The sequence below is a fragment of the Hydra vulgaris genome, chromosome 02 (assembly GCF_038396675.1).
Source record: "Hydra vulgaris chromosome 02, alternate assembly HydraT2T_AEP".
Taxonomy (NCBI): domain Eukaryota; kingdom Metazoa; phylum Cnidaria; class Hydrozoa; order Anthoathecata; family Hydridae; genus Hydra; species Hydra vulgaris.
In genome coordinates, this window is record NC_088921.1 from 33779189 (window position 1) to 33851277 (window position 72089).

The following is a 72089-nucleotide window of genomic DNA, read 5'->3' on the forward strand; positions in this document are numbered from 1 at the left end:
CTGAAGATTCAAAATAGTGGTTATTTTTTTAAATGAAGTAAATTTTGAAAATATTTAAGTAATAAACTAAAACAATTGTTTCAGTTTATTCTTGAGTTAGTTTTATTTAAATTTAGTTTTATTTAAATTTAGTTTTACATATTTATCAAACATTTGAAGATCATTTATCAATTTTTGACAGTCAATTTTTTTTAATATTCAGAAATTAAGAATTGCAGTTTTTAAAATTACTATAAATTTTTAAATTTATTTCTAAAATAAATTTAATTTTAATAAAATTTTAGCTAATTATTGTCTATACTTATTGCTGATTCAGTTTATCAGAATATTTGTTTAACATTTTTTTAAATAGATTTGATTCTTAGATATTAAAATAACTTTTTTTTTCTTTTTAAAATGATACCATTATTTAACTTTAAATTTTTCCCATAAAACTCATTTTATTTTCATTAAATCAAAAATATTTGAATCCTTTTCCAAATTTTAAAGCATTTGGAAAATAAAAAAAATTGTATATTATACACCTTCCTTAAAGTTCTTTTTAAACATTGTCGTCTGTCGGATGATTGCACACAAGCTCATAAAATGTGGTTACTAATGTTCGACACTTTTTGATTGTCAGATTTAGTTCTGATAAATTAAAATCAAAATAATTCGTTAAAAACAATTAGTCGGATTTGTCTTTTTGCTCGGCTTGAAAAAATTTGGCTGGTAAAGCGTAGGAACCAATTTTTTTTACAACTACAAAAGAATTAGAAATAGCTGCTCCAGTAATCCAAGCTGCACTCCCAATTATAGGATTAGCCATACTTTTTGCACCACCCACAAGAGTAGCAGTTGTATTGTACGCAGTTGATGTAACTTTTGATATGAGGCTTGTATTCAATGTTGTGTTTTCTGAGGATTGTGTATTCGATGTATTGGAATTTGAATTATTGAACTAAAAATAATACATAGAAAATATATTAATTCAATTTACTTTAAAAAATCTGCAAAATTTACTTATTTTTAAATATCCAGTTTATCACGAGAGTCAATCACAACAACTATGTTTACTTTGTAGCAGTTAAAAATATCTTTGAAAAATCGGAAATAACGGAACGTGATAAAAAGTTTTTTACTTGAAATAGCCATATTGCAGTATCATGGAAATCCGATGTTGGCTTTATTTTGTTGGCTTGATAATAGAGGTGTTGCCTTTAAGAGACCTCAATTTAAGTATTGAAAATAAGTCTTTTACATGTATCGTACAGCATTTATTTTTCAAAATTTATTTTGTATTTTCTACATATTTCAACAAAAGTTTTTAAATCTGGTTTTAACTTTACGTTAAAACCAGATTAAAGTTTTACCAGAAATTGGTTTTATGGTTCCTTTTAGTCTGTGTCCCGGTTAGAATTCTCCCGATTGGTGGAATACTGACGATCATATAGAATAGATTACTTTGGAAATTAATTTACGATACCCAATTTTTTTCCAGTTCCGTTTTAAAAAGTGAAATAAATGCATTTAAAAATAAAACTAATTTAAATTTCAATAAATTAATAATGAACAAAAAAAGATCAAAAGTATAATGAAAATATCTTTAACCGACATTTAACATTTTGTTAATATTGCAATTTCGTAAAAAAAAACTTACATTAAATTCTTCCTTTACCATTTTTATTGCTTCTTCTAAATAATATATCAACTGTTTAAAAAAAATAAATAAACCGAAAAAGTCTTTTGTGTTGTAAACTTACTCAATTTTACTTACAATAAAAGTTATACTTTTACTCAGGTTAGTACAACCACAGAAAGTTCACCTGTTCAAAAACGTTTTGTTTGCGTCAAAAATTCTTTGTTTTTTATTCATCAAATGTTTGCTAAAAAAATAATTTTCACCGCACTTTTAGTGAACCTTTACTTTTTTTTGTTTTAAACAGATTTAAAAAATTTAATTTATCTAAAAAGACATTAAAAAGCTTCAAAAGTTAGTAAAAACGGAAAAATGCGGGCAATTAAATATTATGTCGAAAACAAAAGAAAAAAACTATATGACCGGAAGAAATATTGCAAAAAAATAAATTTAGTATATACTACTTCTACTTCTTACTTCTTTCTTTATGTTTTATTTGTTTAATATTCTATAATTTATTGTTTTAAAAATGAAACTTATTATAAATTCTTAACAATATTTTTTAAAGAATTTATGGTAAAATCAAAATTATATTGTTTACGGTTATTTATTGTTATTGTTTTCTCATTAATAATTGTAATTTGCTTAAGATTACACTCTATTTTGCGCCGTCAATCGTGTAATTACTTTGTTCACTTTGGAAAATTGCAGCGAAACATTGTTTTTTCACTATAGCTACTATAATTAATATATTGTAATATTGACCTGCGCGACTAACTTTAAGTAACGGATTAAATAAATCTTTGCTTATTATATAACAGGCCTCGCAAACGCACGACTGAAATCAGGGTCGTTCCTAGCAAGTGCTAGGCCCAGGGCAAAAAATAACATTGGGACCCTTTAAACAATTTATTTTATAATTTAAAATCAGCAAAATAGTATTGGATTATGATGTTTAACTATAAAAACAAGAAAAGAATGATAAATACTGTATATTTGTTTTCGACCCCCGGTGGCGTCAGCCATGATACTATATATTTGTTTTGCTCAAGAAAAATTAAAACAAAGTAAAATAAACATCTTTACTTAGTAGTTAAAAAAAAAACAACATAAAACATATATATGATTAATAAAATCATAAAAAACATAAGATTTAAAATATCTAACAATATATTTCTTGGATACATCTAAAATTATTGTCATAAATTAACTAAACTAAACGAAATTAATTTTTTAACCTTTAATATTTTTATTTTTGAAAGAAAATTTCTGAAAATGCATTAATGATTTAAACTTTCGCACAACACTGTTCAATGGAACACGTGCTCAATCAGGCCCGTAGCAACCAGGGGGGGGGGGGGCAGGGCAGCAGGGGCATTTGCGCTCCCCCCCCCTCAATAATTTTTCAAATAAATGACTTTGAGAGAATTGACTGAAAAAATGATTAAAAAAAAAGGTCCTTAAAACTAATTGGGGGGCCATTAATATAACACTGCCCCCTCCCCCAATATAATTTTTGTTCCTACAGGCCTGTCAATAGACAGTACAGGTACTTGTATTATAAAATGTTGGTGATGAAACTCTAGCACGTTTACAATGGGAGATTCTACCTCACCCTCCGTATTCACCAGACCTTGTGTCAAGCGACTATCACCTGTTTTTGGCCCTGGATAATCATTTAAGGAATCGACAGTTTCGAAATAGAGAAGATCTCGAAAATGAGTTAATTCAACTTTTTAGCTACCAAACTCAAGACTTTTATAAAAATGGAATATACCAGCTTGTTTCACGATGGGAGAAAGTAGTTCTTGCTGAAGGAGACTATTTTTCAGAATAAACTTTATTAAAACTGTTTTTATGTGTATTTATTAATAGATCTGCAAAACTGCACGAACTTTTTTGGTTGCCTGATAATATTCTACAGCAGAATTTCAGTGGATCTATATTAACATTTTGAGCGTTTCACTGTAGTTTTGCATATCGGTTACTTAGTGGATCATTAGTTGCAGCTAATAAATGTGGCTACCAGACAACTAGCCAACTATTAACTATTGTCGGAAAATTATAGGTTTACCCTTTATGCGGCTGCCACTAAAACAATGTTTCCTGGGTTATATTGGAACAATCTTTTGTGTCATAGTTTCTTAATTGTTTTATTTTAAATTCATGAAAAAAGATTCTATAAAGGACGTTCAGACTTTTTAGGTGTACTTCATAATTTAGGTTTTTGTACCTAAATTTTTCAAAAATTTTTTAAATTTTACTTTCACAGTCAAAGGATATTGAGACCTAAGTTCAATGTCAGGACCCGAAACAAAATATTAAGCTTATTTTCAAGGACGGTTGTAGAACTAAAATGAAAAAACAGTTGTTGAGGCTACAAGTTGAATAAACAAGGTGGATATAATGTTGATCCTAGAACTATAAATTGCATTATAGATTTTGCTAAAACTAGTGAAAATAAAAGCCATCTTTTGATTTTGACAAAAAATGAGAAGAATGCAATGGCATTGTATATAAAAATTAAAAGCAGATGTCTACAAGGTGTTGCAAAAAAAGAACTTTCCACAGTCATCTGATACATATTAAAGCAGTAATGAGTAAGAGCAATACTTACAATTAAACTACCACGTTTCTTCTGGTCAAAATTCATGGCAAAGCACCCTAGTCTCAATAAAGACTGAGATGTTTGCCATTAATTTTAAAAATCTTAAAAATGAGATTTTCTATGAACCGTGCTTTAAACTGCACTAAAGCAATGGGTGAAAGTTATTTAAATGAACTAGCTGAAGAACTTAAAATTACAGGTACAATGAAGAACAGCGAAAAAACTTCCGAAGAAGTGTGGTACGGTATAATAGATACACGTGTTTAATCATGATTAAGTACCAAAGTTTGTAAACTTTGAAGTTAACGAGAGTGCAAGTGACGGGAGTGCAAGTAACGGGAGTGTAAGTGACGAGAGTGCAAGTGGGTTGGTGTTTTCTAGAACATACAAGTGGGTTAGTGTTTGCTGGAAAGTTGCTATCAAATGATCCGCGAGAATAGAAATTTTATTACAATTTACCTCCTTGTGTCTTGTGTAGGGAAAGCAATATCCAGCAAAATGGCACCAAAATTCGCCATGCAAAAGATTCCAAACTTGCTTATATTAACTGCACAAGGAGTACAAGATTCTCTACTCGATTTCTATAAATTCTTTGATAGCAAGTTAACAGAGAAACATGTTGAAAGGTTTGTGGTAGTATTAAAAGATTGTCTCTCTTTGAGGTTTGACGTAAGCGTTCTTCATTATTGTTGTAAAAAACAAGTTTGAATTTTTGTTGTTTCACCTATAACAGGTGAAACTCAAATGTTAGATAAGGTAAGCCATAGTTTACACTATTATTATCATCAATTTAAACCATTTACCAACAATGGCTTACTCTCAAGCCAAAACTGTTCTCTGATATGATCATAGTTGACTATTCTGGGTTCATGAAAATATATGGAGTGACTTGGTCATGATGGACAAAATAATCGTTAATCAAGACAGCAAAAGATCAATGGAGGGGAAAAAGATCTTATTAGCGGTAACTAAAAAGAAAACAAGAATAGACTAAAAGAAGCAGGTGAATGAAAAAAATTGTGCAACAATAAAAAAGTAGTTTATCAAATGCATACGACTCACCCAGTGCTATTTTAACAGTATTTGCTCTAAGTTATGCGTTAAATTTTGATAGTTATTTTTAGATAAGGAATCGAGATTGATTAGTTACGATTGCGATACTTAGTTATTTGCGATGGGATTTTTTAAGATTTTATCTAGCCTACTAACAATTTATTGTGATTCAATTTTTATCATAAAAAATGCGATTAACTCAATGCAATTTTTATCGCTTTTTTTAACGTAATCGAAAAAAAACGCTATTGTGCTAACCACCGACGCAGTAACGCCATTGCTTATTAAAGAGTACAATCAGTTATCAATGCATACTTAATATAGAATAAACTCACTGTTTCAAATTATATTGTCATATGATTTGGTTACTTCCTTGTAAACCCTAGTCGGATTTATATATATATATATATATATATATATATATATATATATATATATATATATATATATATATATATATATATATATATATATATATATATATATATATATATATACATATATATATATATATATATATATATATATAAACATAAAAAAATACACACATACGCAAATCATAATACAGCTAGAATAAAAAAAAAAAACTTTATCACAATAATATTTAAAATATAAGAATCACAATGTTTATGTGTATTACCCCAAGGTTCTCGATGATAAGACTTATTCAGTCTTCTACGAGTTCCCTATAACACTATAAACTATCTTAACACGTCTCTCATAATATATTCTATTAATGCTTCCTAAATTAAAATTTATTTTTCAATTTTTTTTAATTTAAAAATTATGCGTAAAACTGTAAAAACTTTGGAAAAAATTCTCGAGTTTGTGATATTTTTTCAAGCACTCTTAACTTACTTACAACAGAACTTACTTACACTACAGAACTTACTTACAACATTTTTCGTTGTTAAAAAACCAGTCTTTCTGATTTGAATTATCAATAGTTTTATTCTGTTTAGTAGCGATATATCCGACCTAAAATTTGCTTTGGTTTTTGTAATGCTTTGCTAACTTTACGTATAGCAAGCAGAAGGTCGTACCATCTGGTTAAGAATAAAATAAATAAATAATTTATTCTATTTACTGATAGACACTGAGGTTCGCTATTTACTTTTGGGTCTTTTGGTTTTAGTAACTTCTTCAAGGGCATAGTGTAACTCAAATCAGATGTCAGATAGGGGCTTTATAGTTAGTAAATTATAGTTAAATAAGTCCTAGCCACCGCTACACTACTAGCTATGTTAAATATAAGCAATGTCCCGTGCAAGGTACAAAAAAAATATTAGGATTTTTTTGCAAAATTCTAGACAGTGCAGTTTTTTTTGACAACCATAACAACGCTATTGCCAAACGATTATTTTCGACAAACATTTAAATTTGTATTCATAATTAATAACTGTGTTTAAAGTTTGTTGAATAAATTAAGACCAGCATTTTTTGGTGTAAAATCTAAAAAAAGATTAACTGATTTTTACTTCGACACTTCTATACATAATGTTAATTGTTCTGTTTAAATGGGCTGTAATCCTATCGGTAGCACAGTCCATTTGAACAGAAAAATACTTGCTCTCCGATTATTTCCTCCGAAACTATTTTCTAAGCAATTAAAAAACTTGGTTTTCAATTCTTGGTTTTATTATTTTTGTTAGGGTGCCCCAAGAGGACCTAGTGGTCTCGGCACATAGTACTGCGTAAGAGCATTTAACTAAGAAGTTTACGCTTATATCCTTACTGATAAAAAAAAATCTGCCCAGAGCTTGTTTTAAACTTTGGATCCAAGAGATCCAAGTTCTTCTTAAGCAAGTGCTCTAGCCACTGCGCCACAGCTGCTATAGATCTAAGTTCATGCTTAAACTATATTAAATTAAAGTTCATATTTAAATTTTCATTAATATCTTGTTTTACTTTTTGCATGAGCTTTGATGCTGTTGTAAATTTCTCTTACAAGATACTTCTTTGTTTATACAAATTGAAATATCATAAAGTGATTTTTTTTTGTCAAAACCAGAAGAACTACCTAAAGAACTATTTTCATTGGAATGCTTTAATTTTCTTTGCTTTGCTAGGTCAAATGAGAATGTTCTCAAAAATTTTGATGATTGGAGTTTGGGAACAAAATATACCCCGAGTTAATGAACAAGTTAATTTAATATATTTTTACACTTTATACTAAATTTAAATTCATTGACAGATTTTTAATTTTATTTAATAATCTTTTAACTTTTAAGTTACGGCGTTGTAAAATTTCCGTCCTCCTAAAAATTGAGTTGAAAAACATTTTCTTTACCGTTTGACTTATTAAAAAAATTTTACTTGCGTTTTATCAACTACTTGCGTTTTATCAACTTGCGATTTATCAACTTCTGTTATGTGAACGAGGTGAATAAATAACAATGAATGACAATTATTAAATGAAACATAAACATAACATAAACACACTTTACTAATTTTAATATATTTTATACTTTTTGTTATTTTTGGATAATTTTAATTTTTGTTTTAAGATTTATTTTTTAAATAGGGCACATGTTGATTACAGTTTTTATAACTGAAAGTTTATATCCTATATAAATATCATTTTAATAATAATAATTTTTTTATTTTTTATTTCTTTATTGTTAACCCATGGCTTATAACTGTTGAATAGTATTCTATCTGTTTATACCTATAGAATAATTTTTTGAAATTATTTTGCTTTTTTATATTTTTCTACGAAAAGTTTTTTCTCTCACTCTATCAATCTGAACTTATGTTATTAAAATTTTTGTTTCCATTTTTTTCTCACTCATCTCATCTCATCCGTTCATTCTCTTCTTTTTTTTCTTCTTTTTTTTAAGCTTTACTCCTTTAATATTTTTGTTCTGATTTTTGTTCCTATTACTTCTTTTTTTTATTACTTGTATTAAGGGGGAAAACCCTCTAAATTTACCCAAATTTTATAAAAAATATTTTTACTTATTAATGCATTTTAATGTATGCAGAATTCAAAACTATTTGTTTGTTTACTGATTGTAATCATTAAATCCTTTAAGTTTAGCATTTTTTTAAGGTACCACAAAATTTATACTATAGCAACGCCCATAGCAACGGTGTAGCACCTTATTAAAAATCCTAATAACTAATGTGCATTTTTAAATGGCTGCAGTAAAATGCTTGGTTTGGCTTCTTTACTTATCAAGCAAGCAAAAAAAGTCTGGTTTATCAAGTCAGATTACAGTTTTCTGTTATTCTGAAGCTTTTAAAGTTGTCAACTTTCTTAATCTTTTTAAAAAATGAGTAAAGCGGGTAGAATAAAATCAAGAACAATAACTAAAAAAAAGAGGAGAGGTTTCTTAGGGAAGAAATTTAACAGTCTTGACAAAGAAAATATTGAAATGGAGTTAAATTATAATCCTTCTGCAACAATTTTGATTGATTCAAATACTACAAATGTCAATAATAACTGTGTAAATAACGAATCTGGGCTAAATTTATTTTCTACATCTGTATCTGCGAAGAAGGTAAAGCCAATTAAATATTCCAGAGCTTTTACAAGAATGAAAATATCTGGATATAGGATTATAGATTGCTCTATATATTTAGTGCTTTAGCATTTCCACAATGTGGCGAGTGTTCATCCTTATCATTGTCCGAAAAAATGCAAGACAAAAAAGGACTTGCCTCAAAGTTACTGGCGCTACTGCGCTTTCGCACCCCCCCCCTCCTTTTTTTATTGCAGTTTATGAAAGGTCGTTGTGTAAAACGAAAAAAAATGGTGTCCATTTTAATTTTTGACCAACGCAAAGTACTTTAAACTAAGTTGAAAGTTGAAAAAATTCTCATTAAAACACTAATATTCGCCATTTTAAAGACTATCGCAGTAAAGTAAAGGGATGGTTTTTATCATATAAGTCATTATTTTAAATTAATGTGTAATTTTCTTAATTTCTCTCGAGCTTACTCAGGCGTATCGAAAGACCAAAACGACGTATGCTACAAGAGCAAAACAAAATAGATTTTTTTTATTTACATAAGTTTTACATTTTTAAAATCAAAATTTGTCCAAAAGTGAAAGAAGCGATGTTCATTAAACCGTTGTACCCACATAAACTCTGTCAAGTAATCCGGAATCATTTCACGGTTTGTGGGCCCCATCATTGCTTTTAATTTAGATTTTGCCCGACATCACGTTGCTTTTACATGGTTTGTAGTAACTCCTGTTTGAGGATCAACAAAATGGAGTCTATGGTTGACGGTGTCATGTACATATGCTAAGGCTTGTAAGTTATTGTAAGCAGCCCACATGTCACTCCACACAATTGAACCAGGACGAATCCATTGCTGTATTATAGGAAGCAATGTAGCGGCATCACGGTTCGCAACAGGAACTAAAAATCCTTTCTTCGTCTCTGGCTCATACCGTCCAAATATTCATTGTTGTGGAACTAATCGACCAACCTCGTATTTCCTCTTAGAAAATAAAGATTCGTACGTTTCCACAACGCAACCTGATCCACCAACTTGTTCTGGATTCTTCATAAAATATGACACACAAATGTCTCAGAAAAACTGATTCCAGTCAACAACCGAATGATCGCTACCTATTCTCAGTTCATGTTTGACATCTTCTAAAGATATTCCTCGGCTTGAGCCAGCGCTTCTACAACATATGTAAGTTATAGATATAACCTGCCACAATTCCAAGAGTGAGCTTTCAAAAAAGTTCCCTTTTACTTAAAGTTCTTTTGCAACGTTTAATGGGACATCTCCAAACTACTTTATCTACTGCTCGTACATAATTTTGCTTCGTACAAGGTACGCCACATACGTTACAATCAATAGATACTGCCAGTAAACCATACTCTCTGCACCAAAATATTGTCGAGTCCAAGTGGTTCATAAATCGTGCTCCAATCTGTGTAAGATAAATAGAGTTGAACTCATCCAGAGTTGGTAATCGAAGAGCCATATTGTAAAAGAAAAAATAGTATAAAACGTTAGTAAACGTTCAATCAGCGTGAAAGTATTTTAATGAAAGTACAACAATAGAACTTGCTGCATTGCAGCGTGCTTTTATTACGGATTTATTTCAAAATTATTTGGAACACAAATTTTGTGTTTTATTCCTATGAATCGATAAATAATATAAATTTATGAAACTAAATTAATTGATAGATAAAATATATTTTTAAAAATATATGTTTATTAGTGCCAAAATTACAAAGGATCTGCAAGCGGTATGGAGACCACTGGTGCAAAACGTGTGTTTTTAAGATCTATTGACAAGTACAAACTGCGATATGTGAATTTTTTAGGAGACGGGGATAGTAAAAGTTTCATTATTGTCATAGATACTTACCCTGGCATTCAAGTTAATAAGTTAGAATGTGTGGTACACTATCAAAAACAAGTTGGTACACGACTACGAAATTTAAAGAAAGAGAAAAAGGTCTCGGTGGGCGTGGTTGTCTTACATATGTAGTAATTGATCGTCTGCAAAATTGGCTACACTATTTCATGTTGCATCTTTCAAAACAAATAACTTGCACTTTCCTCACTGTCCTACCGGCATCATTAGTTGGTGCAAGTTTAACTTTGATAAAGCAAATAAAAGCAACTTACAAACCAGGTCCAGGTCTTCCAATGAACATAATTTTAAAAATTAGACCTATTTTTGAGGTTCTTAGCAAAGTTTTAGAACTAAAAAAATGTTTACATGGGAAAACTCAAAACGCTAATGAATCGTTAAACAGTATGATTTAGGACCGATTACCGAAGACCAGGTATGTGAAATTTGGTGTGTACGATGCGGTAGCAAATTTTAATATTGGTATGAAAGCTTCAGTGTTAGTTTTGAACAATTAAATATGTTACCAGGTGCTTTCATGGTTAAAGGTTCCAATAAAATAAACAATAAAAGAATAAAACAATCTAATTATAGAATGAATGAAAATAATAAGTTGAGGCGACAGTTAAATAGAGCAAAAAAAAAATTTAAAAAAATGACAATAGTTTGGAAAAAGATAACTTATGAACCAGGAGGATTTTAAATACTGTTTTTAAGATTTAATGAAGTTTATGATTGCTTTTTTATACATTTTTTGGTGTTATTTAATTAAAAAAATGTTAATTTGCTTTTTTCTCAGTATGAAGTATTTAAGACGCCGGCCAACATTGCTCACCAACCATTCGAAAGCCGTTTCTAAAATTTTCAGTGCTTGTTTATTAACTGTTATAGAGTGTTTTAAGTTGAATAGTTTTTTTTTTTTACACTTGCTGTTTATGCTGTTTTAGTACCATATTATTGAATATTGGACTTTGACTTCAAAATACCTGATTTTATATTTGTAAAAAAAAATTCTGTTTAACTTAAAACACTCTTCTACTCTATATAAACACCATATAAAAATTTCAACTTGGGTTGTTTTGTTCCCTGCCCACAATATTGCCCGGCGTGAAACCTGTTTTTGCTGTTTTTCGGCAATTTTTTATGGTTTCCATAGCAACAGGTTACCATTTTTTTATTTTTTTGTACTTTTTTCTTATTTTTTTAATATATGCTATTGATCTGACAAATTTTTTTTTTCTAAAAATTGATTTTAAAATTAGAGGGGGTTTCCCCCTTAATGTAGTTAATTTTCTTTATTATTTCCTTGTTTTAATATTTTTTTATTTTATTTGTTTATTTTATTAAGGTGTCACTTCATTGACTAGTTTTTAACTTTTTTAGAGACACCGAACCTAAATTTGTAAATTATAATTAAATTTGTAGTTTTTGATTTTATGATTAAATAAATGGATAGAAAAAATAGTATTCTGACATCATCGTTAGGAGGTTACATAATAATGACCTTCACGTGTCATTATATACTTAATAAAAAAAAAAATGTAGCAGTCAGTTACCCATTGGCAAACTTTGTCTTCTAAAATGTTTTTAACCTCCAAGATTTATCTTCTTTAAAAAATTAATGTTTCATAATAATAAAAAGTATCATCTAGATTTTCATCTTCACGAGCAATATCCCAGCAAAACAAGCTAATGATATTTTAATATCAACACTCAATGAGCCTTCTAGGTTGTCAATAAAATTGCAAATGTTCTTTTCTGGTATTTCTGGTATTCACAATTTGGGTAAGAGTGAACTGAACCAATATTGTTAAACACATCAGTACTTTTCTTAAACTTTACTAGTCGAAAAAACAAAGAATTAAGTTCCTTCTTAGCCCTGCCGTTATTTTCCAATAAGCAGTTTTAATGGGTCTGTTTTAAAATTGCCTAATAATATGTACTGGTGAGTTGTGCCTTGAAGATATTTTCTTATTTATGTATATTAGTTTCTTTTAATTGAGATGCTCTTTTTTTACGTAAATATAGGCATGTTTATTATTCATTTTATTTTACAAATAAACAGGATTGGGATACTGGCGTTACCGCAATTCGATTAATTTTGGTAATGCGGTAAATTTTGATAATTAGACAAAAAATCGGGGGCGCTTAGTTACAAATGCTATATTCAGTTAGATAATCGCAATGCTATCATTTTTATAGAGTGAATGATTGGATGTTATATTGTGAGTTACTTTTTATCGAAAAACTGAGTGCGATTTAATGCAATTTTTTATCGCATAATCGAATAAAATCGCTTTTCTGCTAACCGTCAATGCGGTAACGCCAGTGCTTAGATTAGTCACCCGGCTAATTAAGTGTTGAATGAAGTAATAGACTTTTTTTGCATATTTTATTTAGAGATTTGAGATAAATTTGTAGAGATGTAGGTATGTTCATGTTTTTAAATTGACTCACTAGATTATAAGAATATGCATTAAGAAAATACACTGACGCATTTACAATGCCTTTTCTCTGTCGGATCTTGATTCCTAAACTTTATATTGAGACTCAAGTTAGATTTTAGACATTTTGTTTAAGGCATATATAAATTAAGTTACTGCTATTGCAATACTTATAACTTTTTTTTATCTTAATTGGAAATATTATTTAACAATTTAAAATGGGAAAACCATATTGAAAAAATGGTGAGGCGAATCAAAAATTGAGTATGCTAAAACACGCAATTCTCTATCCAGATGAAACATTAACGAAATTGTTATATACATCATTCGTTCGGCCGCACTTGGAATGTGCTTTTCAAGTATGGAATCCATATTTTGTTAGAGACATGAACTTAATCGAAAGGGTTCAACGAAAAGCTACAAAAATTGGCTGCAAAAAAAAAAGGAGACAGTTTCGAGCAAAGGTAAAGAAAATGGACTTACAAAATCTATCGAATAGAAGAGAAAACGGTGATCTTATCCAAATGTATAAAGTCCTAAACAAACATGATACTATCAATTGGCATTGTGAACCAGAAGTATTGGTTAGGCTAACCAAAGGGGCACAATCAAAGGTTGAGAAGGCAGTATGTTCCAAACTTCTTGCCGAGGCATTATTTCTTCACGAACCGTATAGTTGAAAATTGGAATCGTTTGGAAGGTGATGTTGCCAATTCCGTTTCAGTGATTAATTAAAAAAAAAAACTTAATAAATTAAGCGAAAAAACGCTGTTAATATCTAACATCTACTGTTGTTAGATTCTTTCTTGAGACTCTCCAGAACACAGCTTCAATTATTATTATTATTGTTAATATGTAGGTGTTTTATAACATTTGAAGATAAGGGTATGGACCTATGTAGAAATTGAAGTTTTGACAAATATACGTAGAAATCGAAGTAATTTTCTAGATTTATCTTAGAAAGATGAATCCAAATGAAATATGAAGAAAATCTCCAAAAGAAAACCTCATCCAAAAGTTATGAACTTTGTACCCGAATTGGGTCTATTTGAATGGAAGGAACAGCAATGGTAAAAACAGATCAAATTACTATTATTAGTTTTTATTTATTGGTGTGCTCTAACTCAAACTTTTCTAAGAGTAGAATAGGTCGGTTAATGAGGCACTCACTGCATTGGAGTGAGGCAAGATCTCACTTCAACCCTTTACTTTTCCGGATATATCTGAAAAAAATAACCCCTGGCTACGCGGCGTTTTAGAAATTTGAACCTCATTCAAATGACCGAATTGATCCTCCCAATTTAGACAAGAGTTACTGAACGATCTAAATTATTAAAAAAAAAAAAAATCAATATTTATCAAGCAAAAAATATTTTTAAAATACTATTGAACAAATGATATAAAGAAATATTTTCACTTTTTATTTTATAAAATGACTAAAAATAAAATCGAATGAACGTGACATAAGAAATGCTTTTACATTTAGTCAACTTTAAAAACTAATAAACTCGTAAATAAACTAGCAAACATAAAAATAAATTTAAAAAGAAAACCAATACAACAAAAACCAGTAACAAATAAGTAACTTTACATATAAAATGCATTAAAAACATCTTCAAACCTTTTAACTGAAAAGCTTTGCATTGAATAAAGACTTAGAGCCATTAAAATTATTTCTAAATATATTTTCTATTAACTTTATGCCCAGCACGGAAAAGAGGCCAGCCTCTTTTCTATAAAAATTAACACAAAATTGAGATATTGATAAAGCTCAGTAAGGCATGAAGAAATTTTTAAAGCACAAATAATTTTACTTTAATAGATAGTATACAGAAAGTTTGAGTTATTCGCAACCCTCCCATAATATATAATGCACGGTTGCTAGTTTATTGAACTTTTGTATTGACTTCTTTGGCACCAAAAACTTATTTAAAATCGTCTTGATAATTTTCACTTTATTTCTTTGAAATATAAAAGTTTTAGAAAGCTATTATCATCAAAACATAATTTGTAATTATGTTTCAATGAACACAAAAAAAGCTCAAAAAAAGTTCGTGGTAAAAAAAGTTTAAAAACTTGAGTAATTCCACAGAAACAAAATTGCCAAAAATAAAAGCATTATTTATAATATATATATATATCGCATAATATAAATTATATTTTTTAATAAACATATTAAGTTTTGTCAGAAACTTTGTAAACGATAAAAGTTAATAATATAAGCAAAGAAATCTAAACTTTACGTGTTAACCAAAATAAAAGAATAAAAAAATAAATTAGGAAAAAAAAAAAAATTTACAAAAAAACACATTACAAAGTCTTGAATCGATCTCCTGTAACAACAGGATTGAATAACCATCTAAAATAAAGAATAAACAATTATTATTAGTTTATAAGTTTTTTTCGACACAACAGACTCCTGTTACAAGGAACCCAGCAAACATTGTTTTAGTGGATTTGTAGTGGACCTATATAGCGGTTTTTAACGGTTCATTGGAGTTTGCTTATCGGTTACTTAGTGGACCATTAGTGGCAGTCGCTATAAATGGCAACCCGATAAATTTCCGACATATTATTAGGCTAGTCATCGGCTAGCTGTTTTTAGTGGCTGCCACTAATGGTCCACTAAGTAACCGATAAGTAAAACTACAGCCGTCCACTCTTGGCTAAATCGCCAATATAGGTCCACTGAAACTCCGCTATATATATATATATATATATATATATATATATATATATATATATATATATATATATATATATATATATATATATATATATATATATATATAAATATATAAAAGAAATCTGCCAACACCCAATGAAAACAGGTACAGCCATAACTTTATTTTAGGTGACTTGCAATTGTATTCATAAACAAAATTTTTATAAAAGAGAAACATACCGATTTGTTTCTTTATTTGAGAAAACTTCTTTATCAAGAAACATTGACATTTCAATACCCTCATCTGCATAATAAACACACTTAGTTTACTATTTTACAAAAATGTAAAAATAATTTTGTTACATTAATAAAATTTATTCACCTGTGTTACCAGAATCCATAGAGAGGTTGGCACTAAAAAACATATAATACGTTTACGTCTAATAAACTGTACAAAAAAAAAAAAAAAAAATTTTTTCAAATAATAAACAGTCTTTCAAATAATTAAAAGTTAATTTAAATAACAATAATCAATAATTACTTTTGCACAAGTTGATTTACAATGTCATCAGCATCAACTCTTGTTTCATCAATTCGCTTGTGAATTTCTGCTACTCTCTAAGTTTTGTTTGATTGTAATTTTAATGACTTAGCTTAAGCTTATTTTACATATTGCTTAATTCTATTGTTTCGTTTATAAAAATTGTATAAATGAAAAAAAATATATTTATTTAAACATTTTATATTATGAAAGGAATAAATAATAATAAAAAAATTAAAATGATTTACCTTTTGTGGCCTAATGGGACTAGGACTGAGATGATCAAGATCTGTGCAACCAGAGTCACCCGCAGCTTTATTATATCAAGGATCTTAAAACTGTTAATTTTTATTAAAACAAACTATTAGTAAATCGTTTTTTTATTTTCATTTAAAAATCTGTACTTGTTACATGTTCAAAAATATTTAAAAAGATACATGTGCTTGAAGGCTGCCTAGAATGGTTAAATGGTTGACCAGAATGGCTATAAAAAATTTTTATAAAAATAAAATACCACTAAATATATTCAACATATATCCTCATATATAATTAATTACTATACACTTTCATACATATATTTCAATTAAAAACAAACTACATAGATTTGAAAAATAACTATTAAAAACATCAGAAAAGAATAAAAACTATTACGCATCACATCTATTATTATAGAATAACTATTTTTATTAAATAAAACTATTTTAATTTTTTTCTTATTAATTTAATATATTTTTGAAATAAAATATGGAATCCAAAAAAAAATTCAGGATCTTAAGCCATATAAAAACAAAACAGGATTTTGTAGTGATGGATAATTAAATGTAATAATTCAGATTATTGAGGTGATGAAAAAATTCAATGAGGATTCATCATTGTTTTACCATTTTTGAACATTTTCTACATTTGCAACTCCAATTTCTCTAGTACAAGAAATAGTGATACCTGATTATCTGTATTATCATAAACTAAATGTTAAATTACAAATCATTCTCTAAGCCCTAGGATAAAATCTTGACTCAAATTGGTATTTTAAACTTTTGATGTCTTCTCTTTACCTCTAGCTTCTGATGCAATCACATCTCTATAATAGCATATCTCTAATGATTGCACTTAATTTTTATGATTTTAGAATTAGAATCTTGAGATTATATAATATAATATAAAATTTTGTATAATGAAATTTTATGTTGTATAATCTTGCTTGGGATATTAAGACAAGTTATATTCTTCTTTTAAATTTTCGAATTGCGATAATTAAAATTATTTCCTTAAAATGTCACAAACATTGTGCACATTAGAATTATAAAATTTCTAGATTAAATTTTTTTAATTTTCAAACATGTGCTTACGTCCTACAATTTTATTAGTTCTATTGTATTAGGATAATAATAGCTTACTGCACATGCTAAAATTATTTCATCTTACTTGCTAGATACTTGTTAATTAACCACTACTACAAAGTACTTGTTACATTGTGCAGTAGAGTATCATGTGCAACAGACATTACTGATTATCAAAACTAGAAATTTTAAAATGATGTTATTAAGAGTAAGCTACAAACATTACCGTTTATCAACGCTAGAACTTCTAAAATGTGAAGGAGTTGCAGAATGCAGCTTATTGCTTCCGCTGCTAGGGTTACGATTGTGTTCATATAAACTTTTGCGTTCTTGTTTATCATCTTCAATCATACTGTTTCGAGTTGGTGCATAGCTACTTGCAAAATCAGAAGAAAATAAAATTGAATCACCATTAGCAGATGATCGACGATCATTTGAAGACTCTTGACTAAAATAATATATCAAAATAAAAATACATATAATATAATATTTATATAATATATTCAAGTATAAAATTTTAAGACTTAATTTTGGCTAAAAATTTAGATTTACTTTGTGTATATATTTAATTAATATAATATTAATATATATACTAGCATTTCGGACCCATAAAGTACGGGTCTCGGTAAGTTTATTCTACACTGACCATTTCTATACTTATACCTTACTTCAATATTTTTCTGTAAACAATATTTTTTTTGCAAGCGTTTAAATTTTTTGTAAAAAATGCTTCGGTTGTTGTTCCGGGAATCGCTATTTAGTGGTAAAAAATAAAAATCTGCCAAATCTTTGTTTTGAATTAACAACTGATGTTCAATACTTTATTAACTTCTTATTGTAATTTTGAGCTTTTTAAAAACTCTCTCCCTATTGTTTGTTGCAGTATATTATACCCTTATATATCAACAATAGTACTTTAAATATGTTTTAATTTGTATTTTAAAAAATTAGAAAAAGCTTTACCACATAAAGCTAACCACTTCGACCACTAAGACACACAAAACTGCCAATTTTTAACACCATTTAATAAATAAAAGAATAACTTTATAAAAAGACAAATAAATGCTTTAAACCTAAACTAAGGAGATTTTGTTCCAATACAATTTTAAAATAGAAAACTATATAAAAGTAAGATTATCTAACCAACTTCAAGAATGTTTTATTTTTTTAAAAAGAATTAAAAAAAAAATGTGGAAGAGCAAGGATTTGCACCACTGCATTTCACTTCACAATGCTGCAACCACTTTGGCCACTAAGGTGTATTGTTTAATAAAAGTTTTAAAACTATTTAATAAACAAAAGACTTTTTAAAATGGCAAAGTCAATATTAAGGAAATGTTGTCGCAATTTAATTTTAAAGTAAAAGTAAAACTGTAAAACTTGATATAATTCTTAAAATTACATAATGTGATGTTTACATATGCTACATATTTGCATACACTTTCGTTCACACTTTCTGATACAAAAAGTGCTTAGACTCTTTTTTTAAGTCGGGTGTAATGGCTGCCATGAATTCCGTGTCAAACACTCACGAATGAGTAAGGGCAGCAGCAATAAATTCAGTATTAAAATATTATATGATTAATATTGTATCTTTAATTTAAATACTGTAACAATTGAAATACTTTTTAAGTGAAGCAATTGAAAGCTCTAATATAACAGCATTATAACGTAGAGTAATGGATTCAAAAAATTGAAAACTAACTTTTTTAAATATTTAATTAAAACACATACAGTAGTTTTAACTATATTTTCTATAATTCTTAAATTTTAAGAATTATATTTAGAAATATATAAGTCAAATAACAGCTCAGTTTAACATTAAAATAAACTTTAGTACTCAAACATTTGAAATTTACTTACGGTTTAAACAGTGGATCTCCAGAAGTAAGAGTCATACACGCTGTAACCTAAAAAAATTTATAATTGTACGAATATACACAACGCACATGATGAAACTGAATGAGATGAAGCTAAAATTTTATTTTAAAATGTTAGGAATTACATAAGAGCAAAATACATTAAAAAAACTACATAAAATTTAAAAAATTGAAAATTAAGAAAGAATGTTAATTAAAGCTATTGCGTTACCCGCAACATTGAATTATCTTGTCGATGTTGCTTAGAATCTTTGTAGGCTTCAAGAATGTACCTTCGAGAAACTACTCCATATCCAGCATATTCAGCTAAGTTAACATCAACATATCCAAGCTGGAAATGCAAACAACTTTAAATGTAATTAATAATCAGACTATTACTTCTCAATAATTTTGAAAAAAGTTAACATAGTTAACTTCAAGTATTATTCAAGTATAAAAAGTTAACAAAGTTAACTTCAAGTAATTGTTCATAAGTCAAGACAAATATTTTTTTTTAATTTTAAATCAAAAGTTTCTCTCTTATTTAAAGATTTTTGTATTACATTATATGTGCTGTAATCCATTTTTAGATAGAGTTTCTGCTATTACAATAGATTAAGAGTAATGGATCCATTTGGAACTTCGTCTAGTCGGATTTTTCTTGGTTTTTTGGAGTTTTGGAGACAAAGTTTTTAGAAAATATCAATTTTTACTCGTAAAATAATTAAATTCTTATTTTATTTCTACCCTGCTTTTTTAATAGTTCTTGTTGTTTTCAAAATGTAAATGTTCTCTTTGTTCAATAATAACACTAATTTACATCGCAATGCAATTGGTAATGCACAGTGGGTCAGGTGGTAGTGGTGGAAAAAACCTCAAAAAAAAGCTTATTCTATTCAAAACTATATAATAAAACATACTCATAATTTTCAATTTTACTGTTTCAAAAACTCTTTTGAGTATAGTTTTTTTTTAATAATAGTATTTTTTTAAATCCACAAAAATCAATTGCGGTATAATAAAATGTAATGCATAATAAAATACCTTTTTTTTGTCAAAAAAGCAAGAACTTTTTATTTTTTAGCAAAGATATAGTAAACAGTGACTTAAAATATTATGCGTATGTGATATTAGTTAATATATTTTAACCAGGGATGTGGAGTCCCAAAAAGACTCCGGCTTTATATCTCCCTTTTTTTTCAGGTCTGTAGTGTCTAGAAGCTCTAAGCATGTTTGTTAACTTATAATCTGCTATAAGAAAAAAATATGAGATTTAATGACTTGGAACTTATTGTTTTTAAGCCCGGAGTCCTAGAGTCCTTGCCGCCATTATACCTAAGGACTCCGGGTTAAAAAAATAATTGTTCCTCTTACCTAAAAGTCTTTTTTTTTCCTATTAGTAGCCCATAAACTTTTTTATATTTTTAGAGCTCCTGTATACCAAAAACTAGGAAAAAGTAATCTTTTTGTGACTTTAAAATCCGGAGTCCTTTTTTGGACTCCGCATCCCTGATTTTAACTATTCAATAGCACACCTTTACAAAAAAAATATTTTGTCAAGATCATTATTAATAATATATGCAAAAACTGGTCTCAAAATAACGAGATAAGTTTTAAACATATAATACTTTTATTTTGTACAAGTAGTGTCGTATGATCTAAATAATTTTGTCCACCATAAGTCTAATATCCGGCCCACTATGCATTGTGGCAAAATTGTGTAATAAAATGTTGTCAGTGATAACAAGTAATAATAATTAATGTTTTATTATACTTACCTTTTAGAATAAATAACTTAATTAATAACCTAAAATGTGATAAATTATCACAATTGAAATAAAATTAAAAACAAATATCTGAGGTCATAATCAAATTGATAATTTTTCTTTCATTGAGAAAAATGGTTTCGGAAGTGTGGAATTACTTTGATATAGTTGTGGTAAATGATAAAAAATACGGAGATTGCAAAAAATGTCATAAAAGAATTGCTTGTCCAGGAGGCAGCACAAACAGCCTAATTGGACACGTCAAAAGTTGCGAGAAAATAGATTTAAAACCATCCAGTTCTAGACCAACTAAGATGTTGTTAAACTATCTTCTTGCCAAGTTGACAGCTCTTGATGGATATTCAATTAGGTCAATAACTCAATCTGAAACACTAAGAATGCTTTTTGAAAATTATGGACATAGTTTGCCCAAGTCAGCGTCCACAATTTCAGAAAAAATTAAGATGTTTCATGCTGAAGCCAAATATTTAATGATCGCTGAATTAGCTGCATTGAAAGCAAAAGGAGAAAAATTTGGACTAACAGGTGATGAGTGGTGTAGTGATGGGGGTAGGAGATGCTGCAATTTAAATGTTCATCGCAACAGAGCATGTTGTTTGGGAATGGTAAGGTTGCCATCTCCTAGTTTTGCCGAAACATTAAACATTTTGATAATGGAAAAATTAAAAGAATTTGGTATAGATAGTGAAGATAAAAAGATTGTCGCGAAACTGTAAACAAAGAAACCGAATCGGATTTTGAAACAGAAACTGATGGAGGGTCTGAAGGAGAGTTTCTTATTGACTATTCGGAGAATGAGATTGAATATGAAGAAAATATCGAAAAAAATCTACAGAAACTTTGAATACTAATTAAGTTTTTGAAATATTCATCATTTCAATATAAATTTCTTAAAAGAAAAATAAACAAAATTTACTAATCTTTACATGACAAAGGACTGTTGCTCGACAAACGCACTAGATGAAACAGTGTTTTTCAGATGATTGAAAGATTTTTGAAATGCTTAGAAGCTGTAAAAAATACACTTGAAGAACTAAACTGCTTAAACATGCTTAAACTTGAAAAACTAAACTGCCTAAAGATGAAATTGACTTAGATTTCTTAAAATCGCTGTCTGACTTATTGGAAGTCATTGCTGACTCTGCAGTTTTCTTGGAAAAACCAAATACAACGATTTTGGAGTGTGACATTGTTATGGAAACGTTAGTAAGGAAATTTAAGGTTGTAGAGACTGACATCAGTTCTAGTTTTGCAGAGGCATTAATCTCCAGATAAGAAAATCATAAAAACATTATGTTGGTATCATTGAGTTGTTATTTACACAATCCCGATTTTTAAAAAAATAAAAACCAAAGATTTTTTTACGCTTCCAAAAAAGATATTAAAGTTTATGCTGCTAAATTATTTGATCAACTATTTCCAACAAAAGAAAATAGTCTCCAACTAAAATCAGATGATCGTGCTAAAAGCAAACAAGGAGAACCATCACAATCGACATCTTTTTTTGCAGAAATTCAAGAAGTTCTAAATCAAGATCAATCAGCAGCTAAAAAGCCAAAAAAAGTCAAGAGCTTCACCGATCAGTTAAAAGAATATGAAGTAACGAGTGTGAAATCAGAAGCAGTTTTGAAATTTGAACTAGCCATCCACAGAATTCAAGCAACTTCCTCGGAAGCAGAAAGAGTTTTCTCCTCGTCTTCCAGATTTGTCACTAAGTTTCAAAGTTCGCTTTCTGATGAAATGATAGATGTTTAAAATATTTTTTAAAAAGATCTGCAGAATAAATACATTTTTTTTTAATTTTTACTATAAGTACCCCAAGAAGTCTTTATTATAGAGCAGCACGAAAGGGCATTTAACTGAAAGTTCACGCTTTCTTCCTAACCGATGCCGGTTAGAAAACCATTTATTAGATAAAACTTGTTTGTTAAAAAAATTGTGATAAAAAAAATATTTAAATATACTAAGAGATATAAAAAATAAATTTTTTTAAAATTTATTATGAATTATAAGTCGAAATATATAAAATTAAAAAAAAAAAATACAAGAACAATGTTTAATTATCAACTAGATGTTTAATTTTTTAATTTATAACAAAATATTATCAAAACTCCAATTTTTTCTGACTCCAACGGAGTTTTTTCTCAATTTCTGTTGACTCCATTTTTTTGCGATTTTGGATCCTTTGATTAAGAGTTCTTTTATGTTAAATTTAAAAACTTTTTTCTAAAATCTGAAACAACATATAGTTAACCTGCATACCATTTAACAAAGCTCTTTTGTTACAATGTTGTAATTCAAATTGTTATTAATTTGTAATTAAAATTGTTATTTTTTACTCTTTTGTTTTTTGAAAATAACTTTTTTAAGTGAAATATTTTTTGATAATTACTTTTTAACTATGATGATGATGAGTATGATGATGATGATGATGTAGAGATGATGATGATGATGATGGTGATAATGATGACAATGAGATGATATATATACCTTTATACAAAATATATCATGAATTTTAAATAACAATAATATATTTATAAAGAATATCAATAGTAATGCAGCCCCGGTCACAAACCCGGCCCCAGCTATGTTTTATCAAACCCGGCCCGGCCCCAGTCAAATATCAACCCCGGTTGCTTACTAATACTAATCAAGCAAAAATTTATAAAAGCTTTTAGTAACAGAATTTTTCAGTTCATCAATTTTGATTTCAGCTGTTGATCTGCAGTCAGTCAGATGCAGTACGAAATAATGGCTTTGTATTGAAGCAAGTGAAGCTTCATAAGTAGCACAAAAACAACCATTTTTTTCTCCTCGAGTTCAAACTCTACTTTGAGCTTAGTAGAATGAAATAGAGGATGAATGAAATAGAGGATAGAATGAAATAGAGGATAGAATGAAATAGAGGATAGAATGAAATAGTTATGAAAATGTTTATTTTTTTACTCCTTTTATAATTATTGAATAAACATTTTGAAAATATTTTTTGATCATGTTATAGAAAATCTTTTTATGAATAAGATGATATAAAATTTTAATACAAAAGAAACAATTTTTTTCTATGAACAGTCAAACTTTTGGATGAGTAATAATTTTTTTTTTAAATTAGGCATAAATTTCTTGGAATTTAAATTTGCCGGCATTAAACTTAAAATGTATCCCTGTATAACTTTTTACAAGGGTCAAGAACCTTTTTTCAAAATTAAATTAGCTATTTCCGAAAAAAAATTTGAGTTAAAAACAGAAGCTCCAATTATTCACTAATCATTCTTTTTAATTATTCACAATTATTCTTAAAACACAAACAGTGAATTACGAGGTTGAATGAAACACCATTACTTGCTTGGTAAGTAGGGCTTTTATTGTCTAAACTGATCAATAAATCATTATAAATTTTTCATTCAACTTTTAAATAAATTATTATCAAATCTATTCTAATATAAAATATGCCTTAAAAAAACTTGAACCCAAAAAAAAACATACATCAGAGACCAAGTTGCTATTGCAGTAGCAAAAACTTTGATAACTCTGGTGAAGTTTTTACATGCATGCAAGTAGTCACTGGATTTCAAAACATCGGTTTGTTTCCCCTTAACATTAAGAAAATCAATAAATCTAAATTACAAGTTGCTAATATGTTCGAAACACTTACACATTTTAATGTAGCTAGTGATGGTGGTAGCCAGTGCCACCACCATTACTAGCTACATTATCTCAGCCACTGCCTTCTGAATCTACACCAACATCTAACATCAGTATGTTGTATAACACCAGCTTCAAAGTTAACTTAACAGTCAACTTGCCTGTAACCAACCTTAAATATAACTCTGGCTACTCAAAAGAAAGGAACAATGATACAAGAAAAGATGCTGACAGCAAAAAATCCGCAAAGCAAGCTAGGAAACAATGTAAGCTTAACTTTGACGATGAGCAGCAGATAAATCAATTACCAACAGCAGCAAACCAAGTCAAGTGTAAAAAGTGCCGTAATAATTTGAGAAAAGAAAAGAAAAAAAACTTCAGCAAACCAAAATAGTGAATGGTGTCAGTGCAAAAATTCATAATGCAAGATTTGGCTTTGTCAAACATGCATTCCAAAGCAATATATATAAGGCATTGAGTTTTATAGCACCAAAAAGTGTAGCACAATTGATAACTCAACTCAACCTCCAGAAGCTCTTGAAGATTGAACATCATCACATAAATAACAAATGTCTTTCTTAATTGGTTGTTTTTTCAACTGTTATCATTGGTTGCATTTTTTAAGTATTCTTTAAATTAACTTTTAATTTGCATATTTAATTCTCCCCAAATATGAGAGTAAAAAGAAAAACTTTATATAATTAGAAAAAAAGTTTTTTTTCTAATTATATAAAGTTTCTTAAAAAACTTTTTAAAAATATTATTTAACTTTTATTTATTTACATTAATTGAATAAATTAACCTAATTAAATAAATTAAATAAAAAAATCTCTTTTCTATAAAGAAAAAAAAAGAAGCTTTTACTAAATGTTTTATCATTGACAAATTAAGTTATGCAACCTTTAGCATTATTAAAGTTTTTAAAAAGAACTTTGAAAACATTCATTAAAAAATTTCAAACTTAAAAAAGCAAAAATTGCAAAAATAAAAATCAGCTTTTACTTTTAAGATTTAAAAGATGTGATAAAAAAATCTGAATGTGATAAATAAGATTTAAAAAGATGTGATAAAAAGATCTGTATGTGATAAGATTTAAAAGATGTGAAAGAAAGAACTTAATGCAATAAGAATTAAAAAGATATGATAAAAAGATCTTAATGTGATAAAAAAGAATTTAAAGTAATTAAGACAATGTTCTTAACCTTATGCAGGCTTGGACAGGAATCGCACTCTGTAACTGACCACGCTAATAATGTTTTTCTTTACAATATAACCACGGCTGTTTTAATGTTTTAACAATTTAAATGCAATAAAAAAAACATTACTCTATGAACAACCATTAACTGTTGATCTTTTCTAATGTTTTTATTTCACGCAAAGGCTTTAAATAAAATAAAAAATTAATTATAATAATTGTTTAAAATAAACGCATTTTGTGTTAATTAAATATGTAATTATTTTTTTTAGTAGGCATGTATTTTTTATGATAAATTTCAACATTTGAAACTATTTTTCCATGTCTTTCTAAAAATCTTTTATAATATTAAATTTTTTAACATACTTTAAATCGTGAATAAGTTTAAATGCTAAGCTAAACTGTTTAGCTTAGCATTTCTTTTTTCAGTGCATTTCCGAAATGTTTAAATCATCAAAACATCTAAACAGTTGTGGTCAAGTTGTCAACAAAAAAAATCATTTGCATGGTCAGCAATAGCGTTGGATAACACGCCATTCCTGTCCAAGCCTGTTATGGTTATTGATATTGCTATTGTTTACTCTTTAAGACTCTAAAGTTATCATAAGGTGTATTGCTAACTAATATAGTTAGCAATTATCTATGCAATTTACTTGAAAAAATAGTTGCTGCATACTTATAGATTGTTTGTCAAAAATATCAATTAGTAACTGGTACTGGATACTACACAGAGATGGCCGGTGCTGGGTTACAGGGAAAACTGCTAGAATACCATTTCACTGTGTCCGAGTTGGGTACCTAGCATGCTTCTACATTTAATACTCTTAAATTTAAATGTTAAAATTAATTTTTACATGTAACACATAACACATATTGAAAGCAATTTTAACTCTAAATAAAAATTATACCTTTTCATAATTTTTTCCACCTTTGATTTCCTGAAAAAATAATAAGATTGATTAAAAACATTTCCAAAACATCGAAAAATCATGAATTGTGTTTTATATCTAAATTTTTGACTTGTTTTGTCAAACCTTTTATGGGATTATATGATAAACTTTTTACCCATTTCCTTTTATCTGAACACAACATGTGTTTTAAATTAAACCTCCAATAGAGATCAAGAGATTTTTTATTTCTATTTTTGATTATTACTTTTTACTGTGCTACATTTTTACTGTGTTAAAAATCAACAGCCAATATAATGAACAACAGAGTAATTTTATGTCAATTGAAACAGATTGTGTCACTGTATATCTCAGACTTTGCTGAGTTTAAATGATTGAGAAGACTGTAAAAAAAAAGAATTCCTTGAAAATTTTAATCTCAAACTCAAAGTAGAGACTGATATATCTCTAATTTACTTATATAAGATATTTGAAAGACCTTGTTGTTGTTGTTTTGGAATTGCAAGGTTTATTTCAAGGGATTTTTTCAAGCTTTAAGTCACAACCTTAAAAATACTTGATCTTTTTACTTAAATATTTATACCTGGCTATTTTCTCAATTGAGAATTCAATGAAATGATAAAAAATATAATAATTTATCATTAAGTAACCCTAATTATCAATTTAAGTACAGTAAACTCCAGGGCTTGTGATGAAGAAAATCGTCAAGCGTGTTATATTGCGCTCGTAAAATTAGAATATGTTTTCATCGAGCGTGATTATGTGCGCTCGAGATAACGTCGGCGAGCGCGATCATGAAAATTGCTGAAGGCAATGCTCATAAAAAGCTTTTTATTTTTTTTCATCTTTTTTTTATATGTTACATAATTCTTTCGTCAAAAAATGTTTGAATTAGTATCATACTCATAAAACTACTTCAACGAAGTAGATTTTTATACTTCCAAACTTCTTGTATATTGTCAAATTTTATTTTATATGATTTTATTTTATATAATAGGTTTATTTTATATAATAGATTTTATTTTATATAACTATTTATGTTATAAAAAAATATCAAACAAAAACGCAACTTCTTATTGATTTAGTATTGAAGTAAAATTTAGTGACTTAGTTTTGCTTCGTTGTTTTGATATAAGTATTTTAAAATGTTACGCTGTAAACTTAATTAAGGGTTAATGGTTTTTATATTCTTGATATTTTCTATTCAAATTAATTATTTAAATTTTTTCTAAAATTTCTTTTTTAAATTACGTTTTTTTATTTTTAAAAAAAAACACAAGAATAATTTGAAATAATAATAAATAATAATAATAACTTTCCATTTAATAAATATTGACATCATTACTTTGTTTCCTTTTCGAATGTCCTTGATTGCGAACATTCTAAACAACAGAATCGTTTTAAATTTGAGTTAAAATAAATAATAGTTGATAAAAAACCTATACTATGAACAAAAACTAATTTTAAAAATTACTCTATTATTAATATTTATTTTTATTATAAACAATGTGTGGAATATTACAAACAATAAATCAAATAAATCTTACTTGATATTTTAACAAGATTAAAAATACTTTGCAGTTTCAATTTTCTTATAACGGTTTTCTAATTTTCTATTTTTATTTTATTTGCGCATTTTTGTATTCACATTGTGTTTCCACGTGCACATTCCATTATTGAAATTAGTGACTATTAACGACTTCAAACTGCTCATTCATTACGTTAGTGCAAAAGAGAACGAGGTTGTGCTTTTTATATTTTATATCAGTGCTTTGATAACAGAATATCTTTAATAAAAAATCTTTTTTAAATATTTTATGAAAATAAAAAAATAATCCCAAACTATTGGACGAGCGTTATTTTATACGCTCGTTATAAACTGAATGAGCGTTGTTTATCGCGCCTAGAATGTTTGAAAATACCGTTGACGGGCGCATTTTACGAGTGGAGTGCAATCACGCTCGCTTCATCACAAGCCCTGAAACTCCCACTTATTTGAACTGGCACTTAATCTAAATTCTCACTTATTTGAAGCAATCTTCTTTTCCCATGAATTTTCATTGACAAACTTATGCAAATATTCATCAGTTATTGGAACCTGCTGATATTCAAAATTTAGTTATTTTTAGATATTTCACTCCTCTTGACAAAATCCCCATCAGCTATTCTAAGTTTTTTCCAATTGATACCATTCCATTGCATTTCAAACGTAACATTATGGAATGTTATCAAATTATACCAATCATTAAAATATAATTAAAAAATTCTACACAGTGCAATCTAGTTTGGTAGAAATTTCAACATGGCATCTTCACAAAAGAAGACAGTTCAGACAATCAGAGAAAAATATTGCTCTTAAAGATTTATAAAAGATAAAAAAAATGTTGCCAAAAAGTTTAGTGTTCCTCAAAACACTTTAAACATTAAGCATAAAGACATAATCAGCAAGAATGTGTCTGGTCAATTTGGAGCAAAGAGACAAAAGTCAAGTTTGGGAAAGCATGATTCCATTAACAAACCTGTATATAAATGGTTTATAAACTCACATGAACCAAATGTACCAAGTAGCAGACACATCATTATAGAGAAAGTTTTAGATTTTTAAAAAGACCTCAAGTTGCTGATTTTAAGGCTTCAGAAGGGTGGCTTGATAAGTGGAAAAATAGACAATGTTTTTTTTAAACTATTTCTGGCAAGGAAAGGATGTGTACAGAGGAAAAGATATCAAGTTGGGAGCAAACCAATTTGCACATGATCCTCAAGGGGATATTTACAACACTGATGCCTCTAACTAAAACCTTTCTTCTAAAAGGTGAACAATGTGCAGGAGAAAAATTGAACAAAGTTTGTTTAGCAATCTTAGCAGCAGGAAATGGGATTGGTGAAAAGTTGCCTATGTTTGTAATTGGAAAGGCCGAAAAACCACGATGTTTCAAAGGTGTCAAAAGCCTGCCTTGTTAGTACAAGTTCCAAAATAAATCCTGAATGGACTTTAAAATCTTTACTGATTATGCAAGAAAGCTTGATACTGAGTTTAATGCTGAGGGTAGAAAAGTTGCTCTAACCATAGATAACTGCCTAGCTCATCCTAATGTTGACAATCTCAAAGCAATTGAATTAGTATTTTTACCACCATAAACCCTCCAAAACTTGGAACCCTCAGAATTAGGGAAAATGAGGTCAGCAATATTTTAACAAACCTCAATCTTTTGGAGGTTGGCAAAAAAAATTGATACAAAGGTCTTGCCATAAAACATAGAAATGAAATTAATAATTTTTTGCCGACCTTAAACACTTTTAGGTCTGCATTGCCAAATACTGACCTTAATTCCAAGGGTTGCAATTTCTATCACAGATTGAGAAACTGGATTCCATTTTAACAAATGATTGTGCTGAGGTAGATGAGGAGATAGATGAAGAGTGAAACGACTTACCTCTTGAGAAGCCAAAACTATTAGAGATAGCATGTGCAATAGAGTTAATTGAATGTTGGTCTCTTTTTTAAAATAACGGCATCGAAATCCGACAATCGCTAAGCCTAGTATCAAAGATGTTTGATAAACTTTCTTTAGAAGCAAAAAAGTAATCAAAAATTTTTCAAAGAACAAAAAATCGATTTTTTCAAAAAATTGTAAAGATTTTATCTTAAATTTTATTTTTAAATATGTTTATTTAATAGTTTTTCTTCTTTTTTACTCTTTACTTAGAATTTAATATAATATAATAATTTTATTATTATATTAAATTTAATTTAACATAGCAATAAAATATAATTACTTCTATTAGAAGTAACTTGAAATAAGTCACTTTAGAAAAGATGTTTAGTAAATTGGGCGTTTACTGTAACTAAATGTAATTTTTTGTATACCTGATTTTATGCTAAGCTTTGGCTTTGATGATATTAAAAATTTTTTTTACACATAATTCTATATTCAATGATATTTTATAAAACATTAGTATTTTGATCTGTAAGTGTATTGATTGAAAACAGTCATCCATCTAAATTAATGTTTTTAACAGAATTTTAAATTTATAGTTTGTTAAAATAAAAAATAACTTGAAATTTATTGATATTGTCTAACACTAAAAGTCAACAGCAAATTGTTTTATTAAATAAAAACTTTCTGTCATAACAAAACACTAGTATAGAAGAAATTCATCACCTGATAAATTATTCATTATTATAGCCTTGAAATAAAATCTAATTAACATTAACAAATTGATTACAATTAAATAACTAGGATATAAGTAACAAAAAGAGCAATCTTTCACATTTCTTTTCCTAAGAAATCAATCGCAATCATTAACATGCTGTTTAAGTTTTTTTCATTAAGTTAATTACTTTTGGTTTCTTATTTTTGGTTTAATCTTAAATGCAATTTAATAGATATTTTTACAGTGAGAAAGGATTTGGATGTAAACTTTGAATTTGGACGTAATTTTCAAAAACTAATGATGTCATAAATTAATTTATAGTAGAAAAACTGAATTCAAGAGACTTAATTATTTTAGAGATGTTATGGAAAATCAAAAAAAGTTTGGAGATCTGGAATAACTGGTGATAAATTTTTAACAATCTGTCAAACTTTGAAAAGAAGCACACAAAATGTTTGTGTGCTTTGTGGGCTAAATGTAATTTAGTGGATATATTTCATTCTCTGGTGCCATTCTGTTGTAACTAATTTTGAAGTGATCTAATAACTTGTGTTGTGTTGTCTTTTTTTATGTCATTAATTATGAGCTAAGACAATCAAATGGGTTACTAGTAAATAAATCATTAAATTGAAATTAATGATTTATTTATAAATTACCCATATTGTGAGTTGCTTACTGCTAGTATGCAGTTAATACTAAATTATAATATAAAATCAAATATTTCTAACTATATTTATATATTTTCATGAATAATTTGAATGTCAACAAATCTGTTTATTTTTCAATCATTGTTGATTTTCCACCATAGGTAAGTCACCATCAGCAAATGTTAATTCTGGTTTGAAATGCAGATGTAAAAAGGATAAGAAAAAAATTACATTAAAAAATGTTTTTGTTTTTTTTACTTTGTTTTGTTATTGTTATTTTAATTGAAGGTTCAACAGGACTAGAATTAACAAATGTGAAGAATAACAAAATAATTAATCTTCTGGAAATAAATAATTATTTGATGGAAAATTTAAGAGGTCAAAAAAAATGGCCGAACAAATATATACTTAAAAAAATACACAAGAGAGTTTTATACTCCATGCTGCAGTCATACATTAAATTTAGTAATTGTTGATTCTGTGAAATGCTTACCTAAATTTGCTATGTTTTTTAACACCATTGCTTACAAAGCTTGTAGATTACTTATAAACCTTTTTTTTTTTACATACACATTTTTATATATATATATATACACATATACGCATATATAAAAAAATTTTTATTAGTATATATAAAAAATATATTAATAAAAAAAAAACAATAGAAATACAAAGTCCCTAGTACACAGAAGTTTAAATAAAATATTATAGTTTGTTAAAATATTTAGATGCAAAAAATTTGCATCTAAATATTTTAACATAAAACTTGAAACTTTCATTACCTTCCGAACTGAAATGCGACAAATGCAGTTTTCCAAAACTCCAGTAATTTGAGATACTGTTATTTTGCATGAAAAAACAAACTGATTTTCCCATTTCACACAGTGTGAAACTACATTATCTCTAAATAATAAGTATACTCATTATATATATATATATATATATATATATATATATATATATATATATATATATATATATATATATATATATATATATATATATATATATATATATATATATATATATATATATTGAATTCTCTTTTTTTAAAGGGTGAGTAAATGAGTATCCATTTAGTTTTATCAATATTTAAAGACAATCTATATACCGTAAACCAATTTGAAACTATTTTAATTTCATCGGACGTTTTATTAAAGATTATATTTATGTAACTGGAATACATTTGTATCATCTTTGTAAAAATCATTTAAATTAAAAATGAAAGTGACCCAAATATGGATCCTATACCAAATTGATTTTCATAAAGTTTATTAAACATAAAGTTTTAGTAACACACAAACACACATAAATAAGATATATGTTACTCGCTTAAATGAATCAATACCTTGAAGTATGATCTGAAAAATAACCGCCATTTATCAACCGAGTTTTGCAGTAAATAACACCATTTAATAAGGGGATGCTGCTTAACTCTTGTATATTGAGTTTCACGTCAAACTTAAGCTTTCTTTTTTTCATCGTTCTTTATTTGTTTACCAGAGAGTGAAAGTTTTAAGTACCAAACTCATTGTATTAAATAACTGAAAAATCTAATAAAATATATGAAATGCAGATAGTTATATCGAGTCACTGTGTTTCACAGTTACCGTGGTACGCACGCATCATAATATATCTGAAAAAGCGGAAAAAGTAAAAGAATTTATTTATTTAATTTAACTAAATTAAATAACATAAATTAAAAATAAGTGATCGGAAATATTTAGAAACATCCAACTAATTTTTAAATCAACATTAACAAAAATAAATTTTTCCGCAGAGACACACAAAAAAAGACAACAATAAATTAAATATTAAATCATTTTAAGCGATTTTACATACTTCCGTAATTACTCTTAACACTTGTCGATAGTTATAATTTTAACGATAAAAATATTGAGTTTTTAGTTATTAGGAAATGTAGATAAAAACACTTAATATCCGGTAGAAAAATATTTTACATGTAACCAAAAATTAATATCCAACATATAAACAAACAAATTGATAATAATTATGTTGGTTTTATATTGTGTACCATAATACAAGTAACATAATTATGTTAACATAGATAAAATATAATAAAAATCTGGAAAGTTAATATCAATTATGCAAGTTCATTTAATGAACCGAACATTTTTTTTTTTTTAATTTAAGAGGGGAAGAATAATGGCTCTTATAGCAATGTTACCATAAGTTTACAGTTTACATTTTTTAGCTTTTTTTTTCTAGCTAGTGGCGTAGCTTCTTCTTTTCTTTTGAAAAGGTCGATAACATCTTGTTCTGCGACACTTTGGCCAACAATTTTTCGATTAACTTTTAGATCGGCCATATTTTTTTTTACATTTTCATAACTTTCTCTTGGAAAAAACTCTTTATTTTCTTTTCCATTTCTTTTTGTCATTTCCTCGTGCAGAGCTTTATGCTTGCCAAACCTTAAAACTGCTGTAGCTAATTCAGAAATGATGTTAACAACTGTGTTTTAGACTTTTGGGCTAATGACTATTGATTGACGCTGTTTTTGCTAGGTGGCAATAAACGAAATAATCTTAAAAATTAGCGATAGCATGTAAACATATAAAATATTAGTTAGGCTCATTCACCTAAGTGAGGAACGGAAGAAAATTTTCTTTATCTAAATTCTTATACTTTTTGTTCTAATAATACTTGGCAAAAACTGTTTTTTACACTTGTTTAACATAACAATAAACACATCTGTCTAATTGTTGAAGTATACGAGATAAATGAACTGATAGGCAAATCAAGATTATATTATTTTTATATCATAATAATATTGCTCGCAATCTGACATAAATTGCATGTCTATCTAAAAAAAATCAATAATTGTTTGGCATTTTCTTTAACAATCAACACGTCTTGCTCTTTTCAAAATTCCATTCAAGTCTAAAGTTTTGTTTTGGTTTGTATACCAAAAATTATAGTATAAAGTGTCCGTAAGGCTTAGCGCAAAAGCTTACTGTTTAATAGTTTTTTTATTGTTACCATTGAGTTTCAAAACACATTTCCCACACAACCCGGTTGCTTTGCCTTGATCACCATAAGAACCAATTTCATTGCAATCCAAAGGATGAAAACCAGATTTTATTCCAGACAGTTGATCTTGTTTAGTGGTAACCTTAAAATACCTATTAAGAAGTACTTAGATATTGATTGTTAGTTTTTTTTGCGGCACTGACAAGCGCTTTGTTGTGAGCTGTTATTAATATTATCTATGAAATTTTTTTAGCCATTTGTTCATAATTGCACAAAACCAGACTTTGACAGGTTTACCAATTTTGAATATGTTTGATTGCTTTGTGCAATAAAGGTAGCTGCATAAAAAGTCCATGACATCATTCCGTGTTTAACCATAATCCCATTGTCAAAAGAGCTTAAACAATTGTACAACTACATTGTTTGCTGCAAAAGTTTTTGAGCCTTCGAAACTTTTTATTTTTGTATCCTATGATTGTTTAAAATTGAATTCAATATTTAAATGCAACTTTTCTGGTTGAATTATCTCTTTCCTTTTACATCAATTAACGAAAGTTTTATTTTTTTTTTCCTTGTATGATGTTTTTATTTGTTGAGATTTCGAACGATGTTGATTAAGATAACCGGAACTAACGCACCAGAAAATCCGAATCCACGTAAGTTCTTAATTACTAAAAAAAAATTCAAAAAAGGTAATTTATTTAATTATTAATTAACTTTATTTATAAAATTTGAATTCAATTTTTATAATATTATATTTAATATTCTAGTATAAGCTAAATAAGTTTACACCATTGGAATCAAAATTAAATTTACTACAAGGTCATTAAAGTTATTATAACTTGAGTTTTGATTCCTTTATTTAAATTTTGCATTTTAAAGCAAAAACAAAACTTTACGACTCTTTTTCAAACTTCTATTAAAAAAAAAGAAAAAAAAGAAACGACTTAAAATTAAATTATTTCATCATATTCAAAAAAATATCATCATTTAAATATTCTGACTTTTTTGTTTTATATTTTAATGTTACATTAATCAGTGATCGAGAAAAAAAAAGGTGTATCATCATATTTGATTCACATATTAACATACCTATTTTTTATGTAAACCAATATGCTATGTTATATATATATGTTATGTTATATATATGATATATAATTTTGTTATGTTATATATATGATATATAATTTTATGTAAACCAATAACTTTTTATTTATTAAAGATGCATTTTTATTTACAATTTTTATTACAATAAAAAATTCGTTTAATACTTTAATTCACTGGTTTTAAAACTAGTATTTGTAATTCACTGGTTTTAAAATTAGTATTTATGACACATTTTTGGAGGGTGGTTTCGGACAACTTAATCTATTTACATATTAAAAATAAGCAACTTTTTTATATAAATAATAATAATACATTTAATATAATACACAAACCTGTAATAGAAATTTATTTAATTCTAATAAAAAGACCTAAGACTTGGAAAAAGTTATTTTAAAGTGTTTATTTTCATTATTAAAAAGCTTATGTTTATATTTCTAAATGATGGCATTTTCATTCCCATTCCTTATATATCGGAAGCAGTTTTTAAAGGCGATTTTTTTCTTTAAATATGTTGAGAACATTCCAATGCTAATTAATTATATATAATATTTGTGACACACGGGTAAAAAAGAGGTAAAATCATGGTTAAACTATAAATCCGGGGCTACACTCCAATTTCGAATCATATCTTTTTTCTTACATTTTTCTTTTATGTTTTGTATATTATTAATATACAAAATAATTACTTTTTTGTTTCTAATTTAATATATATTGTTTATACTTTAAAAAAAGTCTTTTGACACTTTGTTTTCTATTAGTACATATACACAATTTATCTTTTTCTTAAGTGTCCGGAGTCACCCGACTTTTCCCTATGTGTTTATGATATATCTCGCATATGATGTATTTTATATATATATATATATATATATATATATATATATATATATATATATATATATATATATATATATATATATATATATATATATAAATATTTATATATATATGTATATATATATTAAAATGCTTTAAATCAGTTTTCTTATTTTATTGCTAAGATTTCGTACTGTAATATCAGAACATTACTGATGAGTCCTAAAGAATGAAACAATATTGCCTCATGTTATATATATATATATATATATATATATATATATATATATATATATATATATATATATATATATATATATATATATATATATATATATATATTAGAGTGGTTCAAAAAACAATATTTTTTGAAAAATATATGGAGCACGCACCTTAATGTGTTTTATATCATAAAATAAAACTGGATTTAAAAGTCTTTTGAGTAGAAAAATTTTTTTGGGGTGCTCTAAGACCTTTGAACATTTAAAGGTTCCTATTTCTTGTTGGGCCTAAAAGGAGGCGAAATTATAGAAAAATTTCAAAATTAATTATCATTTTATAAAAAATTGTTATTTTAGATTTTTTTGATAACATTTTTTATAAAACGATTTTTTTTTTGAAATTTAATTAATATAATTTCGCTTTATTTAAGAACTAACAAAACATACTTTGAAAAACTTTTTTTAAATAATATTAGGAACGCATTAAATGTTCAAGGGTCTTGAGGCACCTATGAAATTATTTTATATTCAAAAAATTTTTTAACCCAGTATTATTTTATCAGAAAGACCACATTAAGGTACAAATAAATGGTACATACATAATTTTTGACCAATTTATTATTTTTACATTATTATATATTTTTGCTTTTTTAGATAAAATTGAAAGTTTAAGATTGTTGAAACTTAAGGATCTTTTAATAAAGGCTCCAAATTCTAAAAAAAAGCCAATAAACTTCTTATTAACCCATTTTTGATTTTTATATCGAAACATTTCAAAATATTATCACAAAAATTTAAAAAACTGTTTAGTATTAATAAAAATTGTTTAGAATAGGTTTCACCAACGTGCTCCGTTTGCTCTGGACCAACCAACCATCAATTGATAATGTGTAATATTATATACTAAAACAATTCTTAAACTATAAGTTTTAAACTTGGTACTTACATATTGCAATACTCTCAAACACCAGTAAGTATAAACACGTCAATAAACTGTTTAAAACTTACTTTAGCATATAATAAATCTTTGAAACAAAGTCACAATATATCCAAACAAACATTTTTTTTTGTTGGTAAAAGGGTTGAAGTACTACAAACCTTCACCTAGATTCATGGTTTGTAAGCGCCTAGTCTTTAAATAAACTCAACTTGGTCCAATGGCCAACGTGCTTCGGGCTAGACTACTAATTGAAAACTAGATATATATGATACATAAATTTGATATATAACATTATTAAAATGCAAAACATGATGCAGGGATAGTATAAACATTTGAGCTTAAGGGTTAATGTTAGAAATAAGCTTACAATATTCTTTTAGTGCATTTTGCAAAAAAAATTTTTACTAAAAAGATTAACAGCACCGTTCGTAAACATTTTAAAAACACCTTTTTGTGTGAAGTATAATCCTTGCTTTTGTTCTATTTTTACTTATTTTTTTCAATTTCAAAAAAGTTAACTTTAAGATATTTTTATTTCACTATAAATTCATTTTTTTAAATCAAAATTGTTTGGTTTTATTTTAAACGTACATTACAAAATTGTATACATTTATTATTGAATACAATGGAATTTGTTAATAATTAAATGTGTTTTTACTAACGAGAAAATTTAAATATATATAAAGTTATTCCACAAGCGCTTTTGCTAGTAAGCAGAAAACAAGCCTACAAAATTAAAAAAAAGAACAGGTGAGGATGTTTGTATTAGCATCCGTATAATGCGTTGCGCTTATGGGCAATGAGTTAAATACAAAGCGTAAATATACAAAAAAATAATTTCATAGGGTTATAAACTTTATTCGGACCTTTATAAACAAACCAGTAACATACACTTTATTTTTAAAAGAAAGATTAAAAATGAATAATAAATTATTTAATTAATTACGTAAACTGTTTTTAATATATATTTAACGAAAATTTTATTCAATAAACGTGTTTTATTTGGTCAATTAATTGGTTATTAGTAACAATTTTTATTTTCTTCAAAAGAAAAGTCGATTAAACTACCACGTTCAATTTGATCCATTTGCGGTATGAAAAATATTGAGAAAATAAAGAAGAAAAGTAAAGCTTTGGAATATTTTATGCAAAGGAATAAAAATGTCTTCAAAATGTATTTAAAACGGCCGCGGCGCAGAGGTTAGAGCGCTTGCTTTAGAAGCAAGAGATCCAAGGTTCTAAGCAAGCTTTAGGAATATTTCTCGCCATCGATAAATAAGGAAAAAGGCATGAACTGTTAAACGTTCTTCTACGGTGCTCTGGATTGGGGCACCTAAAACAAGAATTAAAAAAAAATAAACGTAAATTAATTTTAGAGGTTGTTTGTATGTGTTGCTTATATTTCCTCTTTGATAATAGTTTTTATTTATACTTATTTTAAACTTGTTGTTAAAATTTGTAGAAAAGAAATAGTTGAATCGATATATAACAATCAAATACTGATAAATACTAAATTCAAAAACACCCATATTTTCATTTCATTCATTAAAGTTTTAGCATGTTCACGCTTGTTTTTAGAATAATTAATTCTGCTAGCATATTTTTGCAGCCATCAAAACTTAAATGTTTCAAAGTTTTGATGGCTGAGTACTTGCCCATAAATTAGCCCAAAAAATATATTAGTTTAAGACTTTATTGACGTATGAAAGAACTCTATACATCTTAAAATGGTGAATATTATTTATCTATTCTAGATCAAAAGAAGCACTGTAGTAAATTACGTTTTTTTTTAAATATTTATTTCTTAGTTGTTGTTATGTCTTTTTCAAGTTTAATGCAGTACTTACAGAAATGTGCGTTGGAACTCCCTATCTATAATCATGACACATTTTCAAGTTTGAAAATGTCAAAAAAACTTTTTTTTCTTTGACACTTTTGTATGAGTAAACTCTTTCGTGAAGAGGCATTTTACTTTCAACTACATACTCGACATAATAATTTTATCAGAGTCAAAATATAATCTGGAAGTGATGAAAAAACAAAATAACATGTTTCGAATGTTATTTTTGAGTTTTGCAAAGCATTCGAAAATAAGTTCATTCTTTCAAGAGTTATATTTTAAGAAACTGTTTGAATAGCTAAATTCAAGCTACTCTATTTTTGATAAAATACTCTATGCCTCAGCTCTAGCAGTTTCTTTAAAACTTTTATCTTCGATAATATCTAGGAGTGATCTCAAATTAATTTTGTAACAGAGCTTTTTAAAATTTACTAAATCTTGCTCTTTATCTTGTTTTCGAAAGTTTGGTTTGACCATATAAGCTGAATTTCTTTTAAGAACTTTCCTTTGTTGAAATAAAATTGCAAATTTGTTGAACAAAATAATTTCTAGCTACTAAACGAACATCAGCTCTCGAAGATCTAACCAATTTTAAAGAATATCCTGCACAATAAAAATACTTTAAGTCTATAATCTGTTTTTTTGACAGATTATAGATGCTTTATTAATGTTGTATAATTAAGATATGCAAACTGAGAGGTTTACTCCGATATAATTCAAAAAATTTACAGTAGTTATGTTAGATTTGCACATATCTAAGAGCTACACAAAGTCGATTATAATGATATATGTTATAATGATATATGTTATAATGATATATGTTATAATGATATATGTTATAATGATATATGTTATAATGATATATGTTATAATGATATATGTTATAATGATATATGTTATAATGATATATGTTATAATGATGTATGTTATAATGATATATGTTATAATGATATATGTTATAATGACATATGTTATAATGATATATGTTATAATGATATATGTTATAATGATATATGTTATAATGATATATGTTATAATGATATATGTTATAATGATATATGTTATAATGATATATGTTAGACGTAGAATCAACTGAAAAACTAAAATGTTTTGAAACTTCTACATCTCTCACTATAGCTTTCAGAATACTTTTTCCCATCAGAGAAAGTGATTATTCACAAACGGCTCTTGTTGAATAAGTAGTTGTTCAAAAAACAATGTCGCCATAATTTTTAATGTGTTCCGAGAGAAACAGATCAAATTTTGCAATCAATTCAAAAAGTCCAAAACAGTTTCTATTGCTCTGTTTTCCAAACAACTTGTTTTATATAATCAAAAAAAATCTCTGTTCTCCTAACAACTTCAAAAAAAAAATGACTCTATTCTCTAAACAGCTTGTTAGAACTTATGAGTGCTAAATTTTTTTCAATTAAAGTACAATTTACAGTAATCACACGGTTTAAAACCATTCTCCAGTATTGTTATTCTTTTTTAGTTTGTTCTTCAAAATTTCTGTCCAATTTGTTGAGGCTACTTCAGACTAAATAAGCCTTTAAGTCTTTAGCAGAATTTTCCTGGCTTTTCAATAAAAAAACTGCAAGTCTTTTAATCCAGTTGTACCAAGACAAAAGTTAGAATTTTTCAGAGCTTTTCATTAAAGCAGAAAATATTTCCTTTTGCTGGCAAGTTGCTATCAACCACTCACAATTGTTACTTAGTAGTCTGTGAACAACAATTTTGGACAAAAATGATTGTGATCCTGTTTCGATTCTTGAAATTCACCGTGCTTTTACTGAATATTTTTTGAACCTTAAATAATCCAAATAAAAAATCGCCGTTAGAGTTTCCATAAACCAACATCATATTTTTGTTGATATTGTACAATGTTCAACAAATGATTCATAAACTTCTGGATGTATAAAATCTTGAATGACATTTTCAAAAGCTGGTTGTTCTGGTCAACAGAGTTTTTTATAAACTCTGCTTTTCTCCTACTTTGATAAAAATCCATCAAGTTTTTTAAATTTTTTTAGCTTCTTTTTCTTTTTCCGCTTTTTTATTAGGGATCATCCATAAATATGTAACGCAAACTTTCACAATAAATAAAACAAAAAAGATCAAAAGGTTTTCCCTTGCAGAGTCTTAAGTAAAAAAAAAAAAAAAAATCAAAATAGCCCATTAAGTTTAATGAAAATAACAGAACAACAACAACAACAAAAAGCAATATATTTACCAGAAATATAAATGTTTTACATTAGAATGTTATAAGTTATAAAAAATATATGTACAGTCTACATGCTGGATGGTTCAATCTCATATAGCTAGGCTAAATTGAGGAGAGCGACCATGAACAAAACAAATAAATAAAATAAATAATACACTCACAGAGGTTGCAATTAGTCAACATTCATAATTATATCTTATACATTTTCTATGGTGATATATTTTTAATCACCAGTGATACTACTGTTGTTTCTATTTATCTTGATGTAACAAGTAGTATTTTAATTTGGTTTTGAGGACTTTTTAATTTCTTAAAAGGGATTGATTTTAATTTATTTTGAATTTGATTCCAGTCCATTAACGCAGAGTATTTAAAGGAATGTTTACTGTAGGATTTTGTATTATATGTTTGCACACTCAGTACACCTCTACAAGAATTTCTTGAAAGTTGTCAGCTAATTGCACTGCGTAGAAGAAACCAGTTATTAAATATAGGAGGCAGCTTTTTGTATAGGCAACTGTTAATAAATAAACAGTTTTCAATTTTGATTATGTACTTGTAAAATTTGTAGTGCGTTAAAAGATGTGAATGTACTTGAATTTTTTAGTAGATATTCAATACTCCTGATTGCTTTTTTCTGCATGATAAATATACAGTTTACAATACTTATGATTTGTAGTATAATATGTCTTAGCTTTGACAGAATGGCATGGGATCTATTCAACTTATTGGATAAGTCGTTATAATGGTAAGTCCAGGCTAAGTTTTGGTCTAGCTTTATACCCAAGTAGTTTACAAATTTTTTGCACCAAAGTTTTTTCTCATTAACTTAGTTTTGTGCTGCTGATCTGATTTTTTGTGACAACTTTTAAATAATATTAAATCATTTTCTTTTTGGAGGTAAGGGAAATTTTGTTGGCATTTAGTCAGTTGCATAGTTTTTTAAAGTTATAGTTAACATATTTGTTGATTTTTTTAATAGACTTATTAAGATAGAGAAGGTATGTGTCATCTGCAAAGTGTTGGACTCTGTTGAGTTTTAAAGCTTTATTCATGTCATTTATATAAATAAGAAACAGCAAAGGGTCAAGGACAGATCCCCGAGGAACACCTACTATGATATTGTTCAGGTCTGAGCTCATCCCACTAATGGATGCTAATTGAGTTTTATTAGGAAGGAAAGATTTGAACCAAGAGTTTGAAACTCCCCTAATACAATAGTAGGATGGCTTATAAAGTAAAATGTCAACATATACAGTGTCAAATGCCTTTTGAAGGTCGATAAAAATGCCACATCCAACATTCCTTCATCCAGAGAATCTTTAATTTTTTTCTGTTAGACTTAGTAAATCAAATAATGTAGAGTAGTTTGTTCGAAAACCAAATTGTAATTCAAAAAACAGTTTATTTTCATTAAAGAATTCAAATAAGCGGTTAAACATTAGCCTTTCAAGAATTTTATCAATGTCGGAGAGGAGGGAAATTGGTCTATAGTTTGACATTATTAGTTTTGAATCAGTTTTAAAAATTGGTATAACTTTGGCAGTTTTTGAGTTTTCTGGGAAAATACCACTTGAGAACAAGATATTGAAAATGTTATTAAGATTTTTTGAAAATTCCGTTTTTGATAGTCGATAGCCGCGTAAAAGAGCCTAACATCTCCTACTTCTGTTTTTTATTATTCTATATTTTTATTTTGCGTGGCGTAACTTACGGACGATTCCTTTTACAAAATTATTGATATAGCAAAGACACACTTTATTTATCTTTAATTTGATAAAATAAAAATAGATTAAAAAACAAAGATAATAAAAGTATTATTTAAAAAAAAAGATGTTTATAAAAACCTTAGCAAATTACATCATTTTTTGAACCTATTTAGTGGCTCCCGAAAATCGTATGGTTCTTGCGCGGCCAATTTAGCCATAAGGTAAATCACTGCTTATAGACAGTCATCTGGTGGTTTCAAAAAATTTTAAGTTTATTTAATTTTTTTAATTTATTTAAGGTTTTATTCAAAAAAATTTAAACATGCATACATAGTTGTGGGCACTAGATTAGTGCGACAGTGCGCAGTGATTAGAGCGCTTGCTTTTGAAGCAGGAGATCCACGTTCGAAACGTAATAAGGGCATATTATCGCTTCACGGTAAGGAAGGAGGCGTAAACTTCCTAGTTTAATGCACTTCCGCGGTGCTCTGTAACAAGACTGTTAGGTCTTCTTGGGACACATAAATAACAAAATAAAGAAAAATAATATTAATAAAGAAAAAAAAGAAACATACAAGAAATAAATAAACAGATATTGGTTGGGATTTTAAATTTTACTTGTAGTAAAAGTTAAAATCCCAAATATACACGTTAAGGTGAGTTTCCACTTATCCGTTTTTTTACGGGAAAAGGAAGGGGAAAATAATCATGTGGGCATGCGTAGTATAAATTTTAGTATGTCCGAAGAAAAACTATCCATGCCCACGTGATCGTTTTTTCCTTCCCCATCCTGCTTTCTTAGTTGCTTGTATTCATCTCACTCTTGCATTTTTACACTTAATGCAGTGAAACAAATACTGAAATTAGAGAAAGATGGTAAAGTTAATTTAACAACAATGTATACTGGAGAGGAAGCATTAGCTTTGACCATGGGGGCATTCTTAGTAAAACTGATTACCAAACAACTTGCATTGGAGCAGTTTTTTAATGGGGACAAATTAATTATTAAGCCTTAGTTGCCTTAGAGCCTTATGACCCCTTGACCATACCACATACTATAAAGGATTCTGCAAAATCCATCCTTGTCTATACACAAAGTAAGATTTGAAGTGTCAACTAGCAAATCATTATACAAAAAAGAACAAAGGACGAGATAAGTATCAGTTGCGTAGATGAACAACCATTTTTTCTATTTTATATTGTCCCAATTAAACTTTATATTAAATAATCGGCGAATTACTCTGGACTAATGAAAAATCTTTCTCTGCACTTTACTGCAGTCCAGTACAATTTTAATATGCAACAGAAAGTGTTGAGGTTATTACACAAGAATGTTTAATTAAGAATTTATTTAATAGGAATAAATACTTAATAAATAAGAGTTTATTTAATAAGAGTTACCTTAAATAATTCGAAACTAATGTTTTTAACTTCATTATTCTCAAAGATAAGCAAGAATGTACAACGATTGATGGAAAAGTAATCACAGTAATCTTGACTTTCAGTAGCTCTTCAAGTATCTAGTACTTGTGGACTGACCTATTTGAATATTATAAGTAAAGACATTAAAAATAAAAGAGAATGCTATAAAAGAGAATTTTCAAGAAAAGTCACTAAATAAGAAGTTCTGCGAAGATTTTTGTGCAGTTTAGATCCACTTGCTAGCTCTCTAAGAAGGAGTTTGAGATGTATTAGCTTGAGCTGGACAAAGATTGTATTTAACTTTTGTTGTAATTTTTTTAATTTTTTTGTTTTTGTTTTAAAAAAAGGTCTATCATGTAACAGGCATTTTAACTAATTAGTGATTTGAATCTGTAAAATTTGTTTCTGAAAAAAACCAAAAGTTTTGTCTGAAATCACTAACGTCCATACGCTACACACCCACACCCTAAACGCCTTATATTACGGTGTTTAGGGTGTTTGTATCTGCGAAAAAAAAAAAAAAAGTTATGATGACAAGTATCGCTGAAAAAATTTCAATTTGAAATTTTTAAAAATAAAGGAGTTATGATTTTTTGCCCATTTAATGCTGATCTCAGCACAATGTATTATTGAGAGTAATATTCTTCACAGAAATGTTTAGAAAGCTTTTACACAAAAACGGTCCGCGATACTGAATTAAATAAGGATTGCAGTTTTGGATAAGATTTTGTACCAAAATCTTATTCAAAACTGCAATCCTTATTTAATTCAGAATGTACCCAATTTAATTAAAAATGTACCCATAGCAACCTTAAATAATCCCTAACTAAGATTAATACGATAAAAAAAATAATTTGTTGCGTTTAAAATACGGGGGTATGTTGAGATTTAAAACAATAAATCGTAAATTTTGGTTATTATTTTTATTTAAAAGCTTTAAATTTTCTAATCTTTTTTTATAGCTTATTTTAGTTTAATTCTTCAAAAAATGCTAAATGCGTTGATCTAACATTTGATCATTTTTCAATACATCTGTTCTTTAATCTATTTTAATTTCATAAAAAATTCTTTTATCTTTTTATTAAAAGATAACGATAAACACCTAATTTTGATAACATTTCAATGTTGTTAGTTACTGCAGCTTCAAATGTTCTAGATGTTTTTGCTTTTAAATAATTCATATTATTAGTCGCAACAATAAATTTAATCTTTTAACAAAAGGGTAAGATTTTTTCTGCATTTTTATTTTTATTTTTTATTTTTTTTTAGTATGTGTACAATATTATATTTAATCTTTTGATGAATAGTTAAGATTTTCCTTCTTTTTAACTAATGAAAACAGCACAGTACTAAAAGAAATATATTTGTAAAACACATAACATCTCAGTTATAAAAGTATGTTATATATAATATATTGAATAAACTTGATCAATGAAAATAATAAATTAAAAATATTGAAATAAATACAAATAAAATGCTAAGCAAACAAAGAAAAAATTCAACACTATCACGCGTATAAATTTATAAAAACTATATACATTTTCGTCTAAAATATATAATCTATACTCAAATCATTAATAATTATTTGTTATCTAAGGTTATTAGGTATTTTGTTATCAATTGGGACAGCATCGATCTCCTCCGCCAATCACCAATAATCAAAACATTTTCAATAAAAGTTGTCAAATCAAATCGATAACAAATAACTTCAACTTTCCATGGTTGATGATAAATTTATTGATAATCATGATTGTTGAATAAAGATATTTATCAAAATCTGATTTAAAGATGAAATTAAAAAGTAACTTCAACTTTCCTCTAAAGTTTGTAAAAAAAGTTTATCGCGTCTAGCTTACGAGAAACACCGTTCTTTTTGTTTGTTGGTTCTAAACACTGTGGTTTGTTATGCATTGTAAAGTTGTTGTGATTTTTATAAAGGTTTATAATGCTAGCGTGAGAACATAGATCTAGCTCATTTTATAAAACGATAAATCTAAATATAATATTTTTGTTAATTATTATTTTTTAACTATAACTAGTAACTTGTCATTCCACATAACTTCCATTATTAAATTAAATTCTTTAGACAAAGATCTTAAGTCTTTTGTTTGAAGTCTTTTTTTTTACAAAACTATTGCCTATTTTATAGAAGTTACATACCATAACAAATTAATTTATATTGCACCATATCGAGTTAATTAATGATCAGTGCTTTGTTTTTGAAAAGTTAAAAACTTCAGGACCTACGATGGTATAAATTTTTGTTATTTCTTAGCTTAGATATGGAAACAAGCAAAAAAAAAACAGCTGATTCAAAATTTAATTTAAGAAGAGAGGAAATTCCACCAGAATTTCATGATCCGTTTATCATCAGAGGATATCGAAGACCATATTTATCATTTAAAGACTGCCTAAAGAGTTCGGTTGTGTTTTCGTGCAATGAATCCTTTAACATTTTGTCTCATTTCTTCTCTTTTCTATTCTTTATAACAATATTTATTTCATATTTTAAAACAGAATTGGATATAACCGATGTTAAAACATGGCCTTTAGCGCTCAACGTTATTGGAAATATAGGGTTTAGTTTTATGAGTACAACAGCACATACTTTAAACTCGATGTCAATTGAAGCAAGACACAAATGTTTTTATCTAGACTACGCAGCAATATCAATTTATACGTATTGTTCGGGACAAGCTACATTCTACTATTCAAGAGCTTTATTTTCAGAAAAAGAATTTTTTAAAAACTCATATTATTTTAATATTGGAGCAATGTTTATTTCGATTATGTCTACCTTATTAAATTGTTTATCAAGAAGAAAATGGCATTCTTCAAAATACGTTATACGAACAATGGCATACGTAACAGCTTATGTATGGAACTGTGTTCCATACATTTATCGATTAATGATATGTAACAATCCTTTAGATTGCAACAAAAGTGGATTATATTTATCTCTGCTGAGCGCGCTGACCTTATTAGGAGCAGGAGTATTAAATATTACAAAGTTTCCTGAACGTTTTTATCCTGGTAAGTTTGATTGTTGTGGGCAAAGTCATAACTTAATGCATGTTTTAGTAACATTGGGATGCTTTTTTCAACTAGAGTTTGTTAAGCACGAAATGTTGCGCGGAATTTCACAAGGGTTTAACTACGAAAGTTCTTTACACCTGACAATATTTACCGTTTTTGTTAGCTTGCTAATAGCAGCAGTGGTCCCTGCCAATGATGACAAAGATATAAACTATAAAAAAAAATAAGTAAACATTAACTACCTTTGTTAAACAAAAGTTAATCAATTAATGTTAGTTTAAAGCAATAAAAAATAGAATAAATAAATAAAAATAATATTAGATAAAATATAGTGTTATAAATGAAATAAGGTGAAAGATGTAAAACAAGACTAGAATGCTTTGTTAGAGTTGTTTCTAAAACACAAATTATTTATGAGAATAAATAAAAAATATCTCTCATAGAGAATGATGAAACTGATAACAGCAAAAGTTTGCAAAAAATCATTATTGTTTATTTACTCATTATTCGAATGCTAGCTAAACATACTTTAAAGACTCAAATTAGTTTGACATTTGATTTTGCGAATTTCGCGAATAGAAGATAAGCTAAGATACTGCTATTCAAGAAACTGTTTTCCTATTTCTTCAATTATCTTATTAAGCAAAATATTACTTAATATAAGTAGATTAAGTTATATATTAAAGCATATATGTCAATTATATCAACGGAATATCGAGGAATTCATTAAAGGCATTTATTTTATTTGAATTAAAAATTTATACTTAATAGCTCACACTTTAAATGTTCAGATATTATTTGTTTTTAAACTTTTTTTTTAAAGTTTTTTACTTATCGTTCATAATATTTTGTTTGTCAATTTTTTTTTTAATCTTTTTTTTTCATATTTTAATCACATGAGATTAGAATTAGATCACTTATCATAGATGCTTTTTTGCTATCTGATTTTTTCACGAAACATCATATATAATTATCATCATATATAATGGCATAAAATTGAATTTGTTCCTTAGTTCAACGTTAGTGTCTTTAAGGTGGTACTAGCCCATAAAAATTAAAACAGTCAATTTATTTAATTTTGATGCAATTTTTTTTTAAACTATGTGTATTAAAAAATTATTTAGAGTAAATATAATAAAAAGTATTAGTATACTCGAAAACATGCTGAGTCAGCAAAAAATATACAATTTTAACTACATTTTTAAACAAGGATTTCTCATGAAATAGTCAGTGTGTGAAGCTAAAATTTTGCAAAAAGGTTAACAACATGTTGATTGAGGGATTTGACCAGAATCACCATCAGAACTTTTACAGAATCAAAATGGCTGCACTTTAAAAAATAATTTTTTATTTTTATGTAAAATTGTGCTGCTAATGTTAATATCTCGACAACAGCTAACTATAAAAGTCTCTTTTTGGTCAAATCCCTTCACAGTAACCTGATGAACAATCTGTAAAAATTTTAGCCATAATCTCCAAGTAGTTCAAAAGATATTCTTGTTCAAAGTTTAAAAATCTGTTAACAGAGAAAACGCAAGAAAACAAAATAAAACAACTTTAACAATATATATCTTTAAAAATTTCCAGACACATAGGAGTCATCCTTGCTAAATCCTTTTTTTATACCTCTCAATTTTTTCCTTCTTGATTTTGTCACTTCTTTTTCCTTCCTTTCCATATGAATGACGCCATTTTTGTCTTTTTTAATTGCACCGAGAAGGAAATATTTTCCACAATGAAATCCAAGTTGCTTAAATGTTTCTTTATGGGAAACGTAACCTCCATTAAAAGATATAACTGCAGAGAAAACAGCTAACTCTAAAACATTTTTTGAAACAAAATGTGTTTTGGGGCATTTTTCCCAGATTATTTGATTAAAAGACTCATTAGGATTTTGGGTATAGCTGTGTAAACATTTTGACAAAAGATTGTCCGAACTAAGTTCCATAAATATTGGGTGTAATAGGTCTTTTATAGCAACTGGTAGGTTTAACATGTTTTTATAAGTGCATTGTCCTGTAATCTTATCCCTTTGCCATTTGCACCAGCTAGTATTGGTTCTGGGACAAAATTGATGACGCGTAGCTGCATCACCTTCGCAGCAGTGCCATAAAACTGCAAGTACAGCTTTTTTCATAGGGTAGAGTTTATCATTCTGACGAATAGCCATACCAAAGTAATTCTGCATTAAGTTAATACTTGCATCAGTTAGTCTTCCTCTACCTGAGAGAGTTTTACTGTCATTCAACTTTTCTTTTTTTTTTATTGCACGTAAATTCCAAAGTCTTGTTCCAAGTCTCTTTTGAACATGACCGAGACACTCTAGTTTTTCTGGTATCAACGTTTCTCCATAAGGTCTTGCTTCTCTTACTTTGCTGTATGCTTTAGTGTCCCCATCTCCTATGTAATGACTGTACCTTAAGTTAAACTTACTTAATGAAGAACAAAAAATTGAAATAGCACCAGCGGACTCCATAGCACCAGATGATTTGTGATGATTAATTGCACACTTATGTCTTGTTTTCCATAGTTCATAACCAGCTGATCCTTTTTTTTTTGACCAAATCTCACAAGATTTACAAAATTTTGACATAGTGTAATAGTCTAAGACCTTTTTATTATCCTTTGAAATTGCAGATACCACGCCATTCAGGGATGAATAACCCCTTTTTTGCCATGTTCCATCAATAGAAATATGACAGTCAACAATATCATTGCTACACGCATTGATGTTAATCATTTGACGCACTTCATGAGCAGCTTTTTGGGTACTTTTTTCAGCAGATTTTTCATATGCACAATAAAGAGTCTTATTAATTTTTTTATAAGTAGTAAATGCAATAGAAAATGGAATATTCATCATTGTGGTAAATGTTTCAATTCCAGCATGACCTTTGCCGATCTCGCGAAAAGCCATAACTGTGCGATAGTTAATTTCATGTGCTTTTTTTACAGTTTTACTTTTTTGTAAAGGTATATATTGAGGAGAAGTATAAGAAAATCTGCATGCTGAGCAAACACTACATTTTATACATAATTTAAGTGAAAACCCTTTGTGTTCATTTTTATTATGTGTAAGCTTAACAGGTGAGCTACACTCAGAACAGCGTGAGAACTCCTCAAATAAATCTTTCATAATGCCAAAATGTATAAATATAAAAAAATTAAGGTCGTTAGATGTCTGTTTGTTTTTAGCTGAACTGCCAATACAATTAACTGCTTTGTTCAACTTTTTAGCACTTGTACTATTAGTACTACTAAACATATTTGAATAAGAAGCACTTTCAGGTGAAATGTTTTGTTGATCAGACATTTTATGTTGATTTCCATGAAAATAATTTCTTTTTATTCTTTTGCTATTTTTTTTATTTCCCATCTAAGAATAAAGCAGTAAAATGTGAAAAATAAATGCAATAAATTCAATAAAATAATCATAACAAGCTGTTATTGATATACTGTTATAAATTCACTTCCTTCTCACTATACAATTCAATTTAATATTATTAATGGAATTAACGTATTTGCAAAATTGATATAAAGCAAAGGAGATATATATGAAATGTAGAATAATAATAGAAATTTATTGTTTGATGAAATTTAAGTTAGCCCAAAAGTAAGCATTGTTTATTGTTGCTATGCGGTTGCTAAGGGCTTCTTTTTGAGATCACATTACCAAATTAACATTTTCTGTCACTAAATTACTTAAAAACATAGTAAAACTATACATTTTTGAAATCTACAATAATTCTATTTTTTCAAATTTAGAAAAAAAAAAAATCTGAAAATTTTGAAATTTGTCGGGCTAGTACCACCTTAAAGTTAAGCGTGTCATAATGTTGATGCAACCAGCATTCAAATGATTTTTAGAGTTCAATTGCTTTTTTTTTCTTTATAATTTAACAGTGAGATTATCTTTATTATCTTCTTCTAAAACGATAAATTCTGGATCTAAAAAATTATATTTAACCGTAGTAATATATTTATACCATATTTGTACGTAGTTTACATATTTATACCGCGTTTTTTAATCATTTTAGTAAGTGAATGTAAACATTAAAGAAACCTCCTCCTAAAATTAATGATATTGAAAATATGAATAATATTATTTGATTTTAAACTCTATAGGAATAATACCTTTAAAAAGTCTATTTCATGGAAAGATTTTTTTGTGTTTGTTTAAAAAAATTCTTAAATATTTTTTTTTTATTTTTTTTTTTATTTTTTTTTATTTTAGGTGCCCCAAGAAGTCCTAACGGTCTTGTCACAGAGCACCGCGGAAGTGCATTTAACCAGGAAGTTCACGCCTCCTTCCTTACCGTGACGCGAAAATATGTCCAGAGCTCGTTTCGAACCTGGGTCTCCTGCTTATAAAGCAAGCGTTCTAACCACTACGCCACGGCCACACTAAGCATAAAGGGCTGATATAGACACCTCCAGTTTATTTGTTTGCAAACTGAATTGTAATTAATGATAACGGGGGAGATTGAGGCGGTTGTACGTTTGATGAAGGGTGGTTGAGGTTGATCTTAGGGTTCAGATAAATTTCATTTGTGTTTGAAGATAGTCGTCCTAAATTTCATTTGTGTTTGAAAATAGTTGTTCTAAATTTTATTTGTGTTTGAAGATAGTTGTCCTAAATTTTAAAATGTAAACATACCATAATTAAAATTAAACTTTAAAATGTAAATTTTTATAGAACACAAGTTTATAGAATTATGAGCTTGCATTTGTTTGCATTTGCTTAAAATAAAAACTGTAAACACAGCTTATAATTTGTAATAAAATAGTTTGTTCACATTAACGCTCAACTTTGATTTAAAAATGGTATGTAAGAAGTGTATTTTATTAGTAGTGATTTTTATGAAGTGACGTATTTACACCTGAACCCTAAGATCAACCTCAACCACCCTTCATCAAACGTACAACCGCCTCAATCTCCCCCGTTATCATTAATTACAATTCAGTTTGCAAACAAATAAACTGGAGGTGTCTATATCAGCCCTTTATGCTTAAAGTATGTGTTAGTGCAGTGACTGCCCCAATTGCCACTTTTTAGAAATCGTTGGATCAAAGTGTAGTTTCAAAAGAGTGGTTTTATACAAACGTAATGCCACAGTCAAAAAAAGGCTCCAGACTCAATCCAGCAAACTACAGGTCAATCTCTATCACATTTGCCACCAAAGTCACCAGAACAGAATTGAGTCAACAACATCCAAAAAAAATGTAGACACCCATATTTTTGGATGGACAAAAACTGCCCATCTAAAAATACAAAACTGAGAGCAGCATTAGCTGGCATATTGCGCCCCTTAACATCCCACAAAGCTACAGTCAACGCAAACGCTTTCATTGTGAAAACGGATAAAAGTTGCCTAGTTCAGTTCAACTTCTTCAATTTGATTAGCTATCATTATAGTTACCACATCGAATTATTCTCCGTGCAGTCAGCAAAGAGCTAGCCCGCCTAGCTGTTTATGGGCTTACGTAACACGATCGCTCAGTGTAACTTATGGCTTTGTATAACTTAATATTACCAAGGTACGGTCACTTGAGTATTTTAACATTCATATCTCAGAATAAAATAACATTTTAAAATCTTATTTAAATATATATATATATATATATATATATATATATATATATACATATATATATATATATATATATATATATATATATATATATATATATATATATATATATATATATATATATATATATATATATATATATATATATATATATATATATATATGTATATATAACCTTTTTTAAAAAGTTAAGTTAGATAAAAATAAAATTAAAAAAACAAAAAAATAACTTACTCTGCTTTTTTTAAAAAATAAAATAAATCTTTTAAAAACAATTAATAAAATCACGCACACCCTTGTGCCCACACTTCCAAAAAACATGTTTTCTAATCTTTACATAAAAGCTTAAATCTACGAAGTAATAAAATGTATCAAGTATTGCTATGTTGGTTAGAATATTGTATTATAAGTATTGCTATGCTGGTTACATTCAGACAGGCTATCTCTAAATATGCAAATAAATGTATGTTTGTTTGTTAGATTGTATGTCTTTTATGCATTCCTATACGATCTATCCTAATCTTTCCATCTCATAATTCTTGGGTCTGATCCATTAAAATTCTCAAGAATACGGCAGTTTGCAAAGAACCTTTTTCTAATTAGACTATTGAATCTTATGGCTATACTCTTCCTGCCATTCCAGTTATACAGTTTAATTAATTGTTAGACATCGAAATCATTCCGGCTTCCGTTGCTAAAGTCATTTCTCAAAATGGTATTTGTTGTTCCAATTTTTAAAAACATTAGAGATCGTACTGACCCCTCCATTATTAGCAAGGTTATTGAGTCTTTGATCAACAATATTCTAACATCTCATTCTAAATCTAATAACTTACTCTTTGAAAATCAATATGGTGTTTGATTTTCTCGTTCTATGCTGACTTGCTAACTGCTGTCACTAAAAGATTATATCGTGCATTAGTTGAAGGCGACGAGGCAAGAGCTATTGTTGTTTAAAATTTTCAATAAACATTGTTTATTGAAAACTTTATTTGTTTGAAATTCTGGTCTTCTCCATTAGCATGCTTCATATGGTGTATCTGGGAAAACTTTTGAGATTATCAAATCTTTCTGACCGCTTTATTAAAGTTTCAAAGTTTCTCAAAGGCCAACACGTTTTTTGATTTCAAGTTACTTCTGGGTTACCTCAAGTTTCTATTCTTATTTTTGTATTGTTTCATTACAAAACATTATTGATGTTCCTGACAGTCATACATTTAACGTGGTTTGTGTATACTCCTGTCTTGACAAAATGTCTTTTTGATTGCTAAGAACAGATCTTGAATCTGATCTCACTTCTGTAACAGCTTGGGATTTGCAGTGGTTTGTAAATTTTAACTCTAGCTAAAATTACCTCTGGCAACCCTGTCACTGAGTCCTCTTCTTTACGTCTTCTTGGATTATCGTTCACTACTGACCTCTCTTTGAAACCATATATACAATTGATTGCAAAATTAGCATCTTCTAAGGTTGCTTCTCTTTATCGTGCTTGTCATTACCTTACTCATGATTCCATTTTCTACGTATTCTCTTATTCATCATTGTATCTTTGGTAATAGGAAAGTGGTCTTTAGCACTATTCTTTGTTAAACAACTGTTGTCATATTTGGGCTGATTTTTTTGGGCTCATTGTCATGAGATTGTATCTCTTTCTCTTTTCTACAAATGCTATCATGGTCGCTGCTCAGCAATTCAGCAAAATTGCATTCTTTTATTGTTACCCTACATGCTATAAAATCTATCATTCATATAGTTTTTTTCCTCACACTTCAACCCTTTGAAACTCTCTCCCATCTTCATGTTTTCTTGACTCGTACAATTTACAACTTTACTTTGCTCTTTAACTCTATTCTTTGTTTCTCTCTTTTTACCTTGCTCTTTAACTCTATTCTTTGTTTTCTAGTAACTCTCAACTTTATAGTGGTTGCTTGACTAGTATATTTGATAAACAAAAGAGCCAGAAAGAGCGAATCAAGATTGGAATTAATTGTCTTTATCACATTTTGGGGAAAATTGATCATCCTTGACTTGAGTCTTATCTCACGCTGTTGTACTCAACGGTATACGGAAAAAGCACCTTCTACTCTAGTGACAGAGACAAGACTTCACTAAGCGTTAAATATTGCCGAAAGCGCACGCTTAAACTCAAAGTGCTTTTCTAACAAGCCGCTTCTGGCAAAGGTATTTCTTAACCATTTTTCGTTGCCAATATCCTAACAGCCAAAGAAATTATCTAGGAAATGGATTGTATCAAAGGAAGATTAGTGCCTTTCACCAACGCTCATTATATTGATGACAATTATTTATTTCGGTCGGACCTGGCCTCATTACATTACGCTAAAACCCTGACCCACTACTTTGAGAACCATGACATCAGTTTTGTCAAAAAAGTTCACTTTTGGGATATTGTGAAAGACAAAGCGTATGATTCGTTCTTTAAACAGAACCTCCTAAGTTTGCAAGCTTTTATCAGCTAACAAACGCTCAAATGAAACTCTATAAGGTTCGCAAAGCTTTGTTTTAAAATTTCTATTTAAAATATGACAAACATAATACAGCCTTAAGTCACACAGCAAATGTTTTTTTTTTTTTTTTACCATTATCAAAAAGAATAGCATTTCTAAAAGAACATTTCATTCAACAAGTTTATAGAAAAGTGATTTTTTACTTGCAAAATCTCCCTCGACTTTCTCCTTTGTCCAAAAGTTTTTTTGTTTTAAGTTGCTAGTAAAGCCAATCCAGAAAGTTGCTCTTGAATAGATTGTAGACCGTAGGCAGGTTTGATGATCTTAAGTTTTGAAGATGATTATTCACACGATGCAGCATTCACTGGATGTGTTACAAAAAGAAAACATGCAGTTGCTAAACATGGCATCGAAGCAATTCGTTTCACTTTAATTAAGTGTTGCAAAATATCCTGAACAGTATCAGATTTGCACGTGAAATTCTTTATGGTATGAGCAAATATCTTCTCCGAGATTGTCATTTACATCATTAGAATATGATTTAACGAATTTGATTGCAAAAATTCTTTTTAGTATAACCCTGGAAATGTAACATTTAGTTGATATATTGTTATGTTAATAGTATGATAAATAGCATTCACCTTAAATGAATGCTTGCCATCTTGAATCCTCTGATCTTGTTGTATGTCATAAATTAATATGGCATTTCTCCTAAAATTGTTGGAAAACGTATTAGTGTTGTTCCAATGTTATGGTGGCCACACAATGTTAACACTTAAACTCGAGAAAATCGAGTTTAAGTGTTAACATTGAGTGACATTTTCTAGGACATTTAAATCCTATTAAATTAATATTTCCAAAATTTTTAATATTTTTTGTCTCTATTTATTGAATAATAAAATATTATTTTAATATTAGATTTGTTACAACTTTTAAATAACTTGACTGTCAACTAAACTGACTTTTTAAATAACTTGACTGTCAACTAAACTGACTAATATACTTTTCTAAATTTGACCCAAATTAACTAATAAATTTTTGAAATCGATCTTAAGTCAGAAAACGTTAGGTTAACTTAATTTACTTATACAGAAAAGTTTAAGTTAATGAAAAATTTAATTTTATTAAAAATTAAAAGTTAAAAGTTCTATTTATAGTTTTAAATCATTAGAATAGAATAAAACAAAATGAATACTAAATACTATTGTTCTATATACTAAATCTAAAATTCAACATAATCTCAAATATAACAAAGTGAAAAATTTTTTTTTTAAATAAAAACACTATAATAAAAATCAAAAAAACTTTTTGAAAAAATAAGAAATCATAGAATTTTATCTTTTGTTAAAAGTTAAATTAAAACTATTACTATATTTTTTTTATGTACTAAAATTTAAATTAACTTCAATATTAATAGTAGTTTTTTAATTTTATTTAGAAAAATAAAGATTCCAGGATATTTCATGATATTTTGGGAAAAAAACTGTCGTTTTCCAGGACGTTCCAGGAAACTCTTTAACACTTGTGAAATTTCAGGCATGTGGACACTATGAGTTTTCCTATGAATTATGGATAGATTAAAGTTCTGCATAGGCCATTGAGAGTAAAATAGTTACACAAAAAAGCTCTTTTTGCTTTCTCCGAAGATCTACCAAGACTTTATTAATTGCACAAAGTAATTTTTCCCAATGACATTCCAAAATGAATATAATTAATTCATATCTCATAACAAGTTTTTTTTACATTTTTTTCCACTCATTACACTAAATATTGGACTAATATTATTGGCATTACAAAAAAAAAGTTTAAAAAAACTTTTCAATCATTTATTAACTGTTTCAATCATTCAACTGATGGCATTGTTAAATTACTTGTTTTAAATCGGTCAAATTAATATTGTTTGTGTTAATCCATGTAACATTAGAGTTTAATTTTCAGGCAATTAGCACAACCAATTTGCATTACTCAGCTGGCACACATACATTGAGCCAACGAATGCAAAGCAAAAGTTTATTTTTATTTTTTGCAATGAAATCTAAACCTGAAAAACTGCAGCTACATACCCCACAGCTGCAATGCACTTCAAGAAGCAATTATTTCATAATTTTTGATACAAGAACTAAACAATAATAAATTTATGATTTTTACTAGCATTTTATGTAATGTCATAAAATTCTTATTTAAAAATACTTTTAAAATCAAGTTTTTCTCCCCGTAAACGGGAAGAAGCAGCTGGTGTGGGAAAGCTGTTACCTATTTACAGTCGAGCAATGCAACTTTATATTCAACCTGCATGAGTAGCGGTGCTTGTTAGCAAAGCCTATCCAGTCAGGCATAATTTCATATATCTCGTTGTAATTTTAGCGCAAAGCACTCTGGGATGTCCTGCCGGACCTCAGAATTTTATAATATAAAGTAGCGAATACTTATTTTTGTATGTACCTAAAAGAATTTCGATCTAAGTTACAACAATGCCATCATTTTGTGCTGCTGTGGAATTAAAAGTGGAAAAAACTGTAAAGATATTTCATTGTTTCGTTTTTCTAAAGACGAAAAAAGACAAGCTAATTCATTTATTATTTATAATAACTTTTTTTTCATAAAAAGTTTATAAAATTATTATTGTAGTATTTTAAAATATATTCTTTTATTGTTTAATTTTTAGATGTAAACAGTGGGTCATCAACTGTCGTAGGAAAGATTTAGACAAAAAAGATTTTGTATTTTTAAACAAAAACTTTTGTTTGTGTAGTAATCCTTTTGAAAATACAATGTATTATTCTACAAATAACGATGGAAAACGTTTGTTACAATCAGCGATTCCTACTATTTTTAACATCCCAAATCCTCCTCCACTTGTTGGTTGCAAAAAAGCAACTTGTTTGATTACCTGTTAGTTCAGATAGTAATTTAGAGAACAAAATGTCTACTAATGAAATAAATTTCAACAAACTTCAAAGGTTACTATTAACATTGCGAGTCAAAAATTCTAGACTACATAAACAAGTTCGACATTTAAAATCCAAACAAAAAACCCAAAAAAACTGTGATGGGTCTATAAAACATATTTTAAATTTATCCCGGAAATTTAAAAAATGTCAAAACTTATCTCCTATACAAGCTAGTTTTTTTAGAAGCCAATTAGAAATGAGTAAACAAGTCAATAAAGGAAAACGTTGGGCAGTCTGTGACAAAGTTTTGGCTTTGCGGATTTTGTTTCATAGTCGTCAAACTTTTAATGTCTTGCAAACAATATTCTGTTTACCAAGTCAAACCTGTTTATTATTATTTTTGTCCCGCGTATTTTCAGATCTTCAAGAAGGGTTTTCTACTCGATTTTTTTCTTTATTAAAGTTACGTTAATAAAGAAAACAATCCACTTGATCATAATGTCAGTCTTGTTATGGATGAAATGTCATTAAAGCAGCATTTAGAGTATGATAGAAGTTCTTACAAGATTTACGGTATGAAAAATGGAAAACTTTTAAATCAGGCTCTTGTAATTATGGTTGGAGGCTTGGCAAATAAATCGAAACAACCAATAGCTTATTTTTATAATAATTCAACAGTATCAACAGCTGACTTGGTTTCTTTACTACCTGAAACCATTTCTAAGGTTCAAGAAACTGGTTTACACATTAGATGTGCAGTTTGCTATCAAGGATCTACTAATATTGCTGCCTTACGTTTGCTTAGGTTTTCCAAAAATTTACCATACTTTCCTAATCCTTCCAATAATAAAAATATTCATGTTATTTTTGATCCTCCGCATTTAGTAAAAAGTATCAGAAATAATTTATGAAGACATAACATTGACATTAATAGTAAAATTGTTTCTTACCAACACATCCAGTCTCTGTATAATTTAGACAAAATAAACTCTGAACGTCTAGCGCTAAAACTAACAGATAGACACTTAGATCCTGGTCCATTTGTATCTATGAAGGTCAAACTTGCCACTCAAGTTTTTAGTAATCAAGTTGCTTCTGCATTATATTGCTGCTCTAATGCAAACTTACTTCCTTTAAGTGTATTACCAACAGCAAGATTTGTTGAACGCATGAATACTTTATTCGATATATTGAGTTCATATAAACTATATGCAGATAAACCAGCTCATTGTGCTCTAACTTTAAAAGGAGAAAGTATTTCTCAGTTGGAAGAGTTAAAGCATTGGATTGAGAAATGAGAAATGGAAATTTTGTAATGTTAGAAGTGTCAAGCAAGTATGTCATGTCATTGGGGTTTAAGTGTCACAATTAATAGTGTTCTAACCTTAAGTAGAGAGCTATTTTCTGAAGGTTTTCAGTTTGTTTGTACTTCTCGTTTTAATCAGGACTGCATTGAGAATTTTTTTTCCATTATTCGAAGCAAAGGTGGTTGAAATGACCGTCCAAATGTTAGATAATTTCGAGCTGCCAATAGAAACGCTTTATTACTTTTATCTATAGAAAAAAGCAAATCCAATAGCAACTGTATAAAGGATTCAAGTTTTGAGACAGGTTTCAATCTAAATGATTTTATGAAGTGTTGTACTCAAACAACCACTAATTGTGGAATTTATGAAACAGAAAATAACATACCTAAAGGAATATCTTATTTTCATCCAGGATCATTTTATAGGTTTACTGGAAAAATTTTAATGCAACCAAAGGATCAAGCCCTTTTACATATGGCTGGATGGCTTATTCAAGTTAGGTTAAGTTATGTCATAGGTGTGCAGATGTACTCTTTCTTAGTTCAGCTGACAATCCATCAGCTTTTATGTCACTAGTTTGTGAAAATGAAACAACTTTTATGAAATTTATTGATAAATATCTTGAAAGAGATGGACTGGCCAAGATTCTCATCAATAAAATTAAAAAAAAAAGTCATTTTCAGTTTTTGCACAATCAACATAAAGAACATGCGCTTTATTTGAAAAAAACATTGTTCTGTTTTTTGTTATTACAAGAATTTTTTATTTCATAAAATTTTTAAATAAGAACAAAAGCCCACCCCATAAGTCAAATTGCAAATTCAAAAATATTGTACGTATTGCCCTTTGATATATTATGATATTATTTTTTCAATTTATTTGTAATGAGACTTTCAATGTAATGAGAATTTCAATTTATTTGTAATGAGACTTATTTATGTTATAATGTATAATATTAATAACTTTTGTTAATGTATAATGTTAATAACTTTTATTTTTAATAAAATAATTTTATGTTCTGAAAAAATTACACTAACTTTATGTTCTACAAAACTTTTTTTGTTCTACAAAATGTTTTTTCCCCATTATTTGTTCTTATTGAAACATTCTAATGGTAATTTTAACAAAACTGATGTATCTTAATGTTACGAATGTGATATCTTTAATACAAAATTGAGATTAGCAACAAAGTTGATTAATTAAAAAAAAACTATTTGTGTTAGTTGCGGAAGAGGTCCGGCAGGACATCCTAGAATGCAATTTCGATCAATTAACAGGAGTTTCGCGAAGTAGATAGGATTTGCTTATTAGTCTGTCCGAGACTCTAAGTTTATCACCTTTTTTGATAAAACACACAACGTCCGGACCAAGCGTTGAAAAAAAACTTCTTTAAACATTTAATAATTGTTTTATAGAACTGACTACCAATATGTTTTGCATGGTTGTAGTTTTGTAATCTGAGTTTGACTAGCAAACTTGTGACGTGAATTTTTTTTTTTTAAATAAAGCACTTATTTTTTAAGTCAACAAAATGTAAACAGTACTTCTGCTAACTTTGTGACCATCTTTATTTAGTTTAATTTGTAAGCTCACCCGATGCTCAGATGCTTTGGTAATTATTGTTTTGTCTTTTTCGATCCATCTTAAAGACCTTTTATAATTTTTAAACAATTTGCTTGATTTTTTCATTTCATTTTCATAATCTGTAATCTTGAAAACGGCATCTTTTTCAGTTGTAGAAACATAACTTATTAAATCTGAACATTTATTCCTCCACAATCGAAAGTCTGTTTAAATCAACGTCTAAAATAAAAATGTCAGAAATGGTTAAAGTTAAATCGATATTTGTATTATCAGAAGTAACTGATGATATCACCACATTCGATCTGCGTTTGTGTTATTAGTTATTATATATCTGGAGTTACCAATTTATTCTGCTATGTTGAGTGTTTTCTTAATATATAAAAAAGTGGTGCTAATTTAAATCTCTAACACCCATCCCTCCCCCCCCCCCCACCTTATCTTTACTACTGATTATGGTAGAGAATTTTATGCTGATTAAAAATCGTATAACAATATGTCTGAAAAGCAACAGAAAATGCTCTAATTTGATGTTGAAGTTGAAAAAATTACACTAAAAATCGCTAATTATCGCCATCTATTTCATTATTAAGTCGTTATTAGGTTATGATAAAATCCAAAGATAACTTCAAAAAAGCCTTGTTTCTTTTAACACTTTGAAGTAAAACTGTTTAAAAATGCATAACGCATCAATAAATGATTGATCTCAGACCAAAACCCAAGCACTCACCCAAACCATGTGCATCTCATTGCGCAAAACCCTATTTGTAAATCAATGCATGTACATTTAATCGCGCCAATCCCTTTAAATATTTTCTAAAAGATTTTCTAAACGATCGATTTCTAAATGTTAACTTTGGTGTAAAACGTTTTTAAAAAACGGCGAATATTAGCGTTTTTTATTGTAATTTTTTACACTTCAACATCAAATTGGAGAACTCTCCTTTGGATTTCAGGTCTATGTTTTTGTATGAATTTTGATCACCATAAAAGCAACTATGTGTCGCAAATAACTATGAAAGTTTTGTTATAAGAATAATTGTATGTTTGTACCAACCACCTGCTGGTAAAGTTAGATCATTTTGGAATTTTATTGAAAATAGTATTTTAAAAACAAAATAATTAAAAAAATTATACATGGCGTGGCTGAAAGTAGTCGAAATAAAAACAAAAACACTCGCTAATCTACCGATAAAACAGTGAATAATATTCTAAAACCGAGCTAAAGCCGAATAAAAATTGCGATAGTAGACTTGCAGTAGACAGTCAAAAGGTTCGAGGTTCAAATTCTCCCTTTGTAATCTTGAGTAGGTGAATTTTGATAAAATAAATATATATATGGGTCACAAATAGAAAATAACATGTTTTAATATAAGTTACGTCACAAATAGAAAATAACATGTTTTAAATAAGAATATACTTCCCTATTGTATTTTTTTTTGTAATACTTGTTTCTCTCTTATTCTTAGTTCATATAAATAACTTAGATAATGTGCCAGTACAGTTAAATCCAATTATGTTTGGAGATGATACAAATCTATTTCTTTAATATTAAACAACTTTACAAACAGAGTGGGCCATAAGTAGGTTACTGAAAAACAATGATTATAGTAACAGACAAAAATAAAATTAGCCAATCACATTGTATGAGTTTTTTAATATATATAAATAAGTTTATAAAAATGCCACTCATTATTAATTTCTATTTTTAGACAATGAGTGGAAACCGCTATTCGTTGGAACAAAGAATGTGGATTGTAAAGAATCATTATTTGTTACAATTTCCAGTCTCAATTAAACGTATTTAGCGTAAAGAATTTAAAATTGGAGCTCCTTCATTATTATGTATTTGTTAATTAGTAGCCAAGTTTGAGAAAACTGGAACAGTAATGGATGCTAAAAGAACAGGACGCCCAGTCAGCGCGACCATAGATGCTAAAAAAGAAGTCAAACAACATTTTCAAGATTGTCTAACCACATCAAACATCGTGGTTCATTGCAACTCCAAATAAGTTGTTCATCATTACGCCGCATTCTCAATAAGCTGAAACTAAGGTCTTATATTCCTAGTCTAGCTCATAAACTAAATGAAGATGACTATGATCGACGTGTCAAATTTTGCGAAAGAATGCTAGCAATTTGTGAACAAAGTTATGACATTCTTGATTCAATAACTTGGTCAGATGAAGCAGTTTTCAAATTAGATAGCTCTGTTAATCGACACAACAGTATTTATTAGAGCACTGAAAATCCCCATAACATTGTGGAAAAAGGTGTCAACAGTCCAATTTTGTGTGTATAGGCAGGTTTAAATGTCAACGATTTAATTGGTTCTTTCTTTTTTGAAGGGATTGCAACAGCTCAAAGCTATCTTTCAATGCTGTCAGACTATCTATGGCCTTCACTTAATAATTAACAAAAGTAAGAATTTATATTACAACAGGATGGCGCTCGGCCACATTATGTTTTGGTAGTTCGAGATTGGCTAGATTTTAATCTTCCAAACAGGTGGATTGGGCGCCACAGAATTTTCTGGGAGTGGCCTGCAAGATCCCCCGATCTCACGCCACGCAACTTCAACTCATCCAATACTTGGATGAGTTGAAACTGCGCATAACAGAGGCTTTTAGAGAAATTTTACCTGAGTTATGTAAAACTGTATGTTATTTGTTTACTGATCGTTGGTCAAAATGTATTGAATTTAACGACCAACAACTTGAACATTTGCTTTGACTTATTTTGACTTTTCTTTATATTAATACAAACTTACTGTTCCTACTAGTTTAATAATAATTTGTATTAGGGAAATTCCTTTAGTGTAGCCTAAAGGAATTCCCCTAACTTTATATGTTAGTACCGTTTTTTAATATTTTTGATTATTTAAAACAAATAGTGATTTATCTTTTTTAGTAATTATAAATAAATAAAAAGTTTAGTAATTTTTCTTTGCAAACAATATATATATATATATATATATATATATATATATATATATATATATATATATATATATATATATATATATATATATATATATATATATATATATATATATATATATAAACACACACAAATACATATACATATGTATAGTTTATTCATATCTATATACATTACATGTAATTTTAAAACAAAAATGTTAAGATGTCATAAAAACTGTTAATGACTGAGGATGAATTTAAAGGTTTTTAATTATTTTGATTTCTTTGGCTGAACCACATTTCCTGACTTGTATTTTGTTGGAAAAAGAATTGCAACTAATAAATTCACATTAATCACAAAAATAGTTGCTAGTAGGGAATAAAAGTAATCTTTCTTTGATTGAAAACCTCGAGACATTTCAATTCTTATAAACTGTAGCTGTAAGTAAGACCCAACTGATAAAAAAATGTGCATTAGGTTATGACTTTGTCCGCAACAATCAAACTTTCCAGGATAAAAACGTTCAGGAATTTTTGTAACGTTTAATATACCTGCCATTAAAAAGAGAGTTGAGTTTAATATAGCTAATTTTAAACCACTTTTATCACAATCTAATCTATTGGTACAAGTTAGAAGACGGTAGCCGTACGGTAGGAAATTCCATATGTATGCACAAATATATGTAAGTGTTCTTATTATATACTTTTTTGACTGCCATTTCATTCTTGAAAAGCAATTTAATAAAGTAGAAGTAATTGAGATAAGTGCGCCAACAATGTGAAAGAGATATGAGTTATTTAAAAAAATATTGTCTGAAAAGAAAGCACTTGCGTAGAAAAAAGTTGCTTGCCCGGAACAAAATGCATATATTGATATTGCCGCATAGTCCAAATAAAAACATTTGTGCCTTGTTTCAACTGACAGTGAGTTAAATGTATGTGCTATGGTACTCATTAGTGTAAATCCAATATTTCCAAGCATGTTGCTTGCTAAAGGCCATGTTTCAACATCTTTTATATCCAACTCTGATTTAAAACACAATACAAATAAAAAAATAAAAAATACGAAAGATACAAAATGAGATAAAATATTGAAAGATTCGTTGCAAGAAAACATTACTGAGCTTTTAACACAGTTTTTAAATGACAAAAATGGTTTTCGGTATCCAGTGATTATAAATGGATCGTGGAATTCCGACAAAACCTCTTCTCTCCGAAGATTAAATAACATATCCTCATCCAAATTTTCGGTTTTCATATCTTAAGTTTTATCTTCAACGTAACAACATTTTTATTTTTTCTTGTAATTGTAATTTTTAAATTTTCTCGAACGTGATATGTATAATTTCTTGCCGTTAATAACTTTTTTGTTTTATATAATTTTCGGAAAACATTGCAAAGCAAAATCTTTGCTTTCTTAATCTGGTAAAAAATAAGATACTAAAACAATGTTGTCTCTAATTAAAATATTAAACTGATTTTAAATTTAAAAAGTGTTTAATTATAATTTTTTATTTTATTAATTTGATTTAAGTATAAATACGATATAAAAAGATACAAATAAAAGATAATTTTAACAAGTTTAGCTTTTAAAAGTTTTTATTTGAAGTTCTTTGATCCTGGTTAAACTAAGTAGTCTAGGTTATAAGTTGTCGTGTTACCGGGTTATAAGTTTGTCCGGTCTACATAAATCATAGAGCATAAAGCTTTTTAAAGGCAAAATGGGGAGAGATGGGATATGGGCGTAGACAATAAGGGGCTTGGAGCTATAAACCACCCGCCCACCCCACATTCTCTTTTTTGTTTGATGCGCCTCTAAATTAAACATATTATTGAAAAATTTGAAAATGTTTTAAAAATTTTTCATTTTTAAATATTTAAAACAATTTTTTTGTTTAGATATTTAGAAACGAAGTAAAATACAAATAATTGTAAACGCACTGATTCTACGCTACTGTTTCAATTAAAAAGATAACTCTTTGTATAGAAATCAATTCGATGTAGTATTGAACTCGTTACAACTTGCATTGCCTAGTGACGCTATCGTGTGGCCGTAAATAAAATCCTTTTTGAAAGTTAAAAGTTTCAGTGTTATTTTGAAATTTATACTATAGTTGATTTCCATGAAAAATATTATTAAACTTGGCTTAGATTTAAATGAAAAATTAGGCCTTAAAGTTGAAAATTTACATTATTTCCAAAATGTGGAAATGTTTTATGAAATAAAATTATTATTTTCTTTTTAAGATTTAACTTTTTTAAATAAGTATATTAAATTTAAATATGAGATTTTACTTCTAGAAAAAAAATTTATCAAGTTTGAATTATGTAAAGCAGAGAAATTTAATCTGAAAATTGAAAATTAAGTAATTTTTCGTTAAAAACTTAAAAAAAAAAAAAGTTAAAAAATTTAAATTTTTTTTATTTCTTACGTCATTACATTTAAATACATATTAATATTCAATTAATAATATTCAGTCTTAATCATCATCTACTTTTTATGTTTCAATTCCTCCTTTTCAGTGATTTTTTCTATACCGACATCATGATGATTTCATCAGATCTTTTCAAATCATCCATTATCTTGTCCGTGTCAATTCTTGTTCTAGTTGTTGTGTTATTTTCTTGATAAATAAACTAGGAAGTCTTTGACTTATAGTTTATTATTTTAGCTAAAGATAAGGAACTAATAATTGGGCCAGAAGTATTCATTTCTTGCCTAAATATATTGAATGGTTTGGATTTTTTTGAACATTTTTTTTTGCATGATTTGCTACATTAGTTTGCAAATTTAGTAGGATCCATAGAATTATTGCAATTGATTGTATCGACACGAATATCGATACGATAAGAATATTGCTAAATCTTATTTTCAATTTTTGTTATCTATATCGAGAACTTTACTTAACATTGCCATATTTGAAATTGCCTTTCGACAAACATTGTCTGCCGTGCTGGTTCCTGCACCTTCAGACTTGGCATGTCCACCTTGTGTCCAAATGCGTCATAAATATTTTTATTTGAGGCAAATTGGTAAAAAGGTACAAAAAAGTACAAACTTGCCAAACTGCATGTCTTTTCTATGTGCTTCAAAATTTTCCTTTTGTTCATTTTAAAAATTCTCAGATGTATGTTTTATAAATGCTTTAAGTTTTACTCTAATAGAAGAATAAGTAGTTGAAATAACTTCTGGATCAGGACAGCAATCAGCTTTCATTTTCTGAATCGACCGGATTAGTGGGATTCAGAAAATGTCAATTTGTCAATTGCTAATTATTTTCTTTAAAAACTTTAAAGACTTTTTTCAGTCTTCATTTGGTTTTGATTTAATTGATAACACTGGCTTTGTTGCATCTATGTTCTTTTCAATTATTTATTTACCGATTAATAATAACTTTTACTGAATTAAAAATTTAATTTAGAAAAAAAGTTTAAAAATAAATTTAAGAAGAAAATAAGAATTTAATAACAACGACTACTGTTGTTATTATTAAATTCCATTATATTTGTGCCTTGTTTCAACTGACAGTGAGTTAAATGTATGTGCTATGGTACTCATTAGTGTAAATCCAATATTTCCAAGCATGTTGCTTGCTAAAGGCCATGTTTCAACATCTTTTATATCCAACTCTGATTTAAAACACAATACAAATAAAAAAATAAAAAATACGAAAGCTACTAATAATACCCTATCCATTGAACCTTTTGTTAGATCTACAGAATTGTTTGCAATTCTTTGTCTAGTTCTACCACTTGTTTCAGAATAATCTTTAGTAGATCTTTCTTTTTTATTACTATTTTCACTTGAAGCTTGAATAAACTTTTCCATTATGACTTTTACACTTGAATAAACTTTTCCATTATGAGCCATCTAGCCAATTTTTCCATGAAGCTCAAATTTATTCTTGGTTCTGCCATGCTTCCTCTCCCAAAATATTTTATGTCTCCTCTGTGTTTTTATTGAAATTAATTTTGGTTCTAATAAGGTTGATTACAGTTTTAGTATTTTCAAAAGATGTATTGTTTCTGTCAATTTTAAGCAATAGTATACGATTCAGCTATTTTGAACTAATACTTTCCAGTTTTATTTTTAAACTAAAATGAATATATGAATATAAGAAGATGAAATTCCTCCTTTCCGACCTAATTACTAAACACCGACCTAACTACTGATAAATTTAAATAAAGATAAAATATCTAATATATTTCCTCATTTCCTAGCTTATAAATTAGCTAGCAAATCATGATCCTTAAAATGAAACTATTATCATTTAAATGATCGTTATAATGATAACTTTAAAAAAAAAATTTAATTCAATCCCAAAAAGGCCTGAATCAATCGCTATTCAGTTGAAAATTACTAGAAAACAAAGAATAGAGCTAAAGAGCAAGAAAGCAGTTGACAGAAGAAGTTGTGGATTGCATGAGTAAAGGCAACACGAAGACAAATTAGAGTTCCTTAAAATTCCGAAAGTCAATACTTTCGGCTTGTAAAGGTCAAAAAGTTGTTAAAAGAAATTTAACTACATTAAAATCAATCTGGTCTAAAAATTCAATTGAGTTATTCTGGAATTGTCTCGAAATCTAAAAGAATTGCTTCAACTGAAAAAGACTTTGCATCTTTATTGCAAAGTACAGCACTGTTTTAAGATTAGGGCTTCTGCATCAGTAGTACCTGAGAGTTCTAGTTTTGATTTTTTCAAGAATAATTAATTGATGAAGTAACAGTTAGTGGTTTAAGATTTAAACAATAAAGATGTTCAATGTCTCAAAAGATAGAACCAGTACTTATAAATGTTTCATCTGAAGGTAGCTCAATAAAAAAAGAAGTCCTTTCTTTCTTTGAAACAGATTTAAATGCTTCAATTCTTCATGTCTAGTTTCAAGTAATGCATGAATCTACTACTCAATCATTAGACACTTTTCAAAAATTGAGTAATTTTTCAGGTAAGATATAAATGGATACACAATAAGCCTCGTTATCATTTATTTTATTAATTTTAATTAATCTGTATCACAAATTCAATAATACACAAACACTGCAATGCGTATTTGTATGTTAATAACGCCTATTTGTATGTATTATGTTTTACAGAGAGTCAATCGAAGTTGAAACGGAATCATTCTCAAAAATCAGGCAACTAATTAAACTTATGTTTTTGATACTAGCAACAAACGCTACTGTTTTTTTTTGTTTTGTTATTAAGGTGCTCCAAGAAGACCTATCGGTCTTATCACAAAGCACTTGCAAGAGAGCCTTGCAAATTGCAAGAGAGCTGCAAGCAACCACTATTAGAGTTGGAAGTTACTGGAGGAGAAAAGATGAAGTTTATAAAGCAAAATAACGATTAATAGAGGACTTAAAAGATTGCAAATTATATAAATTAGGAAAACAAGAAAAAGGTAGCGAATTGTGAAAAATGAATAAAAACCTGGTCAAGAAGCACCATGAATCAAGCACGACAAAACTTATGTATACTGTTAAATACACGCAACAAAATTTAACTGAACATCATAGATATAGCCAATTATTTTTGTAGTTGAAGTGAATACAGAAAAACTGTGTATGGACAGTTTTAACAATAAAACTTGAATTTGCTGTTACATTTATTAATGTAACTTCTTATACGCTTTAAAAATAACTTCTTATACGCTTTAAAAATTATGTTTTTCAAACATAACTTCTTATACGCTTTAAAAATTATGTTTTTCAAACATAACTTTTTATTTTTTTTTGATTTTGTTTAAATTAAAAAGATTTATAGTGTTAGCAATACAGCTTTGAAATCCCTAAAATACGCTAACTCAAACCCTAACTCTAACCCTAACTCTAACCATAACTCTAACACAAACTCTAACACTAACTCTAGCCCTAACTCTTACCCTAACTTTAACCCTTAATTCTTAAAAATAAAGCATATGGCATTATCTCAGCATATAACGCAAAAGTTCTTTATAACTGTGATAAATGTGAAAAGTTTACAATAGCTGTATTATTGTGCTTTTGAGTTTCAAAACAAGTTTTTTTTTAAGTTTAAATATTTGTAAATATATGAAAGTCTATTAAGCTTCGATGACATTATTAATGGTAGATATTTATTTATTGCTTGCATATATTTTTATGTCTAGTTTTTAATTTATCATTAACGTGTCATTTATTTGATTAAGAAAAATGTTTAGTAATGTTTAGTGGTTAAAAAACTATATAAAATAAAGATTTTTAATAACTACTAGTAATGAGGAGGTTTGGGAAAAATTCCATCCTAATTTTAGTTTACTGAATTTTTAGTTTTAAAATTATCTTTTTTGTAATAAAGCAAGTGAAGAGACAAACTCTGTTGATGCTCATGATAAGACTTCAATGTTAACTTTATACTTATATGCTTTTTGTTATAGAAAAAATATATTACTGATTTGACTTGGAAGTTTACCTAGATTGTTAAAGATGACTGTGAAATCTGGCAGTTTGTCACTGCGAGCTGCTGCACAATAATAACTTTTTTATATAGCTTATATTTTGGCAAACAACGTAAGAATATTTTTTATAAGGCACAGGTAGATTAACTTTTCATATATCTTCTTCAATCTGTTATGCTTTTATCTGTTGATGTAAAAAAAAAAGTTGCATATCAGTATGCAGTTAAAAATGACCTAAAAATACCAGGAAACTAGAAAAAAAAAATGAAACAGTTGGCTCTGATGGTTTTATTTGTTCGTAAATTTATCTATTTGTTCGTCTAGTTTTAATTGTACAGTGTTGATGCCTTCTTCATAAACCTTGAAAGTGCGCAGATATAATATACTAACCATTTTTTCAAAATGATTTGATCATTTTGTTGACCAGGAGAAAAAGTACAAAAAAAACGTTCTAGAACACTGTTTTTGACGATACATCAACAAGAAATAATTAAAATTATCTAAAAATAATAAAATTATTATTTAAAAGAAATAAATAGTCAAATAAATCAACTATTTGATTTTTCAAAAACAAATGATTTTGATTTTTGACTAATTGACTATATTCGATTTAGTCGAAGTTGATAGCAACACTAGAAAAAAGAGAGGTAAAGAAAAGAATAATCAAAAAACTTACCCCTTAAGACATAAACCTTATGCTAAAAGCAGCTTATACAACAACCAACTTGTCAAGCAAAGTCAAAAAATACATTAGGAATGATTTTTTTCAAAAACAGTTTTTCATTTCTTATTTTTTTAGTTAAATTACCACAAGTTTTA

The 72089-nt window shown here is 27.8% G+C and overlaps 4 protein-coding genes across 4 annotated transcripts; 2 read left to right on the forward strand and 2 right to left on the reverse strand.

The window, feature by feature from the left end:
- Positions 1 to 14406: 14406 nt before the first annotated feature.
- On the reverse strand, positions 14407 to 33419 carry LOC100205614 (EEIG family member 2). The gene is made up of 12 exons (XM_065790668.1): positions 33140 to 33419; positions 32574 to 32694; positions 26990 to 27019; positions 19690 to 19809; positions 19462 to 19508; positions 17825 to 18046; positions 16696 to 16742; positions 16507 to 16571; positions 16259 to 16335; positions 16100 to 16131; positions 15958 to 16021; positions 14407 to 15411 (listed from the first exon to the last, which is right to left on the reverse strand). Exons 1-12 carry the CDS (start codon positions 33271 to 33273, stop codon positions 15363 to 15365), a joined length of 1008 nt encoding a protein of 335 aa, XP_065646740.1. The 5' UTR covers positions 33274 to 33419; the 3' UTR covers positions 14407 to 15362.
- A 12777-nt stretch (positions 33420 to 46196) lies between these two features.
- On the forward strand, positions 46197 to 48424 carry LOC105851019 (membrane progestin receptor gamma). The gene has a single exon (XM_065790669.1). The coding sequence runs from the start codon at positions 47344 to 47346 to the stop codon at positions 48322 to 48324; it is 981 nt and encodes a 326-aa protein (XP_065646741.1). The 5' UTR covers positions 46197 to 47343; the 3' UTR covers positions 48325 to 48424.
- Positions 48425 to 59556: 11132 nt separating this feature from the next.
- On the forward strand, positions 59557 to 60342 carry LOC136076021 (uncharacterized). The gene is made up of 2 exons (XM_065789481.1): positions 59557 to 59935; positions 60023 to 60342. The coding sequence occupies exons 1-2, from the start codon at positions 59557 to 59559 to the stop codon at positions 60340 to 60342; spliced, it is 699 nt and encodes a 232-aa protein (XP_065645553.1).
- A 4670-nt stretch (positions 60343 to 65012) lies between these two features.
- LOC105851018 (membrane progestin receptor gamma-A) lies at positions 65013 to 66226 on the reverse strand. Its single transcript, XM_065789848.1, has one exon. The coding sequence runs from the start codon at positions 66109 to 66111 to the stop codon at positions 65125 to 65127; it is 987 nt and encodes a 328-aa protein (XP_065645920.1). The 5' UTR covers positions 66112 to 66226; the 3' UTR covers positions 65013 to 65124.
- Between the last annotated feature and the right edge of the window lie 5863 nt (positions 66227 to 72089).

Coding starts and splice junctions, on each gene's coding strand:
- LOC100205614 (XM_065790668.1), bottom strand. CDS start 33,273: ATGAAAAAAAGAAAGCTTAAGTTTGACGTGAAACTCAATATACAAGAG. Junction 27,020..32,573: donor GTCGCATTTCAGTTCGGAAG/GTAATGAAAGTT, acceptor TTATTTTTTCAG/GAAATCAAAGGTGGAAAAAA. Junction 18,047..19,461: donor GGAGATCCACTGTTTAAACC/GTAAGTAAATTT, acceptor ATATTATTTTAG/TCAAGAGTCTTCAAATGATC.
- LOC136076021 (XM_065789481.1), top strand. CDS start 59,557: ATGGATGAAATGTCATTAAAGCAGCATTTAGAGTATGATAGAAGTTCT. Junction 59,936..60,022: donor TCCTCCGCATTTAGTAAAAA/GTATCAGAAATA, acceptor TGTATAATTTAG/ACAAAATAAACTCTGAACGT.
- LOC105851018 (XM_065789848.1), bottom strand. CDS start 66,111: ATGAAAACCGAAAATTTGGATGAGGATATGTTATTTAATCTTCGGAGA.
- LOC105851019 (XM_065790669.1), top strand. CDS start 47,344: ATGGAAACAAGCAAAAAAAAAACAGCTGATTCAAAATTTAATTTAAGA.